This window comes from Trichomycterus rosablanca, chromosome 24 (assembly GCF_030014385.1).
Source record: "Trichomycterus rosablanca isolate fTriRos1 chromosome 24, fTriRos1.hap1, whole genome shotgun sequence".
Taxonomy (NCBI): domain Eukaryota; kingdom Metazoa; phylum Chordata; class Actinopteri; order Siluriformes; family Trichomycteridae; genus Trichomycterus; species Trichomycterus rosablanca.
In genome coordinates this window covers 10,411,170-10,472,117 of record NC_086011.1, presented here as the reverse complement: position 1 = coordinate 10,472,117, position 60,948 = coordinate 10,411,170, and the positions used below count along the sequence as shown (strand labels likewise).

General features: G+C 41.0%; 2 protein-coding genes across 2 annotated transcripts; both read right to left on the bottom strand.

The window, feature by feature from the left end:
- Positions 1-286: 286 nt before the first annotated feature.
- slc6a14 (solute carrier family 6 member 14) lies at positions 287-31,781 on the bottom strand. The gene is made up of 14 exons (XM_062986381.1): positions 31,698-31,781; positions 23,799-23,940; positions 22,117-22,248; positions 20,290-20,445; positions 17,958-18,087; positions 12,811-12,943; positions 12,476-12,616; positions 11,275-11,503; positions 9,702-9,827; positions 7,738-7,856; positions 5,819-5,918; positions 5,605-5,714; positions 1,436-1,603; positions 287-421 (listed from the first exon to the last, which is right to left on the bottom strand). The coding sequence occupies exons 1-14, from the start codon at positions 31,776-31,778 to the stop codon at positions 287-289; spliced, it is 1,902 nt and encodes a 633-aa protein (XP_062842451.1). The 5' UTR covers positions 31,779-31,781.
- A 13,703-nt stretch (positions 31,782-45,484) lies between these two features.
- fmoda (fibromodulin a) lies at positions 45,485-50,257 on the bottom strand. The gene is made up of 2 exons (XM_062986908.1): positions 49,381-50,257; positions 45,485-45,636 (listed from the first exon to the last, which is right to left on the bottom strand). Exons 1-2 carry the CDS (start codon positions 50,255-50,257, stop codon positions 45,485-45,487), a joined length of 1,029 nt encoding a protein of 342 aa, XP_062842978.1.
- Between the last annotated feature and the right edge of the window lie 10,691 nt (positions 50,258-60,948).

The window sequence follows — 60,948 nt, the reverse complement described above, 5'->3', positions numbered from 1 at the left end:
TAAGCCAAACTACAAAACTCTCTTGAATAAAGTATTTATTTCTATTACATACAGTAGTTTAAATAAAACAAACTATTATTAGACCTAAAATTATTGCCAAAATATGATACTTCAATATGTTTTATAACACATTTCAAACTGAGCTATATACAAATATACAAATTTCAGAGAAACTCTCTTAAAGCAAGAAAATTTCATTCGGAGACCTGCATAATTAAACATAACACTATTTTTATGCTAATTGTTAATTACTAAAAAAAAAAAAACATTTACAGAAAGCATTATTTTACATTCTGGTGGTGTTTTCATTTGTGATCACAAAAACATTTGGGTCATTCATTTGCCGACAATAGCGATCTGTCCTGTGGCACTCCAGGTAAGGACCCCAGTCTTCAGTGGGGGAACATGCTGATTTAAATCTCTGTAACAAGAACATTCAATTAGACTAATGTAATAGATGCATTTAATAATATTACAGACATTAATTCAACTCATCTGTTCCTGTACTTAAAAAATACACCAATTAGGCATAACATTATGACCACCTTCCTAATATTGTGTTGGTCTTCCTTTTGCTGTCAAAACAGCCCTGACTCGTTGAGGCATGGACACCACTAGACCCCTGAAGGTGTGCTGTGGTATCTGGCACCAAGATGTTAGCAGCAGGTCCTTTAACTCCTGTAGGTTGTGAGTTGGGGCCTTCATGGATCGAACTTGCTTGTCCAGCACATCCTACAGATGCTCGACTGGATTGAGATCTGGGGAATTTAGAGGCCAAGTCAACACCTCAAACTCGTTGTTGTGCTCCTCAAACCATTCCTGAAGCATTTTTGCTTTGTGGCAGGGTGCATTATCCTGCTGAAAGAGGCCACAGCCATCAGGGAATAATGTTTCCATGAAAGGGTGTACATGGTCTGCAACAATGCTTATGTAGGTGGTACGTGTCAAAGTAACATCCACATGGATGGCAGGACCCAAGGTTTTTCAGCAGAACATTGCCCAAAGCATCACGCTGCCTCCGCCGGCTTGCCTACTTCCCATAGTGCATCCTAGTGCCATGTGTTCCCCAGGTAAGCGACGCACACGCACCCGGCCATCCACGTGATGTGAAAGAAAACGTGATTCATCAGACCAGGCCACCTTCTTCCATTGCTCCGTGGTCCAGTTCCGATGCTTACGTGTCCATTGTTGGTGCTTTGGGCGGTGGACAGGGGTCAGCATGGGTACCCTGACTGGTCTGTGGCTATGCAGCCCCATACGCAACAAACGCAACAACAGCTCGTCTGTTGTATCGGACCACACGGGCCAGCCTTTGCTCCCCACATGCATCAATGAGCCTTGGTCACCCACGCCCATGACGGTTTACCACTGTTATATTCAATAATGGTTAAATATTATATATAATAACATTAAATAAATTTAAGACATCCCCTACCTGCCAGAGGCTTCCTCTTGCTTGCGCCATCTTCCCGATGGCCACAAGTGGAATCCAAATAAGGCAAAAGGCAGTCATGCACCAGCCTAGAGCAATGCTCCACTGTGGATATTCCACCGAGCCGTACGTCGGAGCCTTAAATGTGTATACTGACCACACAAAAATGACCTAAAGACAAACAAACAAAAGATAATACATGATTAAAGTTTAAACATGATAAAAATAATTTGCCTGTTTGCTGATTTATTTTGGTAGTGAAAACCAATTTCAGTAAAATAGTGGTAAATTCGTATCACAGCAATACACACACACACTTACACACAATATAATTGCAATGTATATGTACCCTTTAAGTGTCTTACAATGAAATAAACATTGCTTTAATTAGTCTGATCTAGTCATTTCAAGTTATTAAAAATAATATTTTAACAGAAATCATTGGTTTCCAGTCAGTATTTATTCTTTATAATACTGTATAATAGCTTGAAAATGAACAGATCTGATAAAAATGCAATCACAATTCTAAATATTTGTGTTTAACCATTACAATAATAATAACAATGAATTCAATTTATATAGCGTACCCAAGGACACATACCCAAGTTTCTTACATTTACTTTGACTTTTATTTGATTGCAGACAGGATGAACCTGAGATATTTCATGTTTTGTCTGTTTAACTTTATTTCATTTATTAATAAACATCCATTCCTGCATTTCAGGCCTCAAACACATTCCAAAAAAAGTTGGGACAGTAAAGCATTTACCACTTTGTAATGTTGCCATTCCTTTTTTATCACACTTAAAATACGTTTGGGCACTAAGGATACCAAGTGAATTAATGTTTTTCATCTCAAAATTTTCCACACATTCTCTATTGTGGACAGGTCAGGACTGCAGGCAGGCCAGTCCAGTACCTGTACCCTCTTGAAAAATGCATGAACGTCCCTGGAAAAGATGACGTCTTGAGGGCAGCATATGTTGCTCTAAGATCTCAATGTACTTTTCTGCATTAATGCTGCCATCACAGAAGTGTAAATGACTTTTGCCAAGGGCACTGACACAGCCCCATACCATGACAGACCCTGGCTTTTGGACTTGTTGCTGATAACGGAGCACACAGCGTCAATTGCTTCCAAAAAAAGACCTGGAATGCTGATTCATCTGACCACAATACATGTTTCCACTGTGCGATGGTCCATCCTGGATGCCTCCAAGCCCAGAGAAGTCGACGCCGCTTATGGACATGGTTAACATAAGGCTTCTTTTTGGCACAGTAAAGTTTCAAGTGGAATTGTGCATGTAACTCTGTATTGTAGTGCTTGTAAAGTAATTCCTCACCCATGTGGTTATATCAGCTATTGTTGAGTGGCGGGTCTTGATGCAGTGCCATCTGAGGGATCGAAGATCATGGGCGTTCAGCTTAAGCTTGCGCCCTTGGCCTTTGCACACTGAAATTCCTCCTGATTCCTTGAATCGTTTAATGATATTATGCACTGTAGAGGGAGAAATATGCAAATCCCTTCCAATCTTTCTTTGAGGTTCATTGTTTTTAATCATTTCAATAATTTTCTCACGCATTTGTTGAGAAACTGGAGATCCTCTGATCTCTCTGATCTTTGCTCATCAAAGACTAAGCCATTCCTGGATGCTGCTTTTGTACCAAACCATGATTACAATCACTTGTTGACATCACCTGTTTGGAATCACATCATTATTTTGTTTTTTCACCTCATTACTAGTCCTAAAAAGCCTTGTCTCAGATTTTTTTAGAATGTGTTGCAGGCCTGAAATGCAGGAATGGAGGTATATTAACAAATGAAATGAAGTTGATCAGACAAAACATGAAATATCTCAGGTTCAAACCGTCTGCAATCAAATAAAAGTTTGTACATGTAAAAGTAAATGTAAGGAACACTGCATTTTTATTTTATTTGCATTTTTCATTCTGTCCCAACTTTTTCTGATTTGGGGTGGTAGTATATTATACTATATATAAAATTACATATTGTATTACATAGAGATGCATGAGTACCGATACTAGTATCGGGTATTATTAGTCCGATACCTTGTGCCTAGTGCACGTTGCTGCGTTAACGCAGGGATTTTCAACCTGTGGGGCGGCAGTGCTTGTCTGGGGGGGGCGCGAGTGCCTGACCGGGAAGGGGGGGGGGGGGGGCACTCGCGCCCCCCCAGACAAGCACTGCCGCCCCACAGGTTGAAAATCCCTGCGTTAACGCAGCAACGTGCACTAGGCACGTTGCGTGACATTGCGTGACATTGTTGCGTGACATTGCGAGATTTTTTTACTTCTAAAACTAAAACAATTCATTTTTCGCCCACGGGAGACAGATTGAATTATTCTCACTGACCACGCTCACATGCACGTTTAATGTTATTTAGTTCCGTTTGAAAAAAAAAAAAAACTTCAAAATAGAGCTAACAGCGAAGATAACCGGTTACAAAAGCAGCAACCGCTGTTATAGGACATGTGTGTGTCTTTAATACTCTGTTCACAGTGTCGATACAAGTGATTCAGGAGTCGACTCATTTTAAGCGCAGCTTAAAAAGTTTCTTTTCTCAGTCATCTCTCCGTGTTTACTGTTATAATGAATGATGCGGTTGTAAATAAACACCAAATACTACAGAACATTTTGTGTGACTCGCTTACATTATAAAGCTCATGCTTAAATATACTGGTTATTACCACAGAGCGGGAGCCGACTCAGAGTCGTTTACGATTTACCGAGGTGAACCACGAATGTACTGTATGTGCTGATAGAATCGGCTCAGATGGGATCCGACTTTATTATCCTTTTAAAGTAAATATTTCAATCAGCAGAATCGCATCGCATGTATGATGTGCACAACGTTAATTACGTGCGTTTATTAATGAACGTTAACGTTAGCTTGTCAGAAGCTTTCTCAATGATGTCTGTGCGGTGTTTTTTTTTTTTGTACAATTAGTGATGGCAACCCAAGCAACTGTTCCACTGCACTATTTTACACTAAAAACTACACTATTCTATACTGCTCCAGATTGCATCATTCATAATAGGTATCGGTATCGGCGAGTACAAAAATACATGTACTTGTACTCGTACTCGGTTGGGAAAAAATGGTATCGATGCATCCCTAGTATTACATATTGTATTACTTATATAGATCATAAAATAGAATAAAAAAAACCTTTTGCTGATGGTCTGGATGGTCATTTTTGTCTTTGGCACAGAGGTTTTAACATGTTTTCCCAAAGGTAAGCTGTAACTTTTTCATGCAATGCAGTCAGGGGGCTGTTCAACGGACTGTGAAAGACCTAAATTAATTACAATCTTGCAAATGCCATTTTTAAACTGATCGACAATTCTCTCACAAATAGCCCAGACTAAGCCATTAGTGGATGAGACTTTAATGTCCACTAATAAACCCCCTACCTGCTGCCAGTTCACCTGAGAAATGCAAAACAGAGTAATATTTTATTAACTTTCCATGCTTATTTTGCCCAGTCCCAACATTTTTTGAGTATGTTGCATGCATCAAAGTACAGTGGCAGGCCACTGCTACTTAACTTCAGATAAATGAGCATCAAAAAAATCACGAAAAAGTTCAATATTTGATAAAAAAATGCTCACAGTAAACAAGTAAATAGCAGCACCGCAACCCATCACACCATAATGAAATATAGTGCAAACAAATGATTTTTTACTGCAGATAAGAGCACAGCTCCCTTATTCCAGTGCTTTTGTGCTGTTTTAAATGTTTTTAAATGGTAACCTCTGTATCCTAGGCATACTCGATATAACGAATATGGTCATTTTCAGTATCGTAAAGTAATCTCGAATATATATATTTTTATATATATATATATATATATATATATATATATACATATATACTGTATATATATATATATATATATATATATATATATATATATATATATATGTTTTATTATATTTTACTAAATTAATGATTGCCTTTATTTTTAGTGTGTTATTTTTAGCTTGTTTGTATGCTAAGGTAAGAGCGCAGGGTCAGGGAATTTCAACCCACAACATCTCGAATGATAGTCCAGAGCTCTACCCACTTAACTATCAAATGGAGTTTCTACTTAAAATAAAGTATACATTTAAAAATTTTAGATGTTAGTCTATTGACGTCAGTACTTACAAGCAGAACAACAGGAGTAATAAAAAACCAGCAAGCCTTCCACCATAACCAGAAACAGAAAGACCTGCTTCCAATCATCATTTCAATGTCCTTGATAAACCGGTGTCCTCCTAAAAAAAACAACAAAAAAAACGTTTTTAAATACTGTAGGACAGTGACAGAGAAAGTTCTAAGACAGACTATTTTATAAATATGTCAAAATTCATATACTGACCATATATCCAGGCTAGACCAACAACTTCTAACAATCCAGCGACCAGAAGAATCCATCCAGCACAAAAAGTGTCGATCAGATTCACCCAGTATACTCCTGCCTTTAAAAGAATAAAAAAAATAGTTTAAAATGAAACTAAAACATAACATTTGTTTTAAAGTGTGATCATTTGAATGTATTTAGTACATGACTGAAAGTAGTTGCACACTCAAATTCAGTGATTAATTCCAAACATGTTTGGATGAAGGTGAGGTCAATGGTGAGGTTGGTCACTGGTGAGGCAAACTATTTTTTTTACCCATTTCCCCCCAATTTTCCTCCCAATCTAGTTGTATCTAATAACCTGATTGCATTTTGCCTCCACTGCTGACCAAGGAGAGTGTACAGTAGCTGGCCACGTTTTTTCACCTGCATTATATCTTGTTTGGATAGCCACGCACTAATCCCCATTATTCCCCATTTCCATGAAGCTGCCATCAGTCAGCCAGCAGCGGTTGTAATTCCATCAGTTATGTGGAATTCCCTTCGGCATCCAACCCAACAGACAAGCCAACCATTATCTGTGTAGGCATGCAGCTTGCCTAGTCATGAGTTTGAGATGTGAGCTCTGGTGTGCCAAACCATTATTTTTAGTCCAAAGAGCTCAATTCTCTAAACTGTCAGTGTGTACATAAGTACAGTATTAAGCTTTTTCTTCTCTGGAACCAATTTATGAAAGGATATTCTATACCAAGCTTTGGTTGACTTTGGAAGTGTGCTTGGGATCATTGTCTTGCTGGAAATTCCACTTATTACCAAGGATCAATTTCACCATAGATAGAATAACATTCCTCTTCAAAATGCCTTGGTAATTCTGTGAGTCCATGATGCCAGTCACACAGTCAAGATTGTCAGTTCCTGCAGCAGAAAAACATGCCCAAATAATCACTGACCATATTAATGCTGGATTATGGTTATAGTGTTCTTCTGGTCATGCTGCCAAACAGTTTCAGTTTTGGTTTGTCACTCCTTGTCAATGTGTCAAGCCAAATTTTCTCTGGTGTATTCCAAGTCAACCTGTATGTGCTTCTTGGTCAAGAGTGGTATGCGTTGTGGAGTTTGGCCATGAAGTCTTTGGTTGTTCTTCTCATCAGGTCATCTTGTACATCTTTTGCAGTAGGAGAGGGGTTTCTTTAATGTCCTTATGAGATTCTTAAGATTTTGGAAGTCCAAAAACAGCCTTGAACCTTCCTTGGGTTGACCATCCAGCCAAATTTTGGCAGCCTGGCAAAAAGAGCCTTGGTCAGGATGGTAGGAAAGATCTCAAAGGCTGCTCTAAAAGAACTTCAAATCTCCAGTGCATAAATGGGAGACCCATGCATCATGGTATGAAGGTGCTTCTCAGCAGCAAAGACAAAGAGATGCCTGACAATAAGAAGCTTGTAGAATACAGGAACATCCTCGAACATGACCACCTCCTCTTTTAAGTGAATTTGGCTGTGTATGTGTATAGAATTGGTGCATAGTGTTCGCTTTGCAGACCAGAGTTTCAGGTTGTACTTTTTAAAGCTTGCTTAGTTAAATATAAAAATAAACACAATAATAACATTTATTTGATAATTAATTGTCTGTTTACCACTGCTTTATTCTGGTTAGCATGACAGTGGATCTGTTTTATTGGGCAAAAGTCAGGAAACACCCCAGACAGGTTGCCAGTCCATCTGAGGGTACCAATGTCAACAAAGAGCCAAACACTTCAAATCATTAAAGTCTAAAACTAAATCACAGTTACACTGGATTATGTAGACTGCATTGCTTGTTGATAATGAATGAAGGAACAACAGCCAAACCTACTAATCTGAGGAGTGTCCTCATACTTTTGGCCATGCAGTGTATATAGAACATTACACTATTAATTACATAGCTTGAAATTGACTTACTCCAGTGACACATGGCAAGCCAAGCAGAAACAGAATGGCGCAGATGAAAACGGTTAAGATGCTTCGTTTCGACTTTAACAAACTTGGGTAGGCATCCTGGAGACATGTCGTAATAACCTCTGCCAGGCAAATGTAATAATAAAAAAAAAAAACATAGTTACCACAGATAAAAATGAACAATTCAAAGAAATAAACAGCTTATTGCCCTTAATTGCCTTAAATATTATTATGGGAACATAATACTTTTTGTTTTAAGGCGCAGCACAGACTACAGAGAGATGATCACGTGAGTAGAGAAGCACACTTTAACATTGATTATGGAATCCCCAAAATGCTCCCGAGTGTGCATATCCAGGATTGGCCTACACAGTCACATGCGAACCCACCGAGATATTGCTATGCACACGATGGTCAAAATGTTCAAGATGTCAAGTATTTTTGTATTTAAAACCTTGATGTTCTAGTTTACATTCAACCCTTAAGGTAGGCTGTTCTGTATATTGTCGCTTCTATTTATTCTATCATTTATGCGTGTTATTTAATGACGGCACTTTTCTTTAATAATTCGAATTCTAATGAAATCTGGTATTTTCTTTAAATATAGTCCATGAAATTAGGCACATTTTCCCATGAATTTAGTCGGACCCTATTTATAAGAATCTATTCAGCTTGTTTAAAACTCAGCATCCAGAGTCCACAAATCTACCAAGCAGTCTGTCCACATCACTCCTGTCCTCTACCAGCTTCACTGGCTTTCAACACCCACCAGTATCAAATACAAAATAATTCTGGTTTACAAACTGCACCTGAACCATCTAGAAATTGCTTGGTAAGAGGTAGTGTAATGCAAAATGATAGAGCTCAATAATTTAAAATAAGAGGTACATTTACTAAATTATTTTAAGACTAAGATTAATTAAGACTGTTTTAAATTTAAAGCCACTTGCTGATTACAGTCTGGATGGTCCACTTACAAAGTAAGTGTCTATTTTTCCCTTATTCATCTGACCATATAGTTTCCATTGTGTGATGGCCAATCCCAGGAGTGTATAAATATAAAGTGTTATATATTATAACATTAAAACCACCTCCTTGTTTCTACACTCACTGTCCATTTTATCAGCTCCATTTACCATAGAGGAGCACTTTGTAGTTCTACAATTACTGACTGTAGTCCATCTGTTTCTCTACATATTTTTTTAGCCTGCTTTTACTCTGTTTTTCAATGGTTAGGACCCCCACAAGACCATCACAGAGCAGGTATTATTTAGGTGGTTGGTCATTCTCAGCACTGCAGTGACAATGACATGGTGGTGGTGTGTTGTGCTGGTATGAGTGGATCAGACACAGCAGCGCTGCTGGAGTTTTTAAATACCGTGTCCACTCACTGTCCACTCTGTTAGACACTCCTACCTAGTTGGTCCCCCTTGTAGATGTAAACTCAGAGATGATTGCTCATCCATTGCTGCTGTTTGAGCCGCTCATCTTCTAGACCTTCATCAGTGGACACAGGACGCTGCCCACGGGGCGCTGTTGGCTGGATGTTTTTGGTTGGTGAACTATTCTCAGTCCAGCAGTGACAATGAAGTGTTTAAAAACTCCAGCAGCGCTGCTGTGTCTTATCCACTCATACCAGCACAACACACACTAACACCACCACCATGTCAGTGTCACTGCAGTGCTGAGAATGATCCACCACCCAAATAATATCTACTCTGTAGTGGTCCTGGGAGAGTCCTAACCATTGAAGAACAGAATGAAAGGGGGCTAACAAAGCATGCAGAGAAACAGATGGACTGCAGTCAGTAATTGTAGAACTACAAAGTGCTTCTATATGGTAAATTGAGCTGATACAATGGACAGTGAGTGTAGAAACAAGGAGGTGGTTTTTTGAGAACATTTCAACAATTTTCTCACATATTTGGAAATCCTGGATGTATGTGCTCCAGGCTTAGCAAGCCTACCTATTCCACCAAACTGGGAGTCCAGACCAAGAAGTAGCAGCATGAAGAAAAACAAAAAAGCCCACACTGGAGGTGCAGGCAGTTTGGAAATGGCATCGGGGTAAGCAATGAAAGCCAATCCAAAACCTTAAAACAGAACAGACAAATATACCATATCAGTCTCTATGGATTAATACCACTGGACTAATGTCTCCATCAAAATTATACAACTTATTAGGTGTCTCCATGCGTTTCACCTAATGAGCTCTGGGTTAAACTTTAGCACCCCCATGACTCTTGTGATGATAAGAAACTGATGAAAGTTAAAATATACATTTCAAGTGTATTTTTAAGTGACTAGAGCTCACAAAAATGCTAAACAGTTTATTTAACATAGCTTTAGTATTACTGATCAAATTGACTTATTAATTAAATCAGATTTAATAACCTGCTGATTAATGGTTCCTACAAGCCAAAAAAACGAAAAACAGAGACCAGTGCGTAGCTGATAAATATATTGCTATGCACTTTAAAGAATCGGGTCTAGAAAGACAGGAAGTGGAAGTATATTTTTACTCTAAAGTAAATATATTTAAAGCTATTTTTAAAAATATTTTTAATGTACTTCAAGTGCACTTTGAATACTGATTAAATGTGCTTTAATTTCACATTAAGTGTATGTAAAATATTTAGTTAAATACACATGCTGTAGTATACTTAAGTTAAATTAAATATGCTTAAGAATAGTCCCAATTTAGTACACTTAAAACAATTAAAGACAAGCTTTTGTATTATTTTTGTACAATTAAAGTATAATAAGTACAAAAATAGTTGTTCCATTTTAGCACTCTTTAAGTGCATTGATCATTAGTGTGACAACAATACACTATAGTGCACTATAGCATATTAAATATTAGTATACTTAAGTCTACTTTTTTTTCACCAGGGAAGTTTAGCTGCAGGGATTCTACAAGTTTCTGTCTTGTAGGGATGGAATTCTAATATGTGTTTTGTTAATAGTGGGAAAAGGCGTAGATGTGGTTGTGATCTAGTTGTTGCAAAGGTTGTAAAATTAGATTTACATTATTTTTGGACTTAAAAAATTATTCAACAAATATGCAGCAATAGCTTTTTAAAAGTAGACGTAGTACACAATAATTTTCTGGTAGATTTAGTAGAGCTTACTACATAAAGCAAGCTTGTTAGGCCTGAACAATATGATCACATGGCATGTGTAAAAATACTGGATATTAATTGAGAGTTCAGTACCAACAGAAGACTGGAGGATGTTATAGTGATACCTTCACATTAATATCCATGATTTTGGAATAGGATGTCATTCTTTCTTTAGGAATGTTTCTAATTGTGAGATATTTATGGGCGTCATTTTCAATGATGTTTAGGTCAGAAAACTTTGCACTTTGCTCAACAAAATCAAGGTCAGGAGTTTTGGCCATATGATTTTGTGACATCTGTGTGAAAATCGTTTGAAAGTGAATACTCTCTAAAGCTCTAAACTCTAGCTCTAAACTCTCTAAACCTTTTTTCAGACATCAAGAAAGAACTATATTGTGAGGAAAGAAAAAAACCTTACCAGCTTCTGCAACCTCTGAAACTGGTTTCCCATAGACATGTGCCATGTGTCCGAGGATGGAGAATATGGCAAAGCCAGCAAAGATGCTTGTGGAGCAGTTTGTGATGCAGACAATGATGGAGTCTTTAAAGCAGTTGTTGGAAAACTTGTTGTAGGAAGACAGTGTCATTAAGCCACCCCAAGCAATAGATAGGGAGAAGAATATCTGAGTAGCTGCATCCTTCCAAACCTGCATTATTGTAACAAAATTGAGTTATTTCAGTTATTTTTAAAACATAACACAATTACTGGGTAAAAATACATGCGGCAACTTGTACACAGTTCTACAATATTTGACCTTGGTGCACGACCTTAAAATTCATCACTAATGATTATGATTGACAACAACAAGGCTACGACTCTCACCTTATGCTCAGATGTAATTCAAGAACCACCAAAAATACACACTATCAGCCATAACATTAAAACCACCTCCTTGTTTCTACACTCACTGTCCATTTTATTAGCTCCGCCTACCATATAGAAGCACTTTGAAGTTCTACAATTACTGACTGTAGTCCATCTGTTTCTCTGCATGCTTTGTTAGCCCCCTTTTATGCTGTTCTTCAAAAATCAGGATTCTTCCAGGACCACCACAGAGTAGGTATTATTTTTTGGTGGATAATTCTCAGCGCTGCAGTGACACTGACATGGTGGTGGTGTGTTAGTGTGTGTTGTGCTGGTATGAGTGGATCAGACACAGCAGCGCTGTTTTTGGAGTTTTAAAACACATCACTGTCACTGCTGGACTGAGAATAGTCCACCAACCAAAAACATCCAGCCAACAGTGCCCCGTAGGCAGCGTCCTGTGACCACTGATGAAGGTCTAAAAGTTGACCAACTTAAACAGCAGTAAAACGGTGAGTGGACACGTATTTAAAAACTCCAGCAGCGCTGCTGTGTCTGATCCACTCATACCAACACACCACCACCATGTCACTGCAGTGCTGAGAATGATCCACCATCTAAATAATACCTGCTCTGTGGTGGTCCTGTGGGGGTCCTGACCATTGAAGAACAGGGTGAAAGCAGGCTAAAAATTTATGTAGAGAAACAGATGGACTACAGTCAGTAATTGTAGAACTACAAAGTGCTTCTATATGGTAAGCGGAGCTGATACAGTTGAATTGGCGTAATGTGACAATGAGTTTTTTGGACTTGCCTCAGCCTCTGCCAATTTTGTGAGGTTAGACTTGGATCCTATGTAGTATTCGATTCCATTTCTTGCACCCTCTAGAGTAACTCCACGGATTAGCAGGATCACCAGGACGACATAAGGAAACAATGCCGTAAAATAGACAACCTGAAGGTAAACACATTGCAAAGGCATTATGGTAAATATTTACACCCGTAACTCAATCTAATTCCATCAAACATTTGCAACAGTGCATTGGAATCTTTTAGCATGTCAAATTCCAATGTCTATACATCAGGTTAATGTGTTACTGATGTTAACTGAATTGTTTAAAAAATGTCTCACCTTGTACAAACACTTACTTTCCCAGAAGACTTGATGCCTTTGAAGAGAGCTGCAGCAATCAGTATCCAACCTAGCAAAAGGCACAGCGCCAAGTGCCAGACCACCGGTCCTGTCTCATCAATACTGCTAGTTCTCCTCAGGGCTACGTGGCTAAATGACAGCATATGTGGTTATTCTAAATCAGCTTGTCTGGAAATCTTGACAAAAACTATTTAACTCTATATTCTCTATATATACACATTTGCTGTGGGGGACATTTGTATTATGATGAGAGTGGCCTCCATATGTTGACACTGATCATCTGTTGGTCATCTTCTAGACCTTCATCAGTGGTCACAGGACGCTGGCCACGGGGCGCTGCTGGCTGGATATATTTTTGGTTGGTGGATTATTCTTAGTCCAGCAGTGACAGTGAGGTGTTTAACAAGTCCATCGGCATTGCTGTGTCTTATCCACTCATACCAGCACAACACACAATAACACACCACCACCATGTCCATGTCACTGCAGTGCTGAGAATGATCCACCACCCAAATAATACCTATCTGTAGTAGTCCTGGGAGAGTCCTGACCATTGAAGAACAGCATGAAAGGGGGCTAACAAAGCAAGCAGATAAACAGATGGACTACAGTCAGTAGTTGTAGAACTACAAAGTGCTTCTAAATGGTAAGTGGAGCTGATAAAATGTGCTTGTAACTTTATGGTGTTCATTTGTATTCTTGGGTAAGGTAAGCTTCTGGTTAAAGTGTATATTTTTTGCTGTAACTTGTTCTAGACCCTGTCTTTGTAACTTTGATTATTAACATTGCTAGAATTGAAGTAGCATTTAACTATTGTTAAAAGATAGTCTGTTGATGCATTAATCTGTGTTTTGCTGATTGGTTAAAGTGGTATCAGGTGACTGTTGTTAGACCTGTTGTTAGAGGCTTAGGTGTGAATTGAGGGGCAGGGCTAAGCTTAGTATAAAATTAAAGCTGGTCTTCTCTATCACTAGGTTTTTTTTCTACTAATCTAAACTAACTTGGGTAAGTACTATCAGTCTCTGACATTGTTCAATCTATCAAACTTTTTTTCTCAGCATGTGCTACTCAAACATTCCTGTGCTTATATCTCACAGACCCTGCAGACATCAGAGGGCACATTATAGGAACAGCAACGCCAGCAACCTCATCTACCCCCAACTGTTGCAACAGTCTCAAACAGTGGTGGTAGGTGGGGTCTGGAACTGTCAATCAGCCGTCCAGAAAGCTGACTTTATCTCAGCTTTTGCACTTTCTCACAGCCCTGACTTCCTGGCACTGACTGAGACGCGGATCACCACCGAGAACTCAGCAACACTAGCAGCCTTATCCTCTGCCTACACCTTCTCTCATACACCGAGAGGATCTGGTAGGGGTGGAGGTACAGGTTTGCTCCTGACCAGGAAATGGCAATTCACTACTGTGAATGTTTCTCACCTTAAAATTTCATCTTTTGAATTTCATGCTATTACTGTTACTTTTCCGATTACTCTTCATATCATTGTCATTTACAGACCACCTGGCTCATTGGGAGACTTCATAGAAGAGCTGGATGTTCTTCTGAGATTTTTCCCTTCAGATGGAACTCCTCTGACTCTTCTTGGTGACTTTAATCTCCCTACACTTCAGTCCTCATGTCTTCTTCCTCTTCTTTCATCTTTCGACCTCCTCTTTAATCACAGCCCTCCGACACACAAAGGAGGTAATCTTCTGGACTTTGTCTTCAGTCGTCCAACTTCTGTTCTGGACCTCACTGTCACCCCACTCCACGTCTCTGACCATCACTTTGTGTCCTTCTCTCTCTGTCTCCCAACTCTTCCTACCTCCAACCACACTTTCACCCTTACAACACGCCCCAATCTTCACTCTTTATCTTCCTCCCTGTTGATCTCCACCATCCTAACTTCACTACCTAACCCTGACATTCTTGCTACCCTTCCACTCAACTCTGCAACTAATACTCTACTCTCTTCTCTTTCAACATCCCTCGATCAGCTCTGTCCTCCTACCCTCAAACGAGGTAAACCTTCTCACCCTGCTCCTTGGCTTTCAGATGCACTGCGCAGCAACAGAAGAGAATTAAGGGCAGCTGAGAGAAAGTGGAGGAAATCTAAGCTCAGTGTTGATCTCCACTCCTACCACGATCTGCTGTCCAGGTTCTCATCTGACGTGACTGCTACAAAAACATCTTTTTACAAAGCCAAGCTTGAACAACCTTCTGCTGACCCACGTAAGCTTCATGCTATCTTTTCCTCTCTTCTAAACCCTCCTCCTCCTCCCCCTTCTGCCTCTCTCACTGCTACTGACTTTTCAACATTCTTTCAGGACAAGATCGACAAAATCAATCAATCCTTCTCTCCGACTGACCCACTTTCAACTGACCCTCAACCCACCAACACACTCACCAGCTTCACCCCACTCACCATGGATGAGGTTACACAGCTCCTCTCATCTAGCAATCCCACTACATGCACACTTGACCCTATACCATCCACCATCCTCAAAGACATCTCACAGGACCTAATCCCCTTCATCACACCCATCATCAACAACTCCCTGACATCAGGTGTTGTCCCTACTGCTTTTAAGAAAGCTCAGGTCATTCCCCTTCTTAAGAAACCTACACTAGACACTACAGACATTAACAACTACAGACCTGTCTCACTCCTCTCTTTTCTATCAAAGATTCTTGAACGTGCTGTCTATAACCAACTATCTGCCTTTCTTACTCAGAATGATCTCCACGATCAGTACCAGTCTGGCTTCAAGGCAGCGCATTCTACGGAAACAGCTCTTGTAACGGTTACTGAGAAGCTTCATGCAGCCAAACTGTCATCTGTCCTTATTCTTCTTGACCTCTCTGCGGCCTTCGACACAGTGAATCACAGCATTCTCCTGACCACTCTCTCCAACCTTGGAGTAACAGGTTCAGCATGGCAATGGATGGCCTCCTACCTAGAAGGGCGCTCCTACCAAGTGTCATGGAGGGGATCCATATCTCCCCCATGCACTCTCTCAACCGGTGTTCCTCAGGGCTCTGTACTCGGCCCACTTCTTTTCTCTATCTACACCCGCTCTCTGGGCAAGGTCATAGCCTCCCATGGCTTCTATGCAGATGACACTCAGCTCGTTCTGTCATTCCCTCCTTCAGACACGCAAGTCTCAGCTCGCATCTCAGCATGTCTGCGAGATATCTCACAATGGATGTCGGCTCATCATCTAAAACTTAATCCCTGCAAGACAGAGATGTTGCTCATTCCTGGAGACCAGTCTCCAACCCAGGACCTAGTCATTTCTCTGGATGACTCCCAGATCAGACCATCTGATAAGGTAAGAAGTCTTGGTGTTGTTCTTGATAACCAGCTGACATTCTCTCCTTATATAGCCAACATGACAAGAGCGTGTCGGTTTCTCCTGTACAACATCAGGAAGATTCGTCCATTTCTGTCCAGGGAAGCTACTCAGATTCTGGTGCAATTACTTGTAATCTCACGGTTGGACTACTGCAACTCCCTTCTGGCTGGAGCTCCCATGTCCACGATTAAACCCTTACAGCTCATTCAAAATGCAGCTGCCCGTCTGGTTTTTAACCAACCCAAACACTGCCACATCACCCCACTGCTGCATTCTCTTCACTGGCTTCCTGTAGCTGCACGCATTCAGTTTAAAACACTGACGCTCGCCTACAAAGCCAAAAAAGGACCAGCCCCAAGCTACCTTCGGGGTCTAATCAAACCCCGCTCTGTACCACGCAACCTCCTAGCCTCTAGTCTCGCTCGACTTGAGCCTCCATCCAGGACTAAAGGAAGACAAGCATCAAGGCTCTTCTCTGTTCTAGCGCCCAAATGGTGGAACGAACTTCCTCTGTCTGTCCGAACATCTGAGTCTCTTGCTGTCTTTAAAAAACGATTAAAAACCCACCTTTTTACTAAACACTTAGGCTGACTTGTACTTATTTAACTTGTACTTATTTGACTTGTACTTAAATAACACTTTATTCCAATATTTTCCATTTCAAAAAAAAAAAAAAAAAAAAAAAAAAAAAAAAAAAGGCCACTTTGGTTCTAACAGGTTTTAGCAGATTTGTGTTCTTCGACTGTTGTTTACCTAAACTTGAGAAATGAAATGTTCACTATAGAAGCACTTCTGTAAGTCGCTCTGGATAAGAGCGTCTGCTAAATGCTGAAAATGTAAATGTAAATGTAAATAAAATGGACAGTGAGTGTAGAAACAAGGAGGTGGTTTTAATGTTATGGCTGATCAGTGTATCTATAACTATGTAGACCATTGTGTAGCTTGAGTATTCAAAACATATAAATACATGTTATAGAATAAATTGCTTTTATTTGTTATATATATATATACATATTTAGGTGTGCAATACCATATTTTATTCACATATTTTGGCTTGTTTGGGAACTGGGGTCAGAGCCCAGAGGGTTAGGGGCCTAACAGTGGCTGCAAAGCATAGCTATCATTCAAACCTGCAACCGTTCAATTGATAGTCCAGCGCTCTACCCACTAGGCTACCACTGTCATGTACATTTTCTATCAGAAATTATGCAGTAAAGGTGAATTCACAGAGGTCACAAGGTGCAATGGTTGAGCCTCGCCCTGGGTGAACCACCTTCTAGATCATGGTCTCACCTCTGCCAGGTAGGTAAATATATAGCCTTTACAGTTACCAAATCTCAAATCAATTGAACAACCATGGGAGGCTAGGTGGGTAGCACTGTCACCTCACTGCAAGAAGGTCCTGGGTTCGATTCCCATCTGGAGCAGTGTGGTTCTTTTATGTGTGGAGTTTGTATGTTCTCCTAAATATGGTGCTGGGGAATGAGGTGTTGTATTTTTAAAAGATAGCTAGAACCCTATTGTCATTATACTTACGCACAACAATTTAACACAAGCCAGTACCTCTGAACTGTAACATGCCATCTGGTCTGAAATCAGTGTTTCACCTCATAAATCATGAATCTTTAGACTGAATGAGCACAAATTCTCACAGACAAATTTCAAAACCTCATGGAAATCTTTTGAAATGGGGTGTCCAACAAGCTCACGGTCGGGGTATCCACATGCATATGGCCAAACAGTGTATGTTCTGCTTTGTAGTGTACAGACTGACAGAAAGAACACTCACTCCCAGTACTGCTCACTGAAGCTCTGCGATTGCACATTAACTGAGAAATCGGAACAGTTCAGATTCCCATCAACCACCTGGCTTATGTTTGTAGCATTGGAAGTCAAGTTGTAAGATTTACTGCACAGGTCTGTTAAGAGAAAGAAAGTAATTAAGTTTTTTATTGACTTATTAATTCAGTTGTTTATTTTTATGCTGGTGAAGAAATCAAGGCAGGGCGAGGCAATCCAACTAACATTTTAACAGGTCTATGCATTACAAAAAAAACAAACATATTTATTTAGACAGAGATGTTTCCAAAATATTACTAAGTTTAATTTGAGAACCAAAGATGCCACTTAAAAACAGAAATGTTGTAAATCTTATGTAATGTTAGCAATGGCATGAACACTTAATTGACTGCATATGAAAATAGATATCCTAATAGATATCCTAAGAAGGATGATCCTCGCCTGCGAGCACCGTCTTTGATTAGCTTTGCATGTTCCCCCTGTCCGTGTGGGTTTTCTCTGGGTACTCCAGTTGCTTCCCACCTCCCAAAATATGCAGATAATGTGGATAATGTGTGTGTACATTCTATTGTGTATTCATGCCTTGTGGTCCTAGTTTCTGGGAGGCACTGGTCCCACTGCAACCCCAACCAAGATTCGTGAAAGTAAATGGATAAATTGGGCAGCTTTTCTTTTTTCTGCTGAAGGATGTACTGAAATATACTGAAACATTAGCCTTTTTCATTTCTTCATTCATTGTCTGTTCTACCACCGCTTCATCCGATTCAGGGTCGCGGTGGTCTGATTCACTGGGTGAAATTCATGAACTACACTGGACAGGTCGCCAGTCCATCACAGGACAAAAAAGCTGCTGGGAACTGTTTATAATGAATCAAACTTACAAAGTTATGGGATTGGAAGCTGCCTTACAAGAAAGGACATTCTGTTTTCAATGTCCATATAATCAATAATAAATATTGGTGCCGCTTAGCTGGGATCTTAAATACATCGTATCAAATCTCAGCTGAGGCCATCCGGCTGGGCTGGGCGGCCACATGAACAACGATTGACTGTTGTTCACAGGGTGGGTAAGCTGGACCAGGGTTCCTCATAACTGGTACAATTACGACCTCTGCTGGCTGATTGATGGCGCCTGCACAGAGTTGGGGAATAATGCTGATCAGGGTGTGGCTCTCCGTGCACAAGGCTGGTCCCCATATGAAAAGAGGCAGTCGTACTAATCACATTTCAGAGGGGGCGTGTGTCAGTTGTGAAGCTGGATGTGACTAGATTAGGGAAAAAAACTGGGGGGGGGACATTTTTTTCTTCATTTTGTGCCAAAGCTAATCTGAGAGCACCAGGCACTTCCAACATGTACATTTTGTAAGCTATGCCACAAAGTTAAATGCCCTTATGGAACTTTATGTATGTACAGGGGTTGGACAAAATAACTGAAACACCTGGTTTTAGACCACAATAATTTATTAGTATGGTGTAGTGCCTCCTTTTGCGGCCAATACAGCGTCAATTCGTCTTGGAAATGACATATACAAGTCCTGCACAGTGGTCAGAGGGATTTTAAGCCATTCTTCTTGCAGGATAGTGGCCAGGTCACTACGTGATGCTGGTGGAGGAAAACGTTTCCTGACTCGCTTCTCCAAAACACCCCAAAGTGGCTCAATAATATTTAGATCTGGTGACTGTGCAGGCCATGGGAGATGTTCAACTTCACTTTCATGTTCATCAAACCAATCTTTCACCAGTCTTGCTGTGTGTATTGGTGCATTGTCATCCTGATACACGGCACCGCCATTGGATGCACATGGTCCTCCAGAATGGTTCGGTAGTCCTTGGCAGTGACGCGCCCATCTAGCACAAGTATTGGGCCAAGGGAATGCCATGATATGGCAGCCCAAACCATCACTGATCCACCGCCATGCTTCACTCTGGGCATGCAACAGTCTGGGTGGTACGCTTCTTTGGGGCTTCTCCACACCGTAACTCTCCCGGATGTGGGGAAAACAGTAAAGGTGGACTCATCAGAGAACAATACATGTTTCACATTGTCCACAGCCCAAGATTTGCGCTCCTTGCACCATTGAAACCGACGTTTGGCATTGGCACGAGTGACCAAAGGTTTGGCTATAGCAGCCCGGCCGTGTATATTGACCCTGTGGAGCTCCCGACGGACAGTTCTGGTGGAAACAGGAGAGTTGAGGTGCACATTTAATTCTGCCGTGATTTGGGCAGCCGTGGTTTTATGTTTTTTGGATACAATCCGGGTTAGCACAATAGCACAATTGATGTCACACAATAGTTACTGAAACTATTAAAATACAAACCCCAAGTAGTGCTGTTACAATCAGACCAGCTTGTGCAGCTGCTCCATGGCAGTGTGCGCCGAAGTGATGCGAACAGGTAGTAGAGGCTATATGCAATAATGACATTGTAGTAGATTGACACAAAAGTGCTAACCAGCATCATAGTAATTCCAACACCTAAAAAAAAACACAAACATTGAGTCAGTCTTACTGTTAATTACTGTTAACCTGCAGAGCTGGAAATACAACCCCAAATCAGAAAAAGTTGGGACAGTATGGAAAATGCAAATAAAAAAAAAATGCAGTGTTCCTTACATTACGTTGACTTCTTTTTTTAATTGCAGACAGTTTGAGCCCAAGATATTTCATGTTTTGTCTGCTTAACTTCATTTAATTTATTAATAAACATCCATTCCTGCATTTCAGGCCTGCAACACATTCCAAAAAAAGTTGGGACGGTGGCAATATAGGGCTAGTAATGAGGTAAAAAAAACTAAATAATTATGTGAATTCAAACAGGTGATGTCAACAGGTGATTGTAATCATGGTTTGGAGTTTTTGATGAGCAAAGATGATCAGAGGATCTCCAGTTTGTCAATAAATGTGTGAGAAAATTATTGAAATGTTTAAAAACAATGAACCTCAAAGAAAGATTGGAAAGGATTTGCATATTTCTCTCTACAGTGCATAATATCATTAAACTATTCAAGGAATCAGGAGGAATTTCAGTGTTTAAAGGCCAAGGGCACAAGCTTAAGCTGAACGCCCATGATCTTTGATCCCTCAGAAGGCACTGCATCAAGAACCGCCACTCAACAATAGCTGATATAACCACATGGGTGAGGGATTACTTTGGCAAACCTTTGTCAAGCACTACAATACGGAGTTACATGCACAAATGTCACTTAAAACTTTACTGTGCAAAAAAGAAGCCTTATGTTAACCATGTCCAGAAGTGGCATCAACTTCTCTGGGCTCGGAGGCATCTAGGATGGACCATCACACAGTGGAAACATGTTTTGTGGTCAGATGAATCAGCATTTCAGGTCCTTTTTGGAAAAAAATGGACGCTGTGTGCTCCAGACCAAAGATGAAAAGGACCATCCAGACTGTTATCAGCAACAAGTCCAAAAGCCAGGGTCTGTCATGGTTTGGGGCTGTGTCAGTGCCCTTGGCAAAGGTCATTTACACTTCTGTGATGGCAGCATTAATGCAGAAAAGTACCAAATTGTTATTAGCGTAAGGATGGTGAAATGGCTTTGCAATAAACTGTGTTTATTTAGAAGAACATGCACCACCGGTGCGCTCTGCTTTTGCGTCGATGCCAGTACTTTAACCGACAGAGTCTTATGGACTTGTATGATAAACTAAAGCCGTATGGTATCGCTATAAATGGTTGCATTGACGGGTTTAGTCATCATGTCATGTGGATGGAAGCGTACAATACAAACAACCACCCAAAAGTAATCGCAGGTTATTGGATAACCACAGTAACAGCATTGGAGGCTGCCCTCAGCGCTTGCATGACGATCCAGGTACTGAGACCCTTGCTTCTCTAAACTGACAAGCCTACAATGGCTGCTCTGTGGTAATAATATTTCGACTTTATTCTCATAATCATTTTGACTTTAATCTTGAAATAATTTCGACTATATTCTCATAATCATTTTACCTTTATTCTCAAAATTGAAACTTATACAACTTTATTCTCAAAATCAAAACTGTTTTTTTTTTATAAAGGCCCTAATCCGCCGTCGTATTCAAGTACCTATTTATAAAAGTCAGACAAAAAAAATCCAAGAACAAACCTCATCATTATGTAATCAAAAATGCTTTTATTTTACTGACCTTGCAATATTGGCACAGCTCTCCATGTGTTAATAGGTCCTTGACTGCAGAATTGTCCAAAGGAGCTCTCTAAGAAAAACAGTGGTAGCCCCGCAACAGCCAACATGAGCACATAGGGAATCAGGAAAGCCCCTTAAAAATAAAAGTAAGGATGTTATTATATAGTTGCAATATAGTTGTAAATATTCAACTCCTGGCGCCCAGGTGGCGCAGCGAGATATTTCACTAGCACACCAGCGCTGAGATTCTGAACTCCTCGGTTCGAAACTCGGCGTTGCCACCAGTCGGCTGGGCGCCATCTAATGGGCAGACATGGTTCTGCTAGGGCGGGATGTAATGACCCTGATTGGCAGATAGAGAGGCGCCTGTGCAGAGTGCATAGGTGAAAAAGGTTTCCGCTAAGGGCTGCGTGTGGGTCGAAGGAGGTGTGAGCAGCAATATACCCACCTGGACTGCAATCAGGGATCCCCCACCAGTGGAAGACAAATTTACTACACTAAATTGGGAGAAAATGCATAAATAAAATGGAAAAAAAATTTAACTCCTGGAGCATGGCTCATCTAATAAAAAAAATTGGTAGTGAGTCATGTTAAGAGTCCTTCTGTGTTGCCTTTTTGGCTGCCGGAGGGGGGCTGGGCACAGATGATTGTTCTGTCAGTTTCTCTTGATTGACAAACATCTGCGCCTATAATAATTCGCCCCAGGTGGAATAATAAGCAATAATTCGCTCCAGGTGGAAGTTTTTCTATATTTTACAGTTCCCCTGTCTGCCAAACTTGCTATTTCAGTGAAACCTTGATATTGGCTTGCTCAGTCTGGGCTGTTTTATTATTTTTTTTGCAAGGGTGCCATGCCAGTATTTGAATCTTTCTGGGAACTCCCCCCTGTGTCACAGCATTTTGAGCCTGCACTGGGACTGACCCGGGAGAGCAGATTACCCCAGAGATGGCATGAATTCCCTTTTCTAGATCCCACCTATAAATCCACGCATTGCCCGAACCGAGCATTGTGGAGTGTGGCTATGAAGTCCTTGGTTGTCTTTCTTATGGTTGCCTTGAACACATTTGTCCCAGCCTTCATCAGGGTCATCTTGCAAGTCTTTTTGCAGGGTTTTTCTTCATTTTCCTGACCAGATTGCTGGATGAAATTATGAGCGTTCTTTCATGGTCAAGTAGGTTTACTGTTACATCCAAAGTTTAGAACTTCAACACAATACTTCCAATAGTGTCTCTAGAAATGTTCTTCTCATACCCATTGTTTTGGTGCAATGCAATGATCTACTTTCAGCTTTTGTCACAGCTCCTTAATTTTCGCCAAGGTTGCAACACACCTTTAACACCTTTGTCTCTGGGTGGTGTTTATATAACAAATCATAGGTAAAGCAAATTAAGTGTTGCTATTGTGTTTCCAATGGTGTAATCATGTTGTAACCCAACTTCAGTAGTTTTAGGATCAGCATTGTGTAGGGGTTGATAGTTGTGATAAGACAAATAAGATTAACAAAAAATCCTTTTCCTGTGTTCATTTGCTGTATCACGCAACTGATAAAGACTTCATTTAAAGCAAATAGGATAGGAATGTAAAGGTTATACATCCTTATATAATTTGAATGTTTTTTATATAACTAGACATAAATACACTGGTCAAATGAGTGCATTGTAGTATGAAACATTATTACTTACCCCCTCCATGCTTATATGTTAAATATGGGAATCTCCACACATTTCCCAGTCCGACTGCATATCCAATCATAGACAGGAGATATTCCTTCTTACTACTCCAGTTTCCTCTTTCTGCATTTTCATCTTTGCTGTTCACATGGGAGTTTGGGATCTCACATATACTATCTTCCTACATCAAAACATAAAAAAATGTTTTTTCAAGAGACAATAGGAAAATTGATCATGGATTCTTTTTTTCATTTTATTTTTTTAGCATTTTCCCCCAATTATGTTCCAAGTCTAGTTGCACTGAATTATGCGATTGCATTTCACTTCCGGACCAAGGAGAGCCGTGACTAACACATGCCACTTTGACACGTGCAGTAGCCGAGTGCATCTTTTCACCTGCATGAGGCAAGGTCATATGGAGCTCAGTATAGCATACGGAGAGTCACTCATTGATCTCCGTTATCACTCATCTCTGTGCGGGCACCACTGATCAGCCAGCAGAGGTCGTAATTGCATTAGTTGTGGGCGCCCAGGCTGCCAGTAGCAGAGCAGAGATTCACAAGTTCACAAGATCAAGATGTCAGCTATGGTGTGGTATTGTGTTTTCCTGCTGTGCCACATGAGCCCCGTGGATCTTTATAAGATATTTAGTTTGTATTATTATACTGTTTGGCAAAATGTATGAGCTTGTGCATCACATTCTTAAAATATATGCATTAATATGTTTGTGGCTACAACACCGAGCCTCCACTCTTCTGGAACTTTTTTTTTAAACAAGGGTCTGTGCAGGAGAAGGAGTTTTTTTTCTTCATTTTTTTTAATTTTATTTATGCATTTTCTCCCAATTTAGTGTAGTCAATTTGTCTTGTGCTGCTTTGGGATCCCTGATTGCAGTCAAGGTGGGTATATTGCTGCTCACGCCTCCTCCGACCCACGTGCAGCCCTTTGCGGAACCTTTTTTCACCTATGCACTCTGCACAGGTGCCTCTCTATCTGCCAATCAGGGTCCTTACACAGCGTTTGAAGACCCCACCCACATAGTCATAGTCATCCCGCCTTAGCAGAAACGTGTCTGCTGCAGGCAATGCCAATTATGCCCGCTAGGTGGCGCCTAGCCGACCGGTGGCAACGAGCCGAGGGGTTTAGAATCTCGCGCTGGTGTGCTAGCGGAATATCCCGCTGCGCCACCTGGGCACCCATACGAGTTTTTCTACACTAAACTGTATTTTTATAGACCTGGATTAGTGCACGAGTGGGAAAAGCCTTATATATTAACTATATATAACTATATAACTTAACTATATATTGCCACATAAAGTTGTTTTTAAATGATTACCTTTAATTATTTTAATATATAACAGAAGAAGGTGTTAATAATACATTGAATGTCACAGAACAAGATAAGATATTTTGCAGAGGCCTTTGTTTTTAACCTGCTTATAATTATTTTTATTAATAGCTGTCAGTTGTAGTGTGATCCTTATACTATTATTAAATGTTTACTCACAATGTTTATTTTCATTAGGATTAGCAGTTATGTGATAAAATTATTTTAGTAAGCAAAGAATTTATTAGTCCTGGTTTAGATTTTGACTGGAAAGGCAGTAAAACATAATGTGTGGGAATGTCTGTAGCCAGAACTATATTCAAAGTCAATTTGAGGGAGGATGTAAGAGGATCCATGTTAACTTGCTCTGTTTGTTACATACTATTTGCTAATATGTGTCATTGCGCTTGTATAGTCTAGGTCTTGATCCTTACAAGGGTGTAACCTATCTGGCCTGAGAATACAAATAGAAGGGCAAGTTTAAGCGCAAACTGCTGCTTTGTTCAGCGCTTGGCTTGAGCGGTGTGGTAAAATGTCATCAAAGTGCACCATGACACGAATATACATTTGTGTGAAATAAACATTAAATCCTCTCTGAAAGCATCCACATACAGGCTTTGGACAAAATAACTGAAACACCTGGTTTTAGACCACAATAATTTATTAGTATGGTGTAGGGCCTCCTTTTGCGGCCAATACAGCGTCAATTTGTCTTGGAAATGACATATACAAGTCCTGCACAGTGGTCAGAGGGATTTTAAGCCATTCTTCTTGCAGGATAGTGACCAGGTCACTACGTGATGCTGGTGGAGGAAAACGTTTCCTGACTGGCTTCTCCAAAACACCTCAAAGTGGCTCAATAATATTTAGATCTGGTGACTGTGCAGGCCATGGGAGATGTTCAACTTCACTTTCATGTTCATCAAACCAATCTTTCACCAGTCTTGCTGTGTGTATTGGTGCATTGTCATCCTGATACACGGCACCGCCACTGGATGCACATGGTCCTCCAGAATGGTTCGGTAGTCCTTGGCAGTGACGCGCCCATCTAGCACAAGTATTGGGCCAAGGGAATGCCATGATATGGCAGCCCAAACCATCACTGATCCACCCCCATGCTTTACTCTGGGCATGCAACAGTCTGGGTGGTACGCTTCTTTGGGGCTTCTCCACACCGTAACTCTCCCGGATGTGGGGAAAACAGTAAAGGTGGACTCATCAGAGAACAATACATGTTTCACATTGTCCACAGCCCAAGATTTGCGCTCCTTGCACCATTGAAACCGACGTTTGGCATTGGCACGAGTGACCAAAGGTGTGGCTATAGCAGCCCGGCCGTGTATATTGACCCTGTGGAGCTCCCGACGGACAGTTCTGGTGGAAACAGGAGAGTTGAGGTGCACATTTAATTCTGCCGTGATTTGGGCAGCCGTGGTTTTATGTTTTTTGGATACAATCCGGGTTAGCACCCGAACATCCCTTTCAGACAGCTTCCTCTTGCGTCCACAGTTAATCCTGTTGGATGTGGTTTGTCCTTCTTGGTGGTATGCTGACATTACCCTGGATACCGTGGCTCTTGATACATCACAAAGACTTGCTGTCTTGGTCACAGATGCGCCAGCAAGACGTGCACCAACAATTTGTCCTCTTTTGAACTCTGGTATGTCACCCATAATGTTGTGTGCATTGCAATATTTTGAGCAAAACTGTGCTCTTACCCTGCTAATTGAACCTTCACACTCTGCTCTTACTGGTGCAATGTGCAATTAATGAAGATTGGCCACCAGACTGGTCCAATTTAGCCATGAAACCTCCCACACTAAAATGACAGGTGTTTCAGTTATTTTGTCCAACCCCTGTATATCTAGGTTTAGCTGTATTTTCTTCATTTTTTCACTTTTAAACTTGTGTTATAGCTTGGGGTGCTCAGAAAAAACTTCTCTCCACTAATGAAATTTATTGGTTGTTGGTTAAGTACAATAAGCCTCGACAAGCATTGTTCACGTTAAGCATTGTTTATATCAAACATTTTGTCTCATTAGAGGCACTTTAAAAAGGTCAGCGGCAAACTGGGTCAAAGTTCAGTCAGGTGAAGCCTAATGCGGAAAAAGTGTGTGGTGCGTGTTGCTCGGGGAAGCGCAGCGGCAAGCTTAGGCGGCTTCACCCCATTTCTCATGTGAATGTGCAGTGGTGTATAAAGTACCTGAAGGCCATACTTGAGTAAAAGTACAAGTATCTTACCAGAAATTTACTTAGATAGAAGTAAAAGTCACCTTTTAAAATATTACTTGAGTATCTGATGTTTAATGTACTTAAGTATTAAAAGTAGAGATGTACCGATCGGGGTTTTTGGCACCGATTCCGATCTCCGATCTCCTTTCAGGGACATCGGCCGATAGCCGATTCCGATCGGGGGGGGGGGGGGGCATAGCAGTAAATAAAATAAACAAACTTAAAAAGAGCCTCACAGTGAAGATAAACCGGAGCAGTGCGCGCGCGCGCGTGTGTGTGTGCCTTTAGAAGATACGCTTTGTTCACAGTATCGCTATAAGTGATTCATTGATTCACGAGTCGATTCATTTTTCGCGAAGCGTAAGTTTCTCTTCTCAGTTATCTCTCCGTGTTTACTGTTATTAATTAAATGTCGTGGTTTTAAATAAACACCAGCTACTACAGAACATTCTGTGTGACTCTCTTACATTAAAAAGCTTAATTAAAAAGCTTAATTAAACTGCTATTACCACAGATCTGTAACCGAGTCAGACTCGTTCCGTCTAAGGAGCTAAAAGTTCAGCAGATGATCCTGAACTAACGAATTTGCTAATGAATAAACTTTTGCCTCGGATTGGCTCTGTAACGTTTTCTGTTCTCATCTAGTACATCACAAGTAAGAACCGCTTACGATTTACCAAAGTGAACCACGAGTTTATATAACGTGCTGATAGAATCGACTCAGATGTGACCGGGTTGAATTATCTTTTTAAAGTAAATATTACAATCAGCAAAATTACATCGTATGTATGATGCACAACATTAATAATGTTATTTTAGGTCATGAAGAGCTTTCACTGTGGTTTCTGTACGATGGTTGATGAATGGTGATGTGATGGTTGGTGCTTCGTAGCTCAAAGTCTGGATCAATCCACTGAGCTGTTAACTTAACAAGGTCTTTATATATCACACGATCGGATCGGCTACTTTTAGGAAATATCGGCCGATCGCCGATAGCATATTTTGATTAAAAATCGGCCGATACCGATTCATAGCCGATCGATCGTCCCATCTCTAATTAAAAGTAATTTGATATTAAATGTACTAAAGTATTAAAAGTAGAAGTAAAAGTAAATGCTGTTAGTATAAACTGAAGCGGTCATTTAGAAAAATATAAGATTGTTCTTTTAAGCCTGTAAACCATTTTAACAAGCTTTTTTCTTCCTTCCATCTGAACATGATCTGTGCCAATTTGTGATTATAATCAGCTGTTCACATTACCTGTTTGAAATCAGGTTATTATTTAGTTGTTTTTTAACCTTATAATTAAAGGTTTGCCCTGTTCCAACTTTATTTCGAATGTGTTGTAGCTTAAAATGCATGTATGTGTATGTTAAGAATGAAGTTGATGGAATAAGAGTCGATGTAAATGTAAAAAACACTGCATCTATTTTATTTGCATTTTCTATACTGTCCCATTTTTTTGATTTGGGTAGTACATTCAAGTTATAGATGCTGTATATATCCCAATAACCTAAAACAACTGAATTTTGGCAGAATTAATTTAAAAGCAAAACTCAAGCAAGTTTAACTAAACGTGTGGCACTTTTAACCCTTTAATGATCTGCTCAACCATTAGTTTAAATCTAAATAGCTGGGTAAAATAAGCTGTATTTAAATAATCTTTTTTGGGCTGTATCTACTCCCTGATTGGCATGTGTTAAACTTAAAAAGTATTGGTATTCTTACTTTAAGAAAACACCATTTCTAACTTATGTGTCAACCTGAAGCAGCAGCTGAAAAATCCTCCATAAAATTTTGAAAGTTGAGTTCTTGTTGAGAGCATTAAAGGGTTAAAGGGTTCCTCAGCACCATGAATGTTTCCTCTGTCAGTGTAATACAGAAGTTATCTGAGGAAATATTTGTCTGTAGGTGAGTTTTTAAAAATGATGGGACACAGCATGTCTGCACTGAATTAATTACAAACTAATGTAGTGAAACGTTTTATTTGTGGTTCAAATGTAATCGGTAGCTAGATATCTGAACAATGTTAATGCTAATAATAATAAAAACAGTGGTGCTGTGGCTTTACTTTGTTTAGCATTCTTAACCTACATCAGTGTGTAGGACGGGGAGATTCTGAAATGCTGATTATTCCGTATCTTTGAGTGAACGATGCGCTTTTAGAAAACGTTTGCATCTGCGCATTAATGTGTTTAACCGCTGATGTAATTTACAAGCGCAGATTCGCCAAACCTGCTGCAGTCTGTCATACATCTTACATTATTTAGCTAAAAAATTCTTGTCGTTTTGTTTTGTTGTAACGAGTAACGAATTCGCATACAGCAAATGTATCGGAGTAAAAGTACACAATTTCTTTAGGAAATGTAGTGGAGTAAAAGTGAAAGTTAATGAATTTTTTTATACTCCAGTAAAGTACAGTACTCCAAAAAACTACTTAAGTACTGTAACGAAGTATTATTACTTCGTTACTATACACCACTGTGAATGTGCCCTTAGCCTTCAAGGTTGAGGGTTGGGTCTTTAAGCTGTTAGGATGGAGGTCAGAGCAGGTAACTACCCACTGCTGGCATACAGCCAGATTGTTGCCATGTCACAGTGCACTAGTGTCCTTTTGAACTCCTGCAATATAACTAAAACAAAGCTACTGCAGATTTTTGCTCCATATGGTGGTTTGTGTAGGAATAGTCAACATCATGCCTAAGTATGGGGGCTTTCTGTTATATAATTGTACATGAAGTGTAGCTAATTGTGTAAAACATCACAGAATTGTATAAAATTAAAAATGGCTAATGTTAGTATTCATTTAACCTCGTTCCTGAAATCTCAGGGAAATGGTTCAGATTAAACCAAAATCGGTTGCACAAACATTGCAAAAATAAATAAAAGTGTGGTACTAACAGTATTAACAATTAAACTGTTAAATGCAATTATCTGTGTGGCCATTAACCATTTGAATTTTTTTTTTCTTTTTTTTCTCCCACTTTAGCACATCCAATTTCTGCCCATCAATCATCCTCTCACTAATGCTGGTCCCTGCTCATGAATGGGGAGGACGAGGCTGCTCCACGCCCCCTCTGACACGTGCACAGCAATCAAACATCTTATCACCTACACTTTACGAGTGCAGTGCAGTACAGCGCTGTGTACGGAGAGCCACACCCTCTACCGCACTCCTTTCCCATCTCCGTGCAGGCGCCACCAACCAGCCAGCAGAGGTCGTAATCACACTAGTCTGAGAGAGAGTCCCCATCCGGCTTAATCCCGCCCATATCTGAACAACAGGCCAATCGTTGTTCATGTGGCCGCTCATCCTCAGCCGGCAGGCAGAGCTGAGATTCTATACGATGTATTCGAGATCCCAGCTCTGGTGAACAGCATGTGTTTTTACCGCTGTGCCACCTGAGTGGCACCATTTGAAAATTTATTATCAACACTAACCAGACAGTCTAAAACAGGCAAAATGGGTAAAATAGTTAACCTAGTTAAATAACAGGTCACTAACTACGGTTTACTTAAATATACCAATTTGTTTTACAATAACAATTAAAATAATATTAAGCATTTGAATCCATAAGTGTTTTTAAATTAGACAAAAAGTAACTATGAGTTCATAGTTTTTTGCTGTGTAGTTTAGTATGAGAGTGTGAGCAGCAAGTGAATTTATGGTCTCAATCAGTGGAAAAATAAACTAACCTACATTTTGACCCTTTGTTTGCTTGTTGTTTCTTAGTAAAATAAAATAAATAATATAAAAACTTAAGTGCAAAATAAAATGGCCTGTTACCAAAATGAAACACTTAGCTGAGATTCTTGTGAATCAGAAAATCTCCAGAAAATCCCTGGGATCTGTTAAAAATATGCAATCTAATAATAATAATAATAATAATAAATAATTTAAGAAATACAGGCTTTTAAAATAACCCCTACATTTCACAGACTTAAATTATTAAACATTATTATTATTAAATATGATAAATTATTAAATATGAATAAAACAATATGCAAGCAAGATACTTCAAGAACCTCCTAGCACTTGATAAAATAAGATCCTCAACTTTTTAGGCAAGCCTTTCCACAATATTATTTTCTGTGTTTCTGTGGGAATTTTGGGCCCATTTAGTCAAAATATTAACTGTATGGTCAGACACTGATGTTGGATAAGAACGCCTGACTTGCTATTAATGTTTTAATTCATCCCAAAGATCATGAGGTCAGGGTTGTGTGTATACCACTGGAGTTCCTTCATACCAAACATGTTATATTATGTCTCTATGGAACTTGCTTTTTGAAACAAGGTACCATGTCCACAAAATCTCACCAAAAAGCTATATAAAAGTTCATACACAAATAAAAGTATTTCTTACCTTATCAGGCGTGACAGAGTTTTTGAAGACTAAATCTGTAATTTTGTTCAAGCCGTATTTCCTCATGCTAAATAAAGGGTGCTCTCAACATAAACAGGACTGTAAAGAGCACTCTGAAGCATGGCATTTTATACCCATACACTCCTCCCTCTACATAGGGGCATGCACTCAGTTAGACAATGTATAACAACATTATGGGACATTAACACAGGAATATTAACACATTTCAAGAAGACCAGCTTATTACTTAATAACTCAACAAAAGGTCATTAAAAAGCATTCAGTGTAAAATAGTCTTGCCCATTAGTTAGCTGTTAACTTGTTATTTATTCAAAGGTACTACTTTGCCGCAGATGACTGGATGCTAAAATGCAGAAGTTCTTCTTCTAAACAAGCTGGGATATGCGGAGAAAGAATTTCATTGTACTGTACACCTGTATATGTCAGAGATGGGGACTCGAGTCTGCGACACACAGCGACTTTAAACTGGAATCGGACTCGTTTCAAATGACTCTGACTAGTGACTCGCAAAAATTTACTTGAGGACAACAAAAGTCAGCAACATTAGTTATGTGTGACAATTATATATATACATATATATATATATATATATATATATACTGTATATATATATATACAGTATATATATATATATATATATATATATATATATATATGATCCGACATCATTCTGATCATGTCATTTTCTGCTCTCTTATAACGCTCCAGCCGTTTTAACCCGCAACGCACACAATGGGTTAATGTTCCAGTCAGCTTCTGGCGTAGTGATGAAGCGTCGCTCCCTAAAATGGTGGAATACATAGTGCACTTTAGAGTAACAGATAATGTGAATGGAACACGCCTACAGAATTGGCGCTAATGATTATAAGAACCGCTTTCTGAACCAATCAGAACTTCTGAGGTTTGGAGGTTTTTAATTATAAGCACATTTACAAAATAACGGATTATATTCCTAATGGGACACACGGTTATAAATTTAACAGCATCTGGAACAACATAAGCTAAGGTAAGCAGTATTATGGATTTTTTGCTGTGTTTGGGCCGCTGTGCCGTGATTTATCGTGCACTTTTGTTTTGCAAAGAAAACAAAACGTATCAGTTTAAGCTTTTAACTGGTACCTAAGTAAGTAAAGGCACTAAGTAAAACGGCAAAATACAGTCGCTAATCTGTTGTTGTTTGTATCTGAACTTTTAAAACATTTTATTTGTTTATTTCTACACTACATTTCCAATATATGTTTTGTGTATATTATATTAACTCATGACTTGACTCGGACTCTAGCCTAAAGACTCCTGACTCGACTCGGACTCATATTTTGTGACTTGTGAACATCTCTGGTATATGTATAAATGACAAATAAAGGCACTTTATTCTCATATTTCATCTCTAAAATATATGCAGTCCATTTACACCTAAACCACCTACTGACATGTCTTTAGGACATACAGACATGGGCAGAACCTGCGAAAATCCTTACAAACTGTGACTGAAGATGGTTGATCACAGGACCCTGATGTTGCAAGGCACCCCCACTACCTGGAATTTTATTTTTTTATTAGATTGTATTTACTTATTTTACATTTCCTCACATTTTTGTCACTCTGTGTCTTATTTAACATGTTTTTGTGGTTCTTTTCTTATAGAAAAACTCAAAGCCTTTCCTCGAGATATTTGTATCCTTAAACTCAACGTTTACCTTAAACTGGAGTGGTGCAGTAAGATGTCATCAAAGTGCGCATATGAGACGAATCTGCATTTGTGTGGAATAACTGTCAAATCCAGTCTGAAAGCTTCACATCTGTGTTTAGCTGTATTTTGCTCCTGTCTCACTTTTAAACTTGTGTTATATCTCGGCATTCTAAGAAATTGTAAAAATCAGCTTTTCCGAGAGAGTCTAAAATGCTTGTCATTGAAAAAAAGCTTAACCTGACTTAATGTATTAAAAGAATGACTTCTTTAAACACTAAACCTCTCTTAATTATTACTGCTCATAAGTTCTCTCCATTACTTAAACTCCTTGCTCGTTTTAGTACAATCACGTTAAGGTTTGTGCACCAGTACACTTCATAGAAATAATGTAAATGCGCCTTTACTAAACGGAATACAGTATTCCAAGATCAAGCATCTCCACCATAAAGAAGCATAAGGAAACAATAAAGAAATAAAGGTAAGGTAAAGATAAGGTAAAGGTTTTGTTGTATTTTTTTAACTTTTTTAACTGTTTTCAATTGTATTTCAGTGTTTTTATATTATATTTGTGTTACAAGTGTCAAAAACAACCCCATTATTTACATAAGCCTAAAATATATGCAGTCCATGGAACACATTAACAGGTTTCCCATACATCCTTATGTTAAAAAATATTTTGAAACTTTATAACTGAATATTTTGGGTTCATATTGTCTGCAGTAAAGCAAAAGTCAAAGTAAATGTAACAAACTGCATTTTAGATTTTGCATTTTTCATACTGTCCCAACTTTTTCTGATTTATATACAGTACATACGCAGATCAGCCAAAATATGGACTCATCAAAACATCTAAAAGAGTCCTCTGGCATCTGGCCCACTGTAGGTGCTTTCAGTTGAGCACAAGAGTTAGCACTGGCATTTTGTCTAGCCTTTATTTTACCACATTTTGGTAAACTATTGTAAGTTGCATTAAAACTCAGCTTAAACAGTGGCATTCTGGAACTACTGTAACTAATTTAAGTTCAGTGTTCCCAGCCATGAGTCACACATGGTATTACACATGGTATTACAAGGGGTTATTTAAACCGTTATTAGGGCATTTCACAGGTGCCAGTGGTTAGAGAAAAATAACAGTCTTTAGTAAAGCTCTCTGAACAAGGACTGATATCTAGCAACAAAAAACCCATGAGTGCTTATGTGTATAAGAATCCTTTTTTTATTTTAATATATAACTAAAATACATCCTGATTAATGTAAAAGTGTCCATATGTTATAAAATACAAAGCCTAATTTCTGTTAATTACTGGTTACTAATGAACACCCGTGATCTTCGATCCCTCAGACGGCACTGCATCAAGAACCGCCACTCAGCAATAGCTGATATAACCACATGGGTGAGGGATTACTTTGGCAAACCTTTGTCAAGCACTATAATACAGAGTTACATGCACAAATGCCACTTAAAACGCTACTGTGCAAAAAAGAAGCCTTATCTTAAACATGTCCAGAAGCGGCGTTGACTTCTCTTGGCTGAGAGGCATCTAGAATGGACCATCACACAGTGGAATTGTGTGTATTGTGGTCAGATAAATCAGCATTCCAGGTCTTTTTTGGAAGAAATGGACGCCGTGTGCTCCGGACCAAAGACGAAAAGGACCATCCAGACTGTTATCAGCAACAAGTCCAAAAGCCAGGGTCTGTCATGGTATGGGGCTGTGTCAGGGCGTAATTTACACTTCTGTGATGGCAGCATTAATGCAGGAAAGTACATTGAGATCTTAGAGCAACAAATGCTGCCTTCAGGACGTCATCTTTTCCAGGGACGTTGACGCATTTTTCAACAAGACAATACAAAACAATGTGCTGCACACATTACACAATTTTTTTTGTCTTCCCCTTTTTCTCCCGCTTTAGCGCATCCAATTGTTCAATTTGCATCGTGCTTCCTCTCTGTCTATGCCGAACCCTGCCCTGATCAAGGAGATCGAAGCTAACCCATATCCCCTCCAAAACATGGGCAGCAGCCGGATGCATTTTTGCCACCCGCACATTGATGAGTTTGGCGCCACCTAGCGTTGCATGCGGAGAGACACACCCTAAGGGCACTCTTCCTCATCTCTGTGCAGGCGCCTCTAATCAGCCGGCAGAGGTCCTAATCGCATTCTGACAGAGAGAGACCCACATCCGGTTCTTTGTCCCACCCCCCATCTGAGCAACCGGCCAATCGTTGCTCATACAGCCACTCAGCCTCGAACCGGGGAGGCAGAGCTGGATTCGATACGAGGTACTCAGAATCCAGCTCTGGTTGCAGCGTGTCTTTTTACTGCTGCGCCACCTGAGCGGTGGACACAATTTTTAACATGTTGATTACCTTTTTAAATCTGAAAAATGAACATGGACAATGAACAAAAACTTTATACAGAGGCTTAACTAAAATTTTAAACAAGCATGAAGTGTTACAGAAGCCCCCCCTAATGTGTAGCTCCAGAAAGTTGACATAAAAGGCACAGTTGGGAGGGTCCTGGGCCCTGGTATGCGAAATCTGTAGTACGTTGTAAGAGGCAGTTTGGGCAATCGGGAGAGAATGAGTCTAGAGAGCAGACAGGAGAAGGACACTCGTCTGGGGAGCAGGTAGGGGATGACCAGGGTTTGAGGAGTAGTCAGGGCTACAGGACTGAGGGGTCAGTTAGGACTGGCGATGGGTCTGGGGAGCCAGCTTGGACCAGAAGCAGTTTAGAGCAGTGGTCCCCAACCACCGGGCCACACATAAAGAATGAATATTTAGAGCTCTCTATTTCATGTGTTATTGTCTTACTGTCACCCCTAGGTGGAAGAAGCGTCTCGTTTTTGTTAGGCTCTGTGGCATCAGGGGAATGTACCATCTCTCCCTGATGCCACAGGCCTTACAGAGCAGAAACGAGCTGTGCCTTTAAATACCTGGCCAGCTCGTTAGGGCGAAGTGGCTACACCTGTGCCTTCCCTTATTTAAGGGATAGGTGCAGAGCTGTAGCCGTCGCACCTTCTGCTCATATTGGCTGATTCTTTTTTCTTTCTTTGAGTTTGTTTGACACTGCGGTGTCCTTTTATGTTTATTGTTTTTTTTTTATTATCTTTAGGTTGTGCCGCCGCACTGTGCCGCCGCCGCCGTGCCGCTGCCGCCGGGCCACCGCTAGTGGGCGCCACCACGCCGCCGCCGCCGCCAAGCTGCCGCCAGAGTGCCGCAGCTGTCGTGCCGCCGCCGCCGCCTGGTGGTTGCTCTCAGGTCGCTGTCGGGCCGCTGCCGCCGAGCCGTCGAGCCGCCGTGCCGCCGCCACCTAGAGACCCCATGACTGCGCCCAGAGGAACGTGACCCCCTCCCAGCTACCGCTGGTGACAGCGTCACGTTCCGCCCTCTGGAGCGCAGGAGCAAACGGCCACTTCCCAGCCACCCTGGCTGGTGACAGCGCCTTTGCTTTTAACTTTATAAATCCGCAAGTAAATCACACCCGGTGGATGGCATGGCGCTGACCAGCATTAACTGCTGGTGAGCGCCGTGCCATTTATCTACCGGCGGTGTCATCCCCCCTTCTTCGGCCAACAGCGCGAGGTTTCCCACCTCGCGAACCCGGTCGCTTCGCCTCTTTAGTGCTGGGAGCGGTTTTGCTTTCAGCGTTGCTGTGGCAGCGTGCTTAAGCTCCCAGCCTAGAGGTGAGCGACCAGGGTTCGTGCCTCGCGCTTTCCCTTTTTCCCTTTTATGTTTTTTCCCTTGTTTCTTTCAGTCTGGCGTCACCGGCTGCCTTCGGGATTCCCCGAAGTGTTTTTTGTTACTGTTATTCCTTTATTTTATTGTATATTACGTTTATGATTTTGTAAATAAAACCCTTTTTAGTTATACCTCCGCATCCCTGGGTCCTTCCTCCCCACATCATAACAGCAAGGTGCGACCATTACTGGACCCAGCGGAGGACCCCGTCCTCTCCCAAAGATTTTTTTGGGGGGGCACTCCCCCAGTGGCTTTTAGCCACTGGTGGGGACGGGACCGCCGGCTGGAGACCTCAGGAGAGGTCTCCTTAAGAAGGGGGTACTGTTAGGCTCTGTGGCATCAGGGGAATGTACCATCTCTCCCTGATGCCACAGGCCTTACAGAGCAGAAACGAGCTGTGCCTTTAAATACCTGGCCAGCTCGTTAGGGCGAAGTGGCTACACCTGTGCCTTCCCTTATTTAAGGGATAGGTGCAGAGCTGTAGCCGTCGCACCTTCTGCTCATATTGGCTGATTCTTTTTTCTTTCTTTGAGTTTGTTTGACACTGCGGTGTCCTTTTATGTTTATTGTTTTTTTTTTATTATCTTTAGGTTGTGCCGCCGCACTGTGCCGCCGCCGCCGTGCCGCTGCCGCCGGGCCACCGCTAGTGGGCGCCACCACGCCGCCGCCGCCGCCAAGCTGCCGCCAGAGTGCCGCAGCTGTCGTGCCGCCGCCGCCGCCTGGTGGTTGCTCTCAGGTCGCTGTCGGGCCGCTGCCGCCGAGCCGTCGAGCCGCCGTGCCGCCGCCACCTAGAGACCCCATGACTGCGCCCAGAGGAACGTGACCCCCTCCCAGCTACCGCTGGTGACAGCGTCACGTTCCGCCCTCTGGAGCGCAGGAGCAAACGGCCACTTCCCAGCCACCCTGGCTGGTGACAGCGCCTTTGCTTTTAACTTTATAAATCCGCAAGTAAATCACACCCGGTGGATGGCATGGCGCTGACCAGCATTAACTGCTGGTGAGCGCCGTGCCATTTATCTACCGGCGGTGTCATCCCCCCTTCTTCGGCCAACAGCGCGAGGTTTCCCACCTCGCGAACCCGGTCGCTTCGCCTCTTTAGTGCTGGGAGCGGTTTTGCTTTCAGCGTTGCTGTGGCAGCGTGCTTAAGCTCCCAGCCTAGAGGTGAGCGACCAGGGTTCGTGCCTCGCGCTTTCCCTTTTTCCCTTTTATGTTTTTTCCCTTGTTTCTTTCAGTCTGGCGTCACCGGCTGCCTTCGGGATTCCCCGAAGTGTTTTTTGTTACTGTTATTCCTTTATTTTATTGTATATTACGTTTATGATTTTGTAAATAAAACCCTTTTTAGTTATACCTCCGCATCCCTGGGTCCTTCCTCCCCACATCATAACAGCTTTACACTGTTTGTGAGCAATATTATTAAATCCTCCCTTCCCCGCCGGTCCGTGAAATTATATATTATATGAAACCGGTCTGTGGTGCAAAAAAGGTTGGGAAATGCTGGTTTAGAGGATGACTCAGGGGAGTCAACTGGGACTGGAAAGATAGATGCGGAAGCATCTGGGACTGGTGGCAGATCAGAGGAGCCAGCTGGGACCAGTGACGGTTCAGGGTAGTTCTCTGGGCTTGGTAAAAGGTCAGCCTGAAAACCCAGCTGGGGCTGAGAACAGGCCTGGCAAATCATCTTGTAGTGTTACATATACCCCACTGGAATATGGATCATGGTGCCAACTGTAAATATTAGATCAGAAGAAACAAATGGTCTGAGGCTGGATTCTGTGGTTTGGGTTGAATCTCTAAATTTGGAGTGTAAGACTTTGAATGACCTTGAATGCTCACTGCAAACCAGGCCTTGTCACCAACATTAATACCTGATCTTTGGCCCTGGTGGGTAAAAAGAGTAAATAATCAACATCATTTAAGTGTTTTAAAATCTCATGCAGGCTCTTATGGCAGCCTGGAATAAGGAATAAATACAAACACTTATATTTTATGCATGTTTGTCCACACACATTTGGTCATGTAGTGTTTTTTGTAATGTAAAAATTGTAAAGGTAGTTTTTGTGTCATGTAATGTGAGTAAGAGAGTTCATTGTATGTCTTATGTTGCTCTTAGCCTTTGTGGGATGATGTGTATATTATTATGGCATGACAGGGTGTTATTAACTGGCAACTGCTCTGAAACCACAAGCCAACACAAATTCCAAAACGTTGACTGACCTTTTTGTTAAGATGTGTTCCTTAAAGTTCCAGTTATCAAACGTATTTGAAGGACAAATATCTGATAATGCTTTTTCAACCATCCACTATTCACTGAGCATGTGTCTGGCACCTGTTTAGCTCATAGTAATTTCCACTAACAAGTGTACATGTGAACATGTATAAATCAATCATTGTGATATTGTGAACAGCTCCAAGAAAGTGTTTGTTGTTTACTTTATCAATGTCTATTGAACCACTTTCTTTTGTTATTTAATATACTGTACTTCCACTCCATATAACACCTTTATTTCACACACAACGTTATGCAAACACCTTAGCCTGTGACTATTCATTTTAGGAAGGCTGTTTTAGAGAACAGGTATCACCATATGCGCAGTAACGCTAGCCATTTTCTAGCAAACTGCAGGCACATACAAAGTACAAAGCACCAAAGCTCCATAAAATCAGTTAGGATCATAATACACCAATTAATACAAATAATAGACCAAGAGTCTGATGGGTGTGGCCCTCATAACCACCAATGCAGTGGCGTAACTAGGAGCTCATGGGCCCCAGTGCAAAAAAAAATTGAGTGCAGCCAATGGGGGGCAGTGCGGTGGGGGGTTTGGTTTATGTCATGGAGGGCCCGCCTTGGGCCCCAGCTTTGGCTTCCTCACACAGTCCAAAGACATGCAGTCAGGTCAACTGGAGATACTAGAAGTCCCCCTACGTATGAGTCTGTGTGAATGTGTGTATGTGTGTATGTGTGTTTGGCATGTGATGGACTGGCAATCTGTACAGGGCCACCTGTACAACAGAGGCAGTTGTGGCCTAGTGGTTAAGGTACTGGACTAGTATTCAGAAGATTGCTGGTTTAAGCCTCACCACTGCCAGGTTTCTGCTGTTGGGCCCTTGTAAGTCGCTTTGGATAAAGGCGTCTGCTAAATGCCGAAAACGTAAATGTTTCCTGCCTTTCACCTAGTGAATCGAACCCACTGCGACCTTTTTAGTAGTCTCTTAAGATGAAGGTTGCTGTTTTCACCACGAATTGGCCACCAGATGTCACTGTGGTGCAATGATTCGAGAGTGTCACAATATTGAATTGTTTTTCGAATCATTTGATTTGCTTAGAAGTTTTTAAAAGCCCCACTTATGCTATTACTAAATATTTCTGTTTGGAGGCAGGGAGCAGGTAAGGTCAATAATGTTAAGGCAGTCAGACAAGGGAAAAGTATCTTAAGTAAGGGCAAATTAAAGGCTCAAACTTACAAAGATACTTGGTAAGGCACTAGCAAAGACATGGTACTTTTATAATCAGCTCCACAGAGTACCAGGTGCATGTATTGAACTGGTTAGGTCCAGAGTCATGTTGAAAGTGCTATGAGAGGAATATTATGGAATGTCACACTTAGCAAGGTTCAATGTACCTTAGCACAGATTCCAAAAGTGTCTTGAACTGCACTAATGGGGCAAAACGACTTCCTTCATAAGAAACTTCCTCAGACAGTGTTTTGATGGTGTAGCGCACATTCAAAATCATCTTAGGTGTTTTAATGGGTAGACATCCACCATAGCATACACCTTTCAGGCTCATCAAACCTTTAGTGACCCTTCTTAGAGGGATGAGACCAATATAGCAATATTTCATATTCTTGATCAGATGGTTGGTCAGAACGACTTGAAATTCATTTGCAGTCACCCGTTTTATTACCTTTTCTATTTATTAAAAGACAAACATTTAATTCCATTATTAATTTAATTCCATCCTGTTTATCCTTAATCAGGACAGACTCATGAAACATGGTCTGCCACTGTGTTTATGTCATTGCACATATATGGATATTTAATACACATGACACTTTTATAATTTTTCTATTATATTACATATTGCATATATATTTATTACCTGCCAGCATTGTACTGTAATAATTACTTACTTTCTTACGCACCTTGAGGCTTACTTAATTAATAATTTTTAACTGAGTCCTTTACTTACTTAATTTTTTTTCTAATGTACCTTGAGCCTTTACTATTTTTTCTGGTGTACCTTGAGCTGTTGTAACACTTGACTTTCCCTTTGGGATTAATAAAGTGATCTGTCTGTCTGTCTGTCTATCCATCCATCCATCCATTTATCCATCCAATCTATTTAGGCTCACGGTAGGTCTGATTCACTGGGCGAAAGGTAGAAAACACACCAGATAGGTTGGCAATCCATCTCATGGCAAATCACTTTCAGGGCAATTTTAGTAACTCTAATTAACGGTAACCCCCCCACACAAGGAGGGTATGTAAACTGTACAAAGAAAGCACCCAGATTGCTCCACAGGACCTTCTTGCATTGAGACGACAGCGCTTTCCATCGAGCCACTGTGCCACCCGATATAATAAACAACAAATAAATAAATATAGAATGACCACATGTGGGTGTTATGACATTGGTCCAGGGACATGCATTCCATCCTCACTGTCTGTTAGGAGTTTACCATTTTTTATATTGAAATTTAGTTTGGATACCTCTCCCAAACCATGTCTGAAAGTGGACTAGCTACTTAAAATTGCCCCTTGCATGAGTAAGTAAATAGGTAACTGTGTGATTTCCCCCTGATGGACTGATTTACAATCTAGGATGTGTCCAGCTGCTGCTGCACCAAGATTGACCCTGACCAAGATGAAGCTGTTAGTGTAAATAAAAATTATACATTACACACCGATCAGGCATAACATTATGACCACCTTCCTAATATTGTGTTGGTCCCCCTTTTGCTGCCCCATACACAACAAACTGTGATGCACTGTGTATTCTGACACCTTTCTATCAGAACCAGCATTAAGTTCTTCAGCAATTTGAGCTACAGTAGCTCGTCTGTTGGATCGAACCACACGGGCCAGCCTTCGCTCCCCACATGCATCAATAAGCCTTGGCCGCCCATGACCCTGTTGCCAGTTTAACACTGTTCCTTCCTTGGACCACTTTTGATAGATACTGACCACTGCAGACCGGGAACACCCCACAAGAGCTGCAGTTTTGGAGATGCTCTGACCCAGTTGTCTAGCCATCACAATTTGGCCCTTGTCAAACTCGCTCAAATCCTTACGCTTGTCCATTTTTCCTGCTTCTAACACATCAACTTTGAGGATAAAATGTTCACTTGCTGCCTAATATATCCCACCCAGTAACAGGTGCCGTGAAGAGATAATCAGTGTTATTCACTTCACCCGTCAGTGGTCATAATGTTATGCGTGGTCGGTGTATGATCTACACATTGTAGCAGCTGTATGGAAGAATGCTTTCCTTGTTCTAACATTACTGTGCCCATGTGCACCAAGTGAGATCCCTACATATGATTTGAACACCTTGGAATTGGATCTTTGATTGACAGCCCAGTCTGAGCATAAATGTCGACAGACACAATACAAAAGCTTGTGAAAAGCTTTCCCAAAAAAGTGGAGGATTTTGAATGGCTAGGAAGGTTTTTATGCCATATTTATGCCCATGGCTTCGGAATGTGGTGTCCAACAGGTTTAGGGTAAGGTGTCCACATACTTTTGGTCACTTATTGTAGTGTAGTTTAGTGTTTTATAGTGTGATTTCTGTGCAGTAAGTAGCGAAATCATCAAATTATGATGGTTTAGTTATCTTCTTCTACAAGCCATAAATAACTAGTTTGACCAGAAGGTGGTGCTAAATGTATTCACACAACATAAACGTGCAACCTAGACGAGAAACAAATTAACCTTTTTACTAACCTCTAGGACAGGGGTGTCCAAACTTTTCAGATGGAGTAAGAAATATGCAAATATTTTATATAATATATTATCAGCTCCACTTACCATATAGAAGCACTTTGTAGTTCTACAATTACTGACTGTAGTCCATCTGTTTCTCTTTTACTTTTTTAGACTGCTTTCACCCTGTTCTTCAATGGTCAGGACCCCCACAGAGCGGGTATTATTTAGGTGTTGGATAATTCTTAGCACTGCAGTGATTGTTTGTTTGTTTATTAGGATTTTAACGTCATGTTTTACACTTTGGTTACATTAATGACAGGAACGGTTTTTACTCATTACACAAGGTGCATCAGTTCACAAGGTTACATCAAACACAGTCTTGGACAATTTAGTATCTCCAATTTACCTCACTTGCATGTCTTTGGACTGTGGGAGGAAACCGGAGCACCCGGAGGAAACCCACACAGACACGGGGAGAACATGCAAACTCCACACAGAAAGCACTCAGACCGCCCCGACTGGGAATCGAACCCAGGACCTTCTTGCTGTGAGGCGACAGTGCTACCCAGTTAGCCACCGTGCCGCCCTACCCACTTAGCCACCGTGCCGCCCCACTGCAGTGACAATGACATGGTGGTGGTGTGTTAGTGTGTGTTGTGCTGGTATGAGTGGATCAGTTTTTAAATACCATGTCCACTTACTGTCCAATCTATTAGACACTCTGACCTGGAGGTCCACCAGGTTGGTCCACCTTGTAGATGTAAAGTCAGAGATGATCGCTCATCTATTGCTGCTGTTTGAGTTGGTCATCTTCTAGACCTTCATCAGTGGTCACAGGATGCTGCCTATGGGGTGCTGTTGGCTGGATATTTTTGGTTGGTGGACTATTCTCAGTCCAGCAGTGACAGTGAGGTGTTTAAAAACTCCAGCAGTGCTGCTGTGTCTGATCCACTCGCAGATTATCAAATCAGTTGGACTAACATCCCTTTTGAATAATAATAAGGAAAACATAGTAACAAATAAGCAAAAAAAAGTAAATAAAAAATGGAACTGCATGTTTTTTTAATATGTATATATTTTATGTAACTTACATATAAACATTTTTAATAAATGAATGATTCATTTTAGATGCTCCCATTAGGGGTCGCCACAGTGGATCATTCGACTGGATATTTTGATCTGGCACATGCCCCTCCTAACCAACTTTTCTACTAATATGGGCTTGGGACCAGCACTAAGGGTGCACTGATATGTGTCTCCTCATTGGCTAGGTTCACATAACACTATGCACCATCTATATTTGTGAGCTCAGCCCAGGATTCAAACCCCAAAAAACTCAGGTAGTGCTGTTACCAGCATTGTGGCTCTTACTATAATGCCACACTAGCTTACATGTAAACCTTTTTAATACACTGATCAGCCATAACATTAAAACCACCTCCTTGTTTCTACACTCACTGTCCATTTTATCAGCCCCACTTACCATATAAAAGCACTTTGTACTTCTACAATTACTGTAGTCCATCTGTTTCTCTGCATGCTTTGTTAGCCCCCTTTTATGATGTTCTTCAATGGTCAGGACCACTACAGAGGGGTGATGGGTCATTCTCAGCACTGCAGTGACACTGACATGGTGGTGGTGTGTTAGTGTGTGTTGCGCTGGTATGAGTGGATAAGACACAGCAATGCTGCTGGAGTTTTTCAACACCTCACTGTCACTGCTGGACTGAGAATAGCCCACCAACCAAAAATATCCAGCCAACAGTGCCCAGCGGGCAGCATCCTGTGACCACTGATGAAGGTCTAGAAGATGACCAACTCAAACAGCAGCAATAGATGAGCAAGCATCTCTGACTTTACATCTACAAGGTGGACCAACTAGGTAGGAGTGTCTAATACAATAAGTGGACAATAAGTGGACATGGTATTTAAAAACTCCAGCAGTGCTGCTGTGTCTGACCCACTCATATCAGCACAACACACACTAACACACCACCACCATGTCAGTGTCACTGCAGTGCTGAGAATGATCCACCTCCTAAATAATACCTGCTCTGTGGTGGTCCTGTGGGGGTCCTGACCATTAAAAAACAGGGTGAAAGTAGGCTAAAAACTATGTAGAGAAACAGATGGACTACAGTCAGTAATTGTAGAACTACAAAGTGTTTCTATATGGGAAGTGGAGCTAATAAAATGGACAGTGAGTGTAGAAACAAGGAGGTGGTTATAATGTTATGGCTGATACACAGTATACAGTTCATACTAAAAGTGTATGAAATATCAAAAACAAAGTGTAGTAAGTGTATATTTGGATTTGAGGTGGAATAGTTACATAGAAGATAAATAAAAGATAAATGGACAAGGGCACCCTTGGATACATAGTTATAGCAGTTACAGGGCAATGTCTGAGGCCAGGCGGAGGCACAGAGCAGATTCGGTCGGTATGTCACTACGAGCAATCTCATTGCCTTCCATACGCAGGACCTTTAGTTTGGAGAAGTTTATCACATCCACCACACTGCAGAAGCTTCCCAAGGTGAACTCTGTAACAACAGAAATTAAAAACACGAAATAATATCGTTATATCAAAATGCAGCCATTACGTTAACAGTCAACAACAAAACTAGAAAAAAGCTATGAAGCTCTCTAGGCCTAGAATGCTGTAATTGATTAAAACCCAGTACTTTTAGGAATTTTCACTTGCAAACTATTTGCAGGGCCAATCCTTAGGCCATTTATTTTTCCAATTGCTGCACTTATTCTGCCAGAACTAAACGTTAGCAAGATGTACATGCTTTTGCAATTATTGTAAATGGGCAAGCCTGAGAAAATACAGCCGACGAATCCTAAAAGTATGTGGACATCCCTCCTAATTATTACGTGTGTGTGGGTGTCTTAGCCACACACTTTGCTTGAAGATGTATTAATATCATTCATTCATTTATCCTATTCAGAGTTGCAGTGGGTACATTTCATCTGGCAATAGGTAGAAACCACCCAGGACAGGTTGCCAGTCCATCAGTGTTGCAGTGTTGACCGATCACATACACTGACACATGGTCATGCATAACAATGACAACAGATTTTATTTTCCTGTTTTACCCTGGAAGAAACTCTACACAGAAAGGACCCGGACCGCCCCACCTGGGTATCGAACCCAGGACCTTCCTGCTGTGAGGCGACAGTGCTACCCACTTAGCCAATCGATCAGGGATGATGCTTTATTCATCAGTGTCAGCAAAGGAGATTAAGGAGAATCAGATTGTGAATATTTGCTCTAGCCCAAACATAATCAAAATATTGAAACCTCAATCTGAGACTAAATAGAATAGAAAAGTAACAGTAAAAAAAGTAATGTTTTTGGTACAATTAGAATTTCTCATATGTAGTACACAGTAAAGTCAAATCAAGTCATGTTTATTCATAAAGTGCCTTCAAAGACAATGATAACAATGATAAAACAAATCGATGGCATAAAATAGTAGTTAGACATATAGCACATTAAAAACATCAATGTAACTATAAGTTGTGGGGGGCATCTTAATAAAAAGTGATAAGCTGTTCCATACATTTGGGGCAGCCACAGATAAAGCCTGGTCACCTTTGGACCTCATCTGAGAGCATGGTAAAATTCTGAAGGTAGAGTGTGGGCAAATAAGATAACATACAGTGTATCACAAAAGTGAGTACACCCCTCACATTTCTGCAAATATTTTATTATATCTTTTCATGGGACAACACTATAGAAATAAAACTTGGATATAACTTAGAGTAGTCAGTGTACAACTTGTATAGCAGTGTAGATTTACTGTCTTCTGAAAATAACTCAACACACAGCCATTAATGTCTAAATAGCTGGCAACATAAGTGAGTACACCCCACAGTGAACATGTCCAAATTGTGCCCAAAGTGTCAATATTTTGTGTGACCACCATTATTATCCAGCACTGCCTTAACCCTCCTGGGCCTGGAATTCACCAGAGCTGCACAGGTTGCTACTGGAATCCTCTTCCACTCCTCCATGATGACATCACGGAGCTGGTGGATGTTAGACACCTTGAACTCCTCCACCTTCCACTTGAGGATGTGCCACAGGTGCTCAATTGGGTTTAGTCCATCACCTTTACCTTCAGCTTCCTCAGCAAGGCAGTTGTCATCTTGGAGGTTGTGTTTGGGGTCGTTATCCTGTTGGAAAACTGCCATGAGGCCCAGTTTTCGAAGGGAGGGGATCATGCTCTGTTTCAGAATGTCACAGTACATGTTGGAATTCATGTTTCCCTCAATGAACTGCAGCTCCCCAGTGCCAGCAACACTCATGCAGCCCAAGACCATGATGCTACCACCACCATGCTTGACTGTAGGCAAGACACAGTTGTCTTGGTACTTCTCACCAGGGCGCCGCCACACATGCTGGACACCATCTGAGCCAAACAAGTTTATCTTGGTCTCGTCAGACCACAGGGCATTCCCGTAATCCATGTTCTTGGACTGCTTGTTTTCAGCAAACTGTTTGCTGGCTTTCTTGTGCGTCAGCTTCCTTCTGGTATGACGACCATGCAGACCGAGTTGATGCAGTGTGCGGTGTATGGTCTGAGCACTGACAGGCTGACCTCCCACGTCTTCAACCTCTGCAGCAATGCTGGCAGCACTCATGTGTCTATTTTTTAAAGCCAACCTCTGGATATGACGCCGAACACGTGGACTCAACTTCTTTGGTCGACCCTGGCGAAGCCTGTTCCGAGTGGAACCTGTCCTGGAAAACCGGTGTATGACCTTGGCCACCATGCTGTAGCTCAGTTTCAGGGTGTTAGCAATCTTCTTATAGCCCAGGCCATCTTTGTGGAGAGCAACAATTCTATTTCTCACATCCTCAGAGAGTTCTTTGCCATGAGGTGCCATGTTGAATATCCAGTGGCCAGTATGAGAGAATTGTACCCAAAACACCAAATTTAACAGCCCTGCTCCCCATTTACACCTGGGACCTTGACACATGACACTAGGGAGGGACAATGACACATTTGGGCACAATTTGGACATGTTCACTGTGGGGTGTACTCACTTATGTTGCCAGCTATTTAGACATTAATGGCTGTGTGTTGAGTTATTTTCAGAAGACAGTACATCTACACTGCTATACAAGCTGTACACTGACTACTCTAAGTTATATCCAAGTTTCATGTCTATAGTGTTGTCCCATGAAAAGATATAATGAAATATTTGCAGAAATGTGAGGGGTGTACTCACTTTTGTGATACACTGTATACACCAATCAGCCATAACATTAAAACCACCTCCTTGTTTCTGCACACATTGTCCATTTTATCAGCTCCACTTACCATATAGAAGCACTTTATAGTTCTACATTTACTGAGTGTAGTCCATCTGTTTCTTACATACTTTTTAAGCCTGCTTTCACCCTGTTCTTCAATGCTCAGGACCCCCACAGGAAGACTACAGAGCAGGTATTATTTAGGTGGTGAATCATTCTCAGCACTGCAGTGACACTGACATGGTCCACTCACTGTCCACTCTATTTCACACTCCTACCTAGTTGGTCCATCTTGTAGATGTAAAGTCAGAGACGATCGCTCATCTGTTGCTGCTGTTTGAGTCGGTCATCTGGTCACAGGAAGCTGTCCACGGGGCACTGTTGGCTGGATATATTTGGTTGGTGGACTATTCTCAGTCCAGCAGTTACAGTGAGGTGTTTAAAAATCAGTGCTGCTGTGTCTGATCCACTCATACCAGCACAACACACACTAACACACCACGCCCATGTCAGTGTCACTGCAGTGCTAAGAATGATCCACCACCCAAATAATACCTGCTCTGTAGAGGTCCTGTGGGGGTCCTGACCATTGAAGAACAGCATGAACGGGGGCTAACAAAGCATGCAGAAAACAGATGGACTACAGTCAGTAGTTGTAGAACTACAAAGTGCTTCTATATGGTAAGTGGAGCTGATAAAATGGACAGTGAGTGTAGAAACAAGGAGGTGGTTTTAATGTTATGGCTAATGATGATGGTGTATAAGCTGAAGCTTTACAATGAGGTTCCCTAATTACAAATAAAAGAACCTTAAACTCTACACGGCATTTTAATGGGAGCCAATGGATGGAGGCCAGGATTGGCGAAATGTGCTTCTTTAATGTAAAGCCAGTATCATATGACTGTGTCCCAATCTGCAATAATTCTCTACTAAGTCGCAAACTGCTACAACAACATGGAATCTGTATAATTATCTGTATAATAATTATTGCCTAAATATGAAACAAAAAAATCCATACCTTTGATGTTATTGACTTGTAGATAGAGGTATTCAAGGCTGGCACTAACTGGTGGGATCCTCTCCAGTTTGTTATAGGAAAGATCCAGCTCTATCAGTCCACTGATGTTAAATGTGTTGGGTGGAATACCCTTGTCTGTGAGGGCATTGTGGGACAAGCGGACGTATTGCAGGTTGCTCAAGGGGTTGAAATAGTTTTCTGGGATGGAATCGATTGAGTTTGAGTCCAGATAAAGCTGATGCAGCATGTCGGGAAGGCCACTGGGAATTTTCTTCAGCTGGTTGCCGCCCACATTGAGCAGCGTGAGGGACTTGAGGTCTTTCAGTGACCCTTCAATCTCTTGAATGTTGTTGTCATTAAGCAGAAGAAATGTCAGGTTTTTCATGCCGTTCAAAGCGTCGGGAGACACCTTGGAGATTTTGTTGTGGTTGAGACGCAGGTCACGTAGGGAACGAGGAAGATTAGCTGGCACTTCAGTGAGGTTGTTGCCACTTAGGTAGAGGCGATCCAGATTCACCAGGTCAGCAAAGGCCCGGTTTTCTATTTTTTCAATCTGGTTCTCATGCAGCATGACCCAGATGAGGTCTGTGGCATTGCCAAAGGCCTTGTCCGATACAGTGGTGATCTGGTTGTGCTGCAGGTAGACATATTTGATGCGGGATGGGATGTATGGAATCTGTTTCAAGCCACGATTGTTGCAGTACATCGCGATGGGGAAGGTTGGAGGGCAGTCACATTCTGCCGGGCAATCTCCTCCAGTCTTGTCTGCGTTGAGAGCAGCCATAGGATGCAGCCGGTAAATCCAGTGCAGTGGGTCATTATTCTGGGCCAGTATGAGTTGCAGGAGTCCTGCCATCAGCAGAACTACTCGGTGCATGGTTCGGAAATACACAAGTTTTAGAAACTTTGTCCCTAAAAGAAACAATATAAATAGAAAGATTGTACACCATCTAAAATCACTACTTATAAACATGGCAGGTTATATGTCACATGCTGTCACAAAATTTAACACATCATCTGAGGTTGCATATTATAATAATGTTAGGCTACTTATAGAACTAATTGTCATGGCACAATATTATATAAAGGCATCTTAACATTTGACATTAGCTGTTATGTCAACACATAAAAGCCATCATGATAATCACTGGTAGCTTCAGAACACTGAAATAATAAAGGTCATGAGTTATTGTCTTGCTGCATCTTTCAACTTCAGCTGACTGACAACTCAACTTACATTTAAGAGATACTGTATATTCGATACATGGTTATATTCAAGTCAAATTTATTTGTATAGCTGTTTATACAATGGATATGGTCTTAAGGCATATTAACAGGACCTTTACATATCTAAGGACAAAAAAACCTAATGAGTAAGCCAAGGGCAACAGGAGTGAGAAAAACTTAATATTAGGAAGAAACCTTGAGAGGACTCATTTGGGAGCTATCCTCCATGGGTAGCCTAGAGAATTCAGTCAATTATTCATTAAATCATTGTTTTACAACCGCTTAATCCATTCGGGGTTCACTGGGCGAAAGCTAGGAAACACCCTGGACAGTCCATCAAGTCAAGTCAATTTTTTTTGTATAGTGCTTTTTACAATGGACATTGTCTCAACTTTACAAAATCCAGGACCGACAGACGAAAAACCCCTGTTGAGCAAGCCGAGGGCGGCAGTGGCAAGGAGATGCTCCCCTAACATAACAGGAAGAAACCTTGAGAGGAACCAGACTCAGCAGGGACCCCCATCCTCCCTGGGTGGTCTAGAGAATGATTTGAATGATTTGAATCACAGGGCAAAGATGCTTGCACAGCCTTCATTAAGACACACACTGTAACCTAGGGCAATTTTGTATCTCCAATTAACCTGACTGCATGTCTTTGGACTGTGAGGGCAGCATGGTGGCTCAGTGGGTAGCACTGTCACAGTTCGATTCCCAAGTGGGACGGTCCGGGTCTTTTCTGTGTGGAGTTTGCATGTTCTCCCCGTGTCTAGCCAGTTTACTCTGGGTGCTCTGGTTTCCTCCCACAGTCCAACGACATGCAAGTAAGTTCTATATAACCTTGTGAACTGATGAATCTTATGTAATGAGTAACAACCATTTCTGTCATGAATGTAACCAAGGAGTAAAACATGACGTTAAAATCCTAATCAACAAAAAACTTTGGACTGTGGGAGGAAACTCGGGGAGAACATGCAAACTCCACCCAGAAAGGACCCAGTGCGTTCTACCTGGAAATCAAACCTAGACCTTGCTGTGAGTGCTTAAAATAAATTAATAGATACTTAATATGTAAACATAATGAACAAAAAAGCAGAATGAAAATAGAGTTCATCATCAGTCTGTGGTAGAATACATTTTTTAAAATGATTTCTGGATATGGAGTGCAGTTACTACATAGTCACTGTTCTATCATTGTTTGGCAAACTGCCCTTGCTCTGAGCTGGAATAGTAGTTCCAAACAATGATGCTTTACAGTTGGGATGAAGTTATGGTGCAGTCTTTTTTTCTCTTCTAACACAGTACTGAGCATTTCAGTAGAAAATCTTTAATTTTTGTCTCATGCAGCCACAAAACATTGTCTGAGGTGTACAATTGGACACCTAGATAGTCTGGGTGGTTTTCACTGTAGCATATATAAATAGCAGTGTTTTAACTTACAATGGACAATGGACACAAAGCAAGTTCTAGAGACATATTAAGCTTTTTTGCATTAAAAAAAACCCCCAATTTGTGCTACTGGTGTAAATACATGTGTAGCCTTTTCCTTTGGTAATAACCTTTGTGATTTGTTTGATATGATTGGTGCATATTTTCCATATATTGATTTTTTTCTCTCGATACAGCATACTTTTTGTATTGAGTAAGGCACCTCTACAATCCACATCTCATCTCATTAATTTGAAGACTTACCTTTGAAGAAGCCTCAACACTAGTGACACATTTTTGTGTTCAATTAAATTGATGCATAAAAAACATTGTGTGTATTTAGTTTAAGCTGAATTTTGACTGCAGATATCTAGGTAATTAAAGGGTTCACAAACTTTTGTGAACCTTTGCTACTGTACATTCAAGATAAAAAAAACAGTGTTCTTCCAGAAGCATTTAATTAATCATGCTAACATTTGGGGTCTCATTCCCAAGGGAAGGGAATATGAATCAAAGGTGCATTGATACAAATTAGCAAAAAGGCAATGTGAAAACTGTACATGCATAGTTTTTCTAGCATACAGTAGATCAAATAAGAACACACCTACCTGATTTTATTAAAAAGTACTTTCTCCTTCCTTTGTGAGCTGTTGTAACTCTCTGCACAATGGCTTTGCCAAAGACTAAGTAAACACTCTGTGTACCCTGCAAGGTTCTCTCCTCCACACCCCCTACCTTCTTTAGCCCCCTTTCAAACCTAGCCTAATTACCTCAGAATTCTTTCTTTTCCATCTTACTACCAGCTGGAAACCTCTGCTCCTCTCCATGTTGAGATAACAGCATGGGACTGACCTGCCCCCATTAAAACTTTTTACTGGAAGTTTTAACTCAAACATTTAAGTTTAAATTCAACACCCAATTCAAGTAAAGTCTGACCATGTGCATCTCTTTATAGCTGCAGTTTACCCATCTTTATAATAGCTACTTTCAACATGATCATAGGTCATGTCATAAAACAAGTCTGCTTAGTCCTTATGGCCTCCCAGATGTAATTCAATACAGCCATTAAATAAAGCACACCTGCTTTAACTTATAAAAATATGGCTGATGATTGGCTGTGTGTATGGCGAGGCATTTTGTAACATTCAACTGAAATCAACAGCAAAGTCAACTTTCTGGTCATAAAAACAGCTTTTAATGAAATATCAACTCAAATCAACTCAATGGAATATTGGACAGGAATAACACTAATACATACAACACAAGTTAAGGATGTGAATAAGTAAATATGGTAAGAGTAATAAGTAAATAGACAGAGAAAGTTTATTCAATGTCAGTAACTATTGTATTAACCAGAATTTAAAGTATAAAAAAGGAAGTCATACCCCCATTGCAATATACAAGATGGGGACAAATAGTTTCCTGGGGAACCATTACCAGAATCAGGCACCTGCCACCTAGCAGCTCAAGTTGCTTCCTCAAGCCCCAAGTGAAAGAGGGCAACAAATTGGGATCCCAGTATAATAGGCTAGCTAGGGGGAAAGAAGGTGATGGGCTCCCATTTTGTGGTGAGGGAGTCTGGCTTGGTGTTCCTAGATCTGAACTAGTCAATCCACCAAGTCTAGTGGAACTTATGATGCTGGGGATCTTGGATATATGCCAAGTTCTTATAGTCCATCCAGGGTGTGCTGTGGTATTTGGCACCAAGATGTCAGCAGCAGATCCTTTAACTCCTGTAAACTCGTTGTTGTGCTCCTCATATAATTCCTGAAGCATTTTTGCTTTGTGGCAGGGTGCATTATCCTGCTGAAAGAGGCCACAGGATCAGGGAATACCGTTTCTATTAAAGGGTGTACATGGTCTGCAGCAATGCTTAGGTAGGTGGTACGTGTCAAAGTAACATCCACATGGATGGCAGGACCCAAAGTTTCCCAGCAGAACATTGCCCAAAGCATCACACTGACTCCGCTGGCTTGCCTTCTTCCCATAATTCATCCTGGTAAGTAAACGTGATTCATCAGACCAGGCCGCCTTCTTCCATTGCTCCGTGGTCTAGTTCCAATGCTCACATGCCCATTGTTGGCGCCTTCGGCGATGGACAGGGGTCAGCATGGGCACCCTGACTGGTCTGCGGCTATGCAGCCCCATCCACAACAAACTGTGATGCACTGTGTATTCTGACACCTTTCTATCAGAACCAGCATTAACTTCTTCAGCAATTTGAGCTACAGTAGCTCGTCTGTTGCACACGAGCCACATGCATCAATGAGCCTTGGCCACCCATGACCTTGTCGCCGGTTTACCACTGTTCCTTTCCTGGAACACTTTTGATAGATACTGACCACTGCAGACCGGGAACACCCCACAAGAGCTGCAGTTTTGGAGATGCTCTGACCCAGTCATGTAGCTATCACAATTTGGCCCTTGTCAAACTCGTTCAAATCCTTACATTTTTCCTGCTTCTAACACATCAACTTTGAGGATAAAATGTTCACTTGCTGCCTCATATATCCCACCCACTAACAGGTGCCGTGATGAAGAGATGATCAGTGTTATTCACTTCACCTGTCAGTGGTCATAATGTTATACCTGGTCGGTGTATATAGCATATGTACACATGGACAGCAGTGTTACGGCTTGAAAAGCCAGTGTTATGCCCCACAAAGTTCCAAGCTAGCCAGGTTTTATCTATACTCATAGTTACCATAGTTACCCATTCGTCCAAGTATGTAAAGCGTCCTTGGGATTGTGAAAGGCGCTAAATAAATGTAACATATTATTATTATTATTAATGTTACTATATCTGTAAGATGTTTGCATGTATCTTCTAGATTTTTTTATAGAGTCTCCCAAACAGGTGGTGAACTAGCTTCCTTAAATTGCCCCTAGGTTTTAGTAAATGAAATAGTGAGTGTTACTCTGCGACAGAGTGGAGCTAAGCCTTGCCTTTTTTGTATCCAAACAGCACTTAGCCCACTATTACGTTAACAAAGATAAAACCTGTTAATTATGATGAAGAAATTAACAAATGTGTAGAGTAAACTCTCCTTCTGATTGTGGTAACTCTGGCCCACCTGGCTGGAGAAGTAGAAGTTGGGACAGTATGGAAAATGCAATTGAACCCAATATATTTCATGTTTTGTTGATGTTAACATGTGATTGTAATCATGGTTTGGTACAAAAGCAGCAAAGATGGTCAGAGGATCTCTAGTTGGTCAACAAATGTGTGAGAAAATTCTTGAAATGTTTAAAAACAATGTACCTCAAAGAAAGATCAGAAGGGATTTGCATATTTCTCTCTCTACAGTGCATAATATCAATAAATGATTCAAGGAATCAGGTGGAATTTCAGTGCATAAAGGCCAAGGGCACAAGCTTAAGCTGAACACTCGTGATCTTCGATCCCTCAGACAGCACTGCGTTAAGAACCGCCACTCAACAATAGCTGATATAACCACATGGGTGAGGGATTACTTTGACAAACCTTTGTCAAGCACTACAATATGGAGTTACATGCACAAATGCCACTTAAAACTTTACTAGGCAAAAAAACGCCTTATGTTAACCATGTCCAGAAGTGGAGTTGACTTCTCTGGGCCCGGAGGCATCTAGGGTGGACCATCACACAGTGGAAACGTGTATTGTAGTCAGATGAATCAGCATTCCAGGTCTTTTTTGGAAAAAATGGACACCGTGTGCTCCGGACCAAAGACGAAAAGGACCATCCAGACTGTTATCAAAAAGTACAAAAGCCAGTGTCTGTCATGGTATGGGGCTGTGTCAGTGCCCTTGGCAAAGGTCATTTACACTTCTGTGATGGCAGCATTAATGCAGAAAAGTACATTAAGATCTTAGAGCAAAATATGCTGCCTTCAAGACGTCATCTTTTCCAGGGACGTCCATGCATTTTTCAACAAGACAATACAAAACCACATGCTGCACACATTACAAAGGCATGGCTGCAGAAGAAGAGGGTACGGGTACTGGACTGGCCTGCCTGCAGTCCTGACCTGTTCCCAATAGAGAATGTGTGGAGAATTTTAAAACGAAAAATGGTGACCCCGTACTGTTGCACATCCTAAGATGTGTTTGCAGGAAGAATGGGACAAAATAAAAGCTGAAACACTAAATCACTTGGTATCCTCAGTGCCAAAATGTCTTTTTAAGTGTGGTGAAAAGGAATGGCAACATTACAAAGTGGTAAATGCTTTACTTTTTGGAATGTGTTGCAGGTCTGAAATGCAGGAATGGATGTTTACTAATAAATGAAATGAAGCTGAAATGAAATATCTCAGGTTCATTCTGTCTGCAATGAAATTAAAGTCAAAGTAAATGTAAGAGTTTTTTATTATTTGCATTTTCCATGCTGTCCCAACTTTTTCTGATTTGGTGTTGTACTTATTCACTTACACCTAGGATCACTGAGAGTATGCAATACACTTTCTGCATGTACTTTTTTTTTATGAAGTGAAAGGAATAACCAAATACAGACTGGGAGGATTAGCACAATTCATAACAGACAGTGATCTGAAATGAGGTTTGAATATAACGCCCAAGAACCTCATCACTGTGCTGCACCCACACTAATATTTGCTTGGAAGGTCTGAACCTTTTTATACCCAGTCAGGATTCCTTCACTTGTTTCTAATTCACATCTGCAGAGCAAATATTATAAAATACAGTCACAAAGCCTGACAAAATGTTATATTGCTATTAAACTACCAGGCCTTAATTATATTTTGGGTGTAAATTGACTTTCCTCTCTCTACATAGGAACAGGAAGAGAAGCTTGCCAGGTCTCATTCAGGCTTAAGATTTGCTTGTAACTGTTAAATCCACAATAAAATCTCTCTCATGTACTCCTTGCCTGATTTTCCATCTGCCTTCTCATTCTGCCTGTCTTCTGTGTCAGGCTGTGGAATGCCTGGTCCCCCCACCCGGCCCTCTGAGGCCTAACTGCAAATAAGTGAATGCATGGAGCTGGACAGGAAAAGCTGGGAAGATTATTTTCAGAACATGCAGCTTTAGATTGGATTAAAGGTAGCTTCTTTACAGAACATTCAGGAATACCAGTATGGTGCACAGCCTAAACGAATAAATGCATGGAAATGTAATCTGGTTTTTATCAAGGTCATAATAAAAGACAAAACATTCCTTTCATGTCTTTGAACAGTGATAAAAAGAATCCTCATACAGGCCCTGGATTCTCAGGTTCTCTACCATATGGAGTTGATGCCCACATAAGGAAACACTTTATATTTTACCTCTCTATGCCCAGTGGTCCAAATGACCATGAACTTTTTCCAGATGCAACAAGCTAATGCTTTTTAAATGTGACTTTACATTCTTCAATTGAGCAAGCTAAGAAATTGCATACTGTATAATTTATGAGTTGAAGTTAATGTTATGTCATATGATAAATGTTTAAACACAAGCTATTATAATGTTCTGAGTACAGCTGAGCTAAAATAAACATGTTTTTAAACAGTTGACTTTTTTTGAAGAGCTTGTTTTAATCACAGATTTTGTCAGATTGGTCATCACAGTGTACAACGTCGGAATCACTCACAGTGACCTATCAAACGGAGATCTTTTCAATTCACCTTTATTTATTGTAGTGGTTCTGGAACCCACCTAGACTTTAGGTGCCAGGTCATAACACACCCTGTACTGGTCCATCACACTCACTCATTAAGACTTTGTCACACCTAGAGGAAACCCTAGGTAGAATTGTCAAATAATACAATTATTAGTTTGAATTTGAACGGATATATGTATGTATTTATGTATGTATGTATATATACAAAACAGCCCTGACCCGTCAAGGCATGGACTCCACTAGACCCCTGAAGGTGTGCTGTGGTATCTGGCACCAAGATGTTAGCAGCAGATCCTTTAACTCCTGTAAGTTGCGAGGTGGGGTCACCATGGATCTGACTTGTTTGTCCAGCACATCCCACAGATGCTCAAATGGATTGAGATCTGGGGAATTTTGAGGCCAAGTCAACACCTCAAACTCGTTGTGCTCCTCAAACCATTCCTGAACCATTTCTGCTTTGAGGCAGGGTGCATCATCCTGCTGAAAGAGGCCACAGCCATCAGGGTATACCATTTCCATAAAAGGGTGTACATGGTCATGGTAGCTGGTACATGTCCAGGTAATATCCACATGGATGGCAGGACCCAAGGTTTCCCAGCAGAACATTGCCGAAAGCATCACGCTGCCTCCGCCGGCTTGCCTTCTTCCCATAGTGCAGCCTGGTGCCATGTGTTTCCCAGGTAAGTGAAGCACATGCACCCGGCCATCCACGTGATGTAAAAGAAAACGTGATTCATCAGACCAGGCCACCTTCTTCCATTGCTCCGTGGTCCAGGTGCGATGCTCACATGCCCATTGTTGGTGCTTTTGGTGGTGGACAGGAGTCAGAATGGGCACCATGACTGGTCTGCAGCTATGCAGCCCCATACACAACAAACTGTGATGCACTGTGTATTCTGACACCTTTCTATCAGAACCAGCATTAACGTCTTGAGCAATTTGAGCTACAGTAGCTCGTCTGCTCCCCAGCCTTTGCTCCCCATGTGCATCAAAAAGCCTTGGCCGCCCATGACCCTGTCGCCGGTTTACCACTGTTCCTTTCTTGGACAACTTTTGATAGATACTGACCACTGCAGACCGAGAACACCCCATTAAGAGCTGCAGGTTTGGAGATGGTCTGACCCAGTCGTCTAGCCATCACATTTTTGCTGATGGCATTAAAAAGTAGGTATGATGCGGTGAAAAATGCATTAGAAGGTGACTATGTAAAAAAAGTGATGTAATTTGTTTCTGAAATTCGAAATAAATAAACTTTTTTAAAAGTGCGGAAACTTTTTGAAGATCCCTCATAATCATAAATTCTGCATTGCCTTTTTTTGTTGCAGATGATTGATGTTAATTTGCTTCTGATGGGAGTCTTCGTTGTGGGCTGCAGATGTTTTTGTGTAGTCAAGATCCATTTTCAAATCTTAACAGCACATGGCTACACTATAAATATAGTTACATTCATCATCGAGATGAATGTAATGGTAAAAATGAACACTGAAGCGCCCGCCTTAAGGTTTAGTCACATTGACAGCTCTTGGCATGCTGCTTTCCTTGCACTTTTCCCAGACTAAGCACTGTTCCAACTGGCTTCCTTTTGACCTTTTTGACCTAAGTGTTAGTTAGTTAGTTAGTTGATAGATAGATAGATAGATAGATAGATAGATAGATAGATAGATAGATAGATAGATAGATAGATAGATAGATAGATAGATAGATAGATAGATAGATAGATAGATAGATAGATAGATAGATAGATAGATAGATACTTTATTGATCCCGAAGGAAATAAAAGAATTTAGTTTTTATTACCTTGCTGGTGGTGTTTAGCGTCAAAATCTGTCACTGCACTACTTCAAACTCTTTGTTTGGTAATGGGGTTCTACACATAAAGTAGTCCATCTGTTTCTCTGCATGCTTTGTTATCCCCCTTTCATGCTGTTCTTCAATGGTCAGGACCACAATAGAGCAGGTATTATTTGCATGGTGGGTCATTCTCAGCACTGCAGTGACACTGGGATACTTATAGTTCCAAGAATTAAAAAGATCACGGCTGGTGGAAGAGCTCCACAACTTTGAAATAATCTTTCTGCCTCTGTTCGGGATTCGGACACAGTCTCAATGTTTAAGTCTAGACTGAAAACATATTTATTTTATCAGGCTTTTGATTAGTATAGACAAAGGCGCAGAGCTTGGGGGTTCTTGGTCATAGAAACGTGTGGTGATCAGGGATGTTGGGTTGCTGCGGTTCTGCCTCTCTTGTCCGATCACTCAGGTTTGATGGTGGTGGTGTCCTATGAAAGCCTTCATGACCTTGTTACCTGCTCACTCTCCCTTTTAGTTATGCTGTAATAATTAGGGCTGCCGGAGTCAAAAAACTCTGTAACACTGATATTTTACTCAACTTGTATTTTACATTTTTAACTACAGTTTCTGTTGTTTTACCCCGTGGTCGTCCTGATGGAAACCTGCTTACCCGCCCGAGGTTAAGGAATGAAGTCGAGACTGCCGTGCCAACAATGCTGCTCCTGCCAGATGTGCCAGGACCTGGCGTGTTTGCACCAAGAATGTCAAGAACTCACTACAGACTTTATTACTGACTGGACTGAATAATTATTATTATTATTTATTTATTTATTCATTGCTAGTTATAACTTTTAGTTCATTTTAATTCTGCGTTTGAGGGATTTGTGTATATCTTATTTATTTCAAGTATCCTCCAGACCACCCAAGAAGGATGGGCCCTGCTGAGTCTGGTTCCTCTTAAGGTTTCTTCCTGTAATTTTAAGGGAGTTTTTCCTTGCCACTTTCGCCCTCAGCTTGCTCAACGGGGGTTTTTGTATCTGCTGGTCCTGGATTTTGTAAAGTTGTTTTGAGACAATGTCTATTGTAAAAAGCGCAATATAATAAATAATAATATAATAATATATATAATATAATTTGACTTGACTTGACATGGTGGTGGTGTGTTAGTGTGTGTAAGTCGCTTTGGATAAAAGCGTCTGCTAAATGCTGAAAATGTAAATGTAAATGTGTTGTGCTGGTATGAGTGGATCAAACACAGTAATGCTGATGGAGTTTTTAAACACCTCACTGTCACTGCTGGACTGAGAATAGTCCACCAACCAAAAATATCCAGCCAACAGCGCCCCATGGGCAGCGTCCTGTAAATGTCTAGAAGATGACTCAAACAGCAGCAATAGATGAGCAATCATCTCTGACTTTACATCTACAAGGTGGACCAACTAGGTAGGAGTGTCTAATAGAGTGGACAGTGAGTGGACCCAGTATTTAAAAACTCCAGCAGCGCTGATGTGTCTTATCCACTCACC

What these genes read in the sequence shown, in the direction of transcription:
- fmoda (XM_062986908.1), bottom strand. Translation starts at nt 50,257, where the DNA reads ATGCACCGAGTAGTTCTGCTGATGGCAGGACTCCTGCAACTCATACTG. An exon ending in ACAAGTCAATAACATCAAAG is followed by an intron (nt 45,637 to 49,380) that starts GTATGGATTTTT and finishes CTGTTGTTACAG; the next exon opens with AGTTCACCTTGGGAAGCTTC.
- slc6a14 (XM_062986381.1), bottom strand. Translation starts at nt 31,778, where the DNA reads ATGAGGAAATACGGCTTGAACAAAATTACAGATTTAGTCTTCAAAAAC. An exon ending in GCATCAAGTCTTCTGGGAAA is followed by an intron (nt 12,617 to 12,810) that starts GTAAGTGTTTGT and finishes GTTTACCTTCAG; the next exon opens with GTTGTCTATTTTACGGCATT. An exon ending in TGGTCTAGCCTGGATATATG is followed by an intron (nt 5,715 to 5,818) that starts GTCAGTATATGA and finishes TGTTTTTTTTAG; the next exon opens with GAGGACACCGGTTTATCAAG.